Source organism: Lissotriton vulgaris, unplaced genomic scaffold, assembly GCF_964263255.1.
Source record: "Lissotriton vulgaris unplaced genomic scaffold, aLisVul1.2 SCAFFOLD_1890, whole genome shotgun sequence".
NCBI lineage: Eukaryota > Metazoa > Chordata > Amphibia > Caudata > Salamandridae > Lissotriton > Lissotriton vulgaris.
The window spans coordinates 69,126-141,214 of NW_028245980.1; the positions used below are offsets into that span (position 1 = coordinate 69,126).

The 72,089-nt window shown below is 45.0% G+C and overlaps 1 protein-coding gene across 1 annotated transcript; it reads right to left on the minus strand.

Moving 5' to 3' along the window:
• Positions 1–23,694: 23,694 nt before the first annotated feature.
• On the minus strand, positions 23,695–53,330 carry RAB9B (RAB9B, member RAS oncogene family). The gene is made up of 3 exons (XM_086949217.1): positions 53,201–53,330; positions 46,937–47,005; positions 23,695–25,830 (listed from the first exon to the last, which is right to left on the minus strand). Exon 3 carries the CDS (start codon positions 25,802–25,804, stop codon positions 25,199–25,201), a length of 606 nt encoding a protein of 201 aa, XP_086805343.1. The 5' UTR covers positions 25,805–25,830; positions 46,937–47,005; positions 53,201–53,330; the 3' UTR covers positions 23,695–25,198.
• Between the last annotated feature and the right edge of the window lie 18,759 nt (positions 53,331–72,089).

Sequence of the window (72,089 nt, forward strand, 5' to 3'; positions counted from 1 at the left end):
GCGATAGAACACGGGCACAGGCCCGTAACGGCAGGGACACCCTCCGGTTCTACGCCGCTCTGAACCCACTTGGTTTCCTCTAAACAAGAACTTTCCAGCCCTACTAGGACACCCCACTGGTACTCTCTAGTTGTCCATGGCCGGGACCAGGCCTTAGGCCATCCAGATGTCACAAGTCCTAGCCAATCCATAGAATGGGGGGGGCAGTAACCCTTGCCCCACAATAGCCATTCTCCACTCTCCCTCTCAGTGTAGTTCCAAACTACCACTGATCCTTCAACCTCGGGTCCGCACTCTCAGGCTGACCAGGGGTCACGGGCAAGAGTGCCCCACCCTATCTCTACTTCTGGGGTTCTGCACACTCCCAGGGAAGCACCCTCCAGAACACAACTCTCCCATCTCTTCAGGACCGCTCTCCATCACTGGTCTACCACCTGGGATCTACATTCACCGGATGCACCGCGGTCGGAGGCGAGGACTCCCTCCCTCTGCACCCCCTTCCAGAGTTCTGCACCCTCCCCCTGGAGAGCAGGGTCCCTCTCCTTTAAGATGAGCCCTCCATGCTCTCAGGGTAGTACTACCATACTCAGCCAGGGACCCTAAAGATTCTGGCGAGGCCTGCACCACCCCTTCTGGGAAACACAGGTTCCCTCTCCTTTCAGATAGGCCCCACCTGGGTTCATAGGGGTAACCCTAGAAGGCAACCCGGCCAGGACACTCATTACAGATGCCCTGCCTTCCAGGTCAGGCCACAACCCGAACCAGGCTTTCCCCTCCTCAGGGAACAACCTCCAGAGGCCCCACAAATGGTCAAGCACTCTGGGCCGTCACATGCCCAGCAAACCAGGACTTCACGGGAAGCAGGCATGCCCCCCTTGAGAGTGGCACATAACTAATGTGTCGTGTGACAGTGTGCCTGGCTCTAATCTTACAAACTCCTGTCCATCTGAAAGGGAGCAGAGATGCCCCAGGACAGAAGTGGCGTCACCATGGTCACTCACTGGTGGCTCAGCCCTTCTGCAAACCAGAAATCCCATTTCTAACATTGGTGGCAGCATTGGGAAGGGCACCCGCGTTAAAGGCAAAATAAGCAGGGTGGGCACCCGCGTTCAAAAGTCTACCTTAGATGCGGCCATGACAGCGGGTGGGCACCTGCTGCGAAGTCAGCAAAAGCGGGGAAATCCCTTCGTTGGGATTCCCTCGAAGAGGATCACAGCCCAGCGCTGCAGGTCAAAAACAGGAGCTCTCCTCAGGGCCACCACGACATTCCTGGAAATGTAAAACAAGGCGCTCACAGGGCGCAAGGGCCATCCAAAGTAAGTCCCCATAGGGGAAGGGGCTCTGCAGACAAACAAATCAGTCCTGAAAGGAATAAGGGGCAATGCAGGGCCCAGGGAGGCAAGCCCTCCTGGCAGCGCCCCCTCCCCCTGGGCCCCAGCAGCAGCACATCCCACAGGTTCAGGATCCAGCAGCAGCACATCCCACAGGTTCAGGATCCAGAAACAGAACACACACATGGGGTCACAGCCCCTTCTTTTAAACACCTACATCCTTTGTTCTCAAAGGTGCAGGCAATGGGAGAACCAGCTACAACTGGTTCAGGGGAGCATCTGAGCACTTTGTTTTGCTCAGCCCTTCTCTCCATTTCACTGGACAGGCTAGGGCCATCAGCCGCACCACAGGGGGTTGAGCCAGCATTGTGGAGGGAAGGCAAAGCCCTATCCAGGTGCAACTCCTCCCTCCCATCTACATGCAGATCTCCCTATTCACCACCGGGCAGACCCATCCTGGCTCTTCGAGCCAAGCACACCAGCCAGCCCCTGTCAATCACAAGCCAGACATACAGTTCACATCAGGCATGCAGACAATGCACACAGAAATGCAAACTTCTTAAAGTGGCACTTCTCCTTTAGTCACAATCAATCTGCGCACGCCATTGCGCAGCATTTATTCTCACACACATACCAAACACGCACCTGCACTCCGCTCACACCAGGAACTACCAGGGACACACATATCCCCCATGGATTCCTATGGGAGGGCAGGCCCATCTCACCACACATATACAGAGAGCGCACGCACTTTACACTGGACCACAGTGCTAAAGTGCGCAGAGGCCTAAAATCCCAACACCAGGTTACAGATACAGGCTAGGAGAACGCAAAATGTTTCGGGTGAACCTGCCAAAATGGCCAAGTCCAACACTTACTTTACTCAGTCTTTCTTTATCATCTCTTACCCTGCATTATTCTTCAACTACTCCCTGTAAAAACGCATAAGCTATCAACAGACCCTGTGAAAATATAAACAGCAACTTATAGTAGCTAGTGAAGACTATTTTTCTAACCAAAATGATTCAGCTATATATTCTACCAACACCATGTTAAAGATAATTTCGATTAATTACATCAGTGTCTCCATCTGACCCCTGCCCTCGCATATTAACCATATGGCTATTGACCACATCACCCCAGTCTAATTGACCATTTCTAATTAATCCCAGACTACTGGGACAATTCCAGACACTTGAAAACAAGCTATGCTACGAACCCCTTTCATCAGCAATTACTGACCAATATATTTGCTACTGTTTTCTTGTAACACACGATTTTAGATTGTCTTCACCACTTACTTTGCACAGGAACCATCCCTTTCTATCTTAGACTGTATCCAACTTCAGGTAGATAAGGGTAATTTGGTGGCCCCTGTCTTACTTGATCTCTCTGAGGCCTTTGGCACCATAAACCACAAAGTTATGCTGGCCCATTTATTATAGGTTGTGGTCATGGGAATAGTCTTTACTTAGAAATCCTCATACATTCCATATCAATGTTTACCTAGATCTTTCCGAATCTATCTTCATGAACTTAGAGCACATGGTCCCTCTGGACTCAACTTTGAGACCCACACAAGTCAAAATATATGTTTATCTTTTAGCACTTCCAAATAGATGTTGTAGTCTATCTTTTATGATATATACAGGTGATAAACCAATTCTTATCAGTCAAGAGGATCTTTTCTACAACTCTCAACTCAATTTTTAGAGCAGCCTAATTGCAGCAGTTGAGTGGAGGAATAACTTCAGAAAAATTAAGACTGTCAAGACCATGATTCTATTTATTGGCAAACAAACCACTGCCTGATGGCCAACTGATTTAGGAACCCCTCCTAACCCACTGAAGACAGTTCACTTAGGTTTTCTCATCGACCATGATCTTTCACTTCTCGCTCAAGTCAGCATAATCTCTGCACCATTTCTTTTCCATCTTTGTTTCCTCTTTTTCTTTTCTCACCCTTTTCATGAAGATAAATAGTGGTCCAGTGTTAGAAATGGGGTATCTAGTTGGCAGAGGTAGGTACCTTTGTCCAAGTAGGGACCCCTCTTCCTAGCCAGGGTAAGGGGGATATACTTCTAAAATAACCCCAGCTCACCCACTTGGTAGCTTGACACGAGCAGACAGGCTTATCTCAGAGGCAGTGTGTACAGCATTTGTGAACACATAAAGCAGTGAAAAGACTACAAATGGACAAACCAGTATAGAAAAATAAGTAATCTTTATCTAAAATAAAAAAGAACAAAATGACAAAAATCCACAATACCATAGTAAAAATATGACTTTCAAATGGTAGAAATAGTTCAATTCAAAGCAAATAGCAGATGAAACACTTTTCACACAAAGTACCTTGGATGCATCGCGCACACAAAGAAAACAGGCCGCAGGGAAGGTGATGTTTGGTGTCTTACAATCAGGGAAGGTGAAGCGTCAGTTCCTTGCTCTGGGGGAGGTGATGCACTGGTTCCTAACTGCTGCTCATGGGATGTGATACGTCGGTTCCTTACCGGAGAGGAGGTGATGCGTCGGTTTCTTACTGTGTGGGGAGGTGAGGCATCTGTTTCTTACTGCATCTCCCAATGATGCAACAGACTTGGCACCTCAATGCGATGCTACGATCCTGGACGATGAGTGGGTTCTTGCAGCTGCACAGCAGGGCTTCCATCAGAATCGGTGTGGTGATCTCGGACTTCGGAAACCGATGCACTCGATGCAGTGTTAGGTCATTTCTTGAGCCACGGGCAGGTGCTTCGGCGATTTCTTCGGCGATGCGTCGGAAACGGGTGTGGATGCGTCACGCTTCTCAAAGTTACGTTACTTTTCCTCCTCCCAGTGGCAAACAGCCTCCAGAGGTTCCATACAATAGCAGGAACCTCGGAGCAGGTCAGACCTCCCAGCAAGGAAGTTCAGGGGAGCTGGCGGTGAAGTCTTTATGTTCCTGAGACTTCAGAACAGGAGGCAGGCTCAGTTTCAAGCCTTGTTATGTTATGTTATGAGTGGTCTTATAAAGCGCTCAGCTACTCGGGCAGAGTATCCCGGCGCTATACAGACCTGCAGGGGCTGGGCCGAAAAACACAGAGCTACTGTCCAAACAGCCAGGTCTTGATCTCCTTCCTAAAGGAAATCAGGTTGTCTAGCATCCGGAGGAAAAAAGGCAGGTTGTTCCACAGTTGAGGGGCCAAAAGTCTGTATGAACGACCCCCAATGCGAGCTCGTTTGGTTGCAGGAACAATAGCCAGCGCTTGAGAAGCGGATCGCAAAGATCGGGAAGGATAATAGAAGCGCACTCTTCTCCTTAAATAAAAGGCACCGGTGTCGTGAAGAGATTTAAACGCCGTGATGAGAGTCTTAAAGTAAGTGCGTTTGCGCACCGGCAGCCAATGAAGCGAATTTAAAAGAGCAGAGGTATTAGACCTTCGGCTGAGGCAAAAAATGGCCCTTGCTGCCGAATTTTGAACAGATTGTAAACAGGTGAGAAGATATTCCGGGAGGCCTAGATAAAGTATATTGGCATAGTCCAGCCATGAGCCGATCAAGGCCTGTACAGTGATCCTCCTGTGGGCATGTGACAAAAAGGGAAGAAATTTCCTGAGAGTTTTAAGAAGGCCAAAGCATTGGCCAACTACACTGAGAATCTGGGGTTTAAAGGTCAGATCATTGTCAATTTTAACACCCAAATTTTTCGCCATAGATGTGGCAGACGATGGAGGATACATATCGGCAGGCCACCAGGATTTCCAATTGGCGTCGGGGGACAGCCGAAAAAAAGGACCTCTGATTTATCAGAGTTGCATCTAAGTTGATTCAGTTGGAACAAAGAAAAAACAGCCTCGAAGCAGCTCATAATGTTATCGCCGGCTCCATGAGACTCTACCAAATCAGCCAAGGGGGACATGTATATATTAAAAACAGTGGGACTCAAAATCGATCCCTGTGGGAACCCCCCCACCAGCGGTGGAACTGAAGCTGTGAATGGAGGGGCCCAGATTGATTGTTGGCGACCAGATGGAAAGGACTCAAACCAACAGAATACCGTCCCTCTCAAACCAATCTCCCGGAGTCTTGAAAGAAGACGGTTGTGAGGGACGGTATCGAAAGCCGCCAAAAGGTCAAGTAGAACCAGCATCGCCTTCCCTTCATTTTCCAAAATCTCCTTAATAGACTCAGTAACCTCCAACAACGCCGTCTCCGTGCTCAAGTTAGAGCGAAACCCGGATTGAGTGTGATGGAGGATATCATGGGTTTCGAGAAAATTTGAGAGGGAGGAATGGACATGTTTTTCCACAATTTTAGCAAAAGCAGGGAGTAACGAAATAAGTCTATAATTAGAATGTGCGAGGGGATCCAGATTAGGTTTTTTCAGTAAGGGAAGGATATGAGCCATTTTCCATGTACTGGGAACAGTGGCGGTTTTAAGAGAAGAATTGAGAACCGGATTAATAATAGGATTGATAATGTGTGCTATCTTGGCAAGGAACTTCGCAGGACACGGATCCGACTGAGAGCCGGACTTTAATTTAGATAGTAGCTCCAGTGATGCTTGTGGGGAAAGGGGAGGAACAGTCGAGAGCATATGGCTCTCGGGGAGAAAAGGAGGTGCAAAGAGGTTTAAGCCAGAGTCACTTATTGCGCAGATTAGCGTGAATGAGGCCTGAATGCTTTTGATTTTATTAGCAAAATAACTGGCCAGTTGTTTAATTCAGAGTTCCGAGGGTGAAAATTTAGATATTAAAGTAGCGGGGGAGGTGAATTCCTTAACTATTGTAAACATTTCTTTGCTAATGTTGGCTGCGGATTCAATTCTTTTAGAAAAATTTGATTTTTTCTCGGTAACAATGTCTTTATGGTAAATCTTATATACCTCTTTTGATGAAACATCATAATTTTTACGCCAGGCTCTCTCGGCTTTATTACAGAGCCTTCTACTATCATGTAGCGAAGGGGTGAACCAAGGTGCAGAAGCACGAGAATTTCTTTGGGAGCGGATAGAGAGAGGTGCTAGCTCGTCAAAACGTTGCGTGGCCAGGACTAAAAGAGAGCTAAGTCACTGGCCAGATCACCTGTTAGCTGGCATGGATGCATAGCATGAGATTGGGCTAGCATATCAGAAGAAACACGATGATAAGAGCGAGTGGCAGTTGATTGCGAGCCAGAGCCAGTACTGGCCACTTTAGTCACAGGCAGGATGTCAAAATTCAATAAGTAGTGATCAGATCACACCAAAGGTAAAGGGGGGGAAGAAGTGATGGGAATCGTTGAAACAATTTGGTCCAAGATGTGACCTTTATTGTGAGTAGCTGTGCAAATAAATCAAACCAAATGGACTTGTAACGTCCAGAAGTTTTATGGTGTCTGCTGCATCTGCAACATCCATATGGATGTTAAAGTCACCCAGAAGCAGACAGTGCTTAAATTTCATAATTATTGGGGAGATAGCAATGTGAAGTTCGTCATGAAAGGAAGCAACATGACCGGACGGTCTATAAAGCAATAATACGGCGCACGAATGATGGGGTGAAAACGACAGACAAAAGCCAAGTGACTCCGCCCCATGAATATCTTCCGTAGTGACGACTGAGCAGGAGTAGCGGCTGTCCACCACAATTGCAACTCCTCCTCCTTGCCCACAGCCCGGTCTCTCCTCACTATATAGTAATTTTGAGGGAGAGCATTTGATATGTCAGGCCTGGAAGAATCTCCGAGCCAGGTCTCTGTCAAAAATAGGCACATGGGATTGGACTCGGTTAATAGATTAAAGAGATCAATGGCATGTTTACCCAGAGACCGCGTGTTGAGTAGCATGCAGGAGTAGTTTTTTTTTATGGCTTCCCCTGGTCATCACAGAATCAGAGGGGTCTAAAGTGCAAGGGATGTCCTTGCTAGATGGTACGTTGCCTTTGGAGATCTTCCTCAAGCAGGGGACAGAGAACCCAGCAAAGTCCTCTTTCATTTCCTTGGCAGAAAGTAGCGTCTGCAGGCCAACCCCAGACAGCAAACAGCACAGGGGCAGTACTCCTCCTCAGTTTCTCCAGCTCTTCTCCTTTGCACAGGTTCCTCTTGATTTCCCAGAAGTGATCTAAAAGTCTGGGCCCATCTTTTTACTGCAAAATCCTTTGTTCTCTGGTGACAGAAAAGTCCTGCGCTCAGTCAACCAGTTCTGTCCTCTCTGGTGCAGCTTCCTGGCAGGAGGTGGAGACAGCATTGTGTAAGGCAAACCAGGTCCATTCAGATGAAAGGAAATCTCCTCCCCCCTACTCTAAATGCAGCCCAGGTCTATTCAGCCAGGCCCCGACTCATCCAGACTCTCTGGAGTCACTGCACCTCCAGGCCCGTCATCCCAACGCAATACAGTCAATACACATCCTAGCAGAGGCACACTGGATAGCAAAGCAAAAAAATACCTACTTTCTAAAAGTGGCATTTTCAAACACCGAATGCAAAAATCACTCTCACTAAAAGATGCATTTTAACATTCAGGCATACTAATTGTTATTTTCCTACCTTGTTCCCAGGGGTAGTTATGTTTATAAGATGTTCTAATCAAACTCCCCATGCTATCCTATGGGAACAGATAGCCTTGCAATAGTGAAAAACAAAATTGGCAGTATTTCACATTCAGGATATGCCACCCACATCAGGGCATGTCCTACCTTTCACATACAGTGCACCCTGCCCATAGGGGTACTTTGGGTCTACTTTAGGGGTGACTACGGTAAGAAAGGGGAAGGTTAGGGCCTGGCAAGTGGGTGCACTTGCCAAGTCAATGTGGCAGTACCAAAATGCACACAGGCTCTGCAATGGCAGGCCTGAGACCTTGTTTCAAGGCTGCTTGTGTAGGTGGCACAGTCTGTGCTGCAAGTCTACTAGCAGCATTTGATGTACAGGCCCTGGGCACACAAAGTGCACTGTACTAGGGACTGATTAGTAAATCAAGTATGCCAATCATGGAATCACCAATCCAGAACAATAATTTACAAAAGGAAGCACTTGCACTTTGGCACTGAACAGCAGTGGCAAAGTGCCCAAAGCATCTTGACCAGCAAAATGAAGTCCAACACACAGCAAAAACACAGGAAGCAAATGCAAAAATACAAGGGAAACCAACACCAATGATGGCAGGTCTAACAGCCAGTCTATGACTTGATTACTGTAAATCACTATATCTAGATTTACCCGCTAAGTTTCTTTTCCAAAATCTCTTGCTCTGTGATGCCATCCTCATAGGTCATGACATAAAGGCCTAAACGGATGAAACCGTCCTGAGTTGTCATGTACAGACTGAATCAAGCTGTTCTACATGGTACAAAACGCTAGTGCATGCCTGCCACTACTTCTTCCCCCTCTCTGCATACTTCTCTTTACCAACTCTTGAGTTGCACTGGTTTCTGACTTAAAAATAAGTGCTGTTTAATCGTTTATTTGTAATTGTGCCTTCTAGAGGGCTGTCTTATTTTCAGATTGTTACTATGTTATGCCCCATCTTGCTTTATCTGTATTCCAATCTTCATCTTCTTAATGTCCAGAGTATTAAAAAAGCACAATGGTGGAGTTATGCTTTCTCTTTCCTTGATACTATGTTGTGGAATCCGCTATCGATTGCACTAAGATTACAGTCCTTCCATTCTCAGTTTTATACATACCTTAATACCTGGAATATCTATATAAAGTGGTTTCCCCACTTCGATCTTAGCACCAGGATTACTTTTTGTTTAACAAAGCTCTCTACACAGGATAGTTAGTCCTTCTCTGCACTTGCAAATCCTCAACAGGACGGGGGGGGGGTGATCCAGCTAGATCCCAGACAGCAGTTTCACATTCCCTTTGACTTCTCTTGTTTTTTTGTGGTAGACTGTGAAGTAACAAATATTCTCCAGGTGGGCATAATTTGCTTAAGCACAGTTCATACTACATACGCAGAGTTTTCACTTCATAAGCCTTATTGCAATGGACAATCCATCACTAGAAGTTGTCATTTGACTGCCTGCCAATACACCCTTACAAGAATATCCAGTAGATGAGAGTTCAAAAGTGGAAAAACAGCGAATGAGGCATGACCCTGTGGGAGCAATGGGTTAGGAGCGAAGGTGTGCAGCTGGTGCTGTAATGGTCTGCCAAATGTTGGGAAGTTCTGACAAGATAGTGAAGTATGTGCATAAGGACACTAGAGATCAAAAGTGTGTATGCAAGTCCAGAACAGGAGGAGACAGAGAGCCTAGTTAACCGTTCAGTGAACAGGTACTCCATCAAATGACCGATATCCCTTCACCTTATTTCGCATGTATTAGGATAGAATGTACTTATGATAAGGCAGAGGGGATATCTGTCACAAATGTGACTGACTACCCACCTAGCACACTCTATGTCGGTGCCAGAATCGCCTTTCAAAAAACAGGGGGGAGGGGGGGGGGGGTGGGAGGGGGTGTCATGAGGGCAAGCAGCTCTGACCAGAAGATGCCCACACTTTACCATAAGTGAGGTGCCATGGCTTCAGGAAATATCTGTGTCTGGTAATCAGAGAATTTTCGTAAGACCTGCATATTCTACCTGAGAATTGTCTAACTCGTTCCTGAAGAACTTTTTCAGCTCTGACATTCAGTCTTCTGTGGCTCTTCTGTGGCCTTGGCAGGATAGAGCATTATTAATACAGAGATGTGTTCTCCCAATAGAGAGTTTCCTGTAGCCTCATATTCCTAGCATCGAGTGCATATTTAATTTAACTACTCACTGACCCAGTCAGGCATGCCCATTTACCGAAGGAGGCCTTCAGGGATGCAAGAGAGGTTAGATACTTTTATCTAATACAATAAAATGCCATTTGGAATAAACCAGGTGAAAAACCGCAGCATTCCAGTTTTATACTTCTGCCTCGGAACATTAACAAACATTTGGGAGACTGAAAAGAGAGCATCTTTTCTAGGTGTCTAAGAAGGTAGTACAGCTACAATCAGCCGTTTTCCTCATTAGGTTTACTATTTGAGGCAATGCTACACGACTTTTCACAGGGGCAGGAGTTTTTTCTCTACAAGTTTGGAGATCCCAAGTTCTACAAAAAAGTTAGACTTAAGATCTTGGGAGTAGCATTAAACAACTGAATTATTGTTAGAAGGGGTTTGAAATATCATTATACAGCACAGGCTCCAATCTGGGATTCCCCCGGTACCCCTGAATGCCTCCAGGATCAACTCCGTCAACCACTTAAGCCAGCTGATATTAGATTTTGGGGAGATCTCCAGTAGGACTCGCAGTTGATTGGTTGGGAGTCACTCTCCAGTTTAACTCGTGGGACACTGACAAGATTTAAGTTTTATCAGCTATCTGCGTGGTGGGCAACGCAGTCCTGGGGCAATGAGGATGTAAGTCTGAAATTCGATTTAGTCTCTAGAACGGGCAGCTGGAAACGAGAAGTCTCGTTTTGCTACTGGGCCCTTTTGGAAGAAGGCGAAGTGGTGGAATCGGAAGTTAGAAAACTCTGGGGTAGTGATTTAGGTGGCAATGATCAGGAAATGTGTAACCTCTGGTGTGACTCCTTTTCTATGTTGCAGGCAGTAGTTAACCAGCTTCACCTACGAGGAATCATCTTTATACTGCCTACAGAGTTTATTGGACTCCTAGGAAACTATCTAAAGTGACCAGGAGGGTGTATAACTGTTCCAGATGTAAGTATCCGGCAGCAGACAATTTCCACATGTTTGCAGATTGTCCAAGAATCAAATTGTTTTGGACCGAGGTACGTGGCTTCCTAGAAGAGGTGCTGCATCAGCAGGTTGAAGTTAGTCCTAGGTCAATCTTTTTTCGTCTTTTGACGGATTATCGCATGAATGCTCCGGCCTCTAAATTTGTGTTTTATTTAATAATCCTTGCAAGGAGGGAAATTTGTTGGGCTTGGAAATCCGAAATCCCTCCGACCTTTGCGGAATGTCTGAAGCATATTATCCGTACCAGCGAATCTGACATGGCCTGCGACAATACAAGTATACACAAGATCTGGGCGGCTCTTGTGGCCTGGAGGAAGAAGTAAAGCTGGTCCTATGATTATGCCAGGGTACTGCGGTCCTGTTCTCCCTAGTAACATACGGTCTTCCAGGTGCTGTGAACAGGAGTGGGATAAGGAAACAGTATTATCTTGCGGGAGAACTCCTTTTCTCTTTCCATAGGCCTTTCACAAGGGTTGGAGCAGAATTGGCCAGTATGGAATGGATGGAGGTATCCCATCAAGAGCGTCACTTAAGGCATGGATGAGGACAAAAAAAAAAAAGCCATCTGGATTCACCTCAATATATTTAAAGGGACAATAGGAAATTGAAGGAATCGAGGGGAAGTCAAATAAAAAGGCATCCATTCTATCAGGTTAAACTCCTATCTCTCTCACAGAAACAAATTTGCATGAATTATAAAAAAATACACAGCTATTAGGAAAACGGATTACAAATATAATCAATAGAGGCTAAAATGTCAAAATAAATTCCGATATATTTTTGGGACGCATTACAGAACACCAGAGGGTACCTGCCCACAGTGCTAAAGTTATGTGACATCATGAGTTAAAAGTATTCCACTAAGAAAAAAAGAAGTCAGGCATCAGCAAAACAGATGGAATTCTCGCATCCTTCCTTCTAGCAGATGGTGCTTGAAACAGAACGTTATGAAGTTACTTGTACTCATAATCTTTCCAATAAACAAATAGGAACAATCGCAGCCAAGATCCAATTTTGCACTTGCCAATACATGCACCTCACATACAGAATTAAAAGAGCAATAGATAGCTTTGGCTATTTTCCTAAACTGGATGCCAACGGGCATGAAGAGTAGCCAAACATAGTTTGCATTAGTTCCAACAAATGTAGTAATTGTCAGACACTCAGAATGTGCAACATCTCACATAGCGAACCGATTGTTATGTTTCCTTTATTTTCTGAATGAAAATCTGGAAAAATGTTTAGGGACTAATTTGTGCAATTCTGGAGAAAAAAAAAATGTCAATGCGCAAGCAATGTAATTTGGAGATATAGGCCACCCACCGCTGCTTAACTCCTCATTTGTTTGGATAGATTTGCGGAGATATCAGAAAGAACATGGCTGCAGGAGTCAGCATAAATGAAACATAACATATAATCAAGCTTCGTCCATCATGCACCAGACGGTCTAGAGCAATGTGCTTTCAAAGCAAAAGTTTCTACTAGGCGCCTTGTTAAATATGTCAGATAAAACTCTTGTGAACTTGTGAGCTGAAGAATATATACACACCCCCAAATACAATAAAAAAGATAACTGTCTAAACGTAAACTTACAGAGAACCATTTTGTCATAGTAAAATCTGCCCACAGCTGTACAGCAGAAATAACTTTTTAAAAATACCAAATGTATTGTGTCATATGATGCATTTTCCATACTTGCATCATATGACAGTGCCCAAAATATGTTAGGTTGACAACTTTGAGAGTCTCTGGCCGGGTCATTTGGTAGTTTCTGAGAGATTACTGGCAGATATTATTTAAACAAGAGAACATTTGTTTACAAACACCAACCGCCTCAAACAAAGTGTACCCCAGTGTACCACCCCCAAAAGAAACTCACAAATTCTAATATGCACACATTTTTTTCAGAGGTCGCTGAATGTTATTTGCATAGTCATTAAAAAAAGAGATAGTGTGGAGTCAGATTACTAATTATATTTAGCATTCCTTTTTTTAATGCATTTATTCTAATTTGAGTCTATATTTATCCATATTTATTTGTTGCTCATTTTATCTGCATTTGTCCACATTTTGGGTTTTCTGAAAAAGATAAGCTGCAACTAGTGTATTATCTCTGTCAATAAGCACAGATATTGGCCCGACAGTCATTAATGCAAGCACGGAGAATCCTTTAAAAAACGACCGATTTTTTTTTTTTATCCTTATTGGAAAAAAGAAATACAGATTGGAAATGGAATTTTAAGATTTTTCTGTCTGCATGTATCAGAAGATATCAGTAGAAACAGAAACCAGGGAGCCATATTTTATGTTAAGTGTCTGTGTGCCTTTAGCTTATGGTAAACTTTCAAATATGAATTGATCCATTGCAAAGTTCAATCTGACACCCAAAAATAGTTATTACAAGGTAACCAATGATAGGTATGTTTATTTGAATTCTTAGCACTTCGACAGGCATTTAAAATTGTCACAAATCCTCACACATTAGCACACAAGTTTGCTTACCTGGCTTGGATATGAAATGGTAATGGTCATGAATACACAGAACTTATTTTTGATTGCAATGTACTTCTTACTTGACTTTATCAACACAAAAAGGACCTGTGATTTTCCAGAATACCTTTGACTTGCATAGCCAGGTTATTCAAAGTGTTGAAAAGAAATGCAAAAGACTTTAAGACAGAGTGTGCAGTACAAAGGTTGCTTCAGGTGCTTTGTTTCTGCCAGTTGTGGTCCCAGAACCTTGTCAAGGAGTAGACCCCCTAATTAAAAACAGCATGATTTTATGTTAATGAGCAGCCTCTTGTTCATCAAGAATATGTGATATTGATATTAACGAGACGTGAAAATGGGCACATAGGAGATACAATAATAGTCAACACACCATTGGGCACTCCAAAGGGATTATGCCTGCCCATAGGGTGTTTATTACATAAAAAAACAAACTGAATCAATAGTATACAGCTTCCTGTGGGGAAAAGTACAATTGAAAGCAGTACAGATTTACAACAAAGTTAAATGGGATCCATTAGAGTAGGTACATTATACAAAATATCAAGTTTTGTCAGAGTGGAATAGGACTTGAATTCAGGACACCAGATTCTTGATTCCAGGTCCAATGCTGCAGTCAATAGACCACTAAAGCCCAGAGTTAGATGGTACCGGGGGGAATGGTAGATTCGCACGTGAATTTACTAGTACTAAATCAGTTGTCTGCAAAATTATTTTTCCGATTATAAGCTGAACCCTGTGGGGTAGGGAATTACTGTAAGGGACTGAATTCTCAGGTCCTAACACCAGAGGGAATTCCCAGTTATGTGCAGTTTAGCTTATATAGGTACCATCTATCTTAAGCCAGTGCTAAATGTATGTTAGGACCTGTTGGTGGAGTTTAGTGGGATAGCAAGGAGGAGGGGAGTAGAGGATGGAAGGGGGAAGGACACTTCTGGCTGGGGGACAATGGTCATTAAAAAAAAAAAAAGCGAATGAGGCTTGGATTTTCAAAGTGGTTCTACTACATATAGAAACACCTACCAACTCAGAATAAGGTGGAGCACAATTATCTGCATGACTGAATCAGGGCCTTATCCTATTCCAAACTGCAGGAGTAGCTGAAATGCTTATTGCACTAGGCATAAGCTGGATGGAGTACAAGAGATCAATATAGTCCTTTATTGACTTCAACCACATTGATCAAGCTCTGTTGAAGGACATATATACAAAAAGATTACTTTCTCAACTCCAGTTGACCTTCATTTTACATTATCTTTATAGACCAATTATTGCTTAGTGCCAGGAACAATGACACCAACAACTTATCGGTATAAAGCAGCTACCAGCACCACTGACCAAAACGTAACAAGAAAAAGTCCACATATCCAGAAAAGGTAAACCATACCTTTCATCAACTGCGGTATGGAGGTTGTTAGGTCACAATTAACTAATGAAGCTGCATTGCTATAAGTTGCTGGTTCTGGATAAAACACTTCAATTACAGCTACTTTTCACATCAGTGAAACCCTTGTAAAGAAATGCCCAGCTGTGCTCATTCATTTAAATGACAAATACTGCATGAAGCAGAATCCATATTGAATCCAGTTTGAACTTGGCAAAATCTTTGATTTTTTTGGGCGACCTTAAACTACTGCTCTTGAATCTGAGTTAAAACAATCAGTTCACTGAAATTCAAAATGTAGGCTTCAAATGTGGGAGAGAGTTACCTAAGATTTATTTGGTGCCAACAAAGTTAAATTCGTTATCGGTATAACTTTGTCAGAGGTGGAATTAGCCTTGATTGCACAGAAGCATCTTTCCATGTATGTACCCTGCACATTGTAATACAGATAGGATGTGTCTTAATAAGGTTATTTTTTTTTAACATCCCTTGAGCAAAGAGAAAGTCATGCACACTCTGCTTGCGCAGCCGTATTTGTAAGCTTTTCATTTGATACATCAACCCTCTATTATTAATGAAATTCAAGATCCTGTCTGCATTGAAAATAGGTAGACGTGGGGAAAAAATGCAATAGAAACAATGGATTTATAATGGTAAACATCAGAGACACTTTCCAAAGCAGGAGAGTGTGGTGTGTTCTAATGAAAAATAACTCTCCACACAAAAAGTGATGGTAAAAATAAAAGTCTTCGCATTAAAAGTATGGATGTGATCACTAGTAAAGGATCATATGTATTTCCCATGGAACTACAGGCTTTCGCATTAGCAGAATGTTCCACAAATTTTACAAACATTTCACAATAAAGTTCTTCATAGATGTCCAGACTTAATTTACATATGCAACTGCAGCTGAATCACATTTAGCCAGGCAGGAGGAATGAGCAACAATTCAGCTTGGATGAAAAGAACAAGATGATTTCCCTTGCTCTTGCATGAGCTTAACATATTTCCATATGTTTTTCTGTATATCAATTTCTTGACTTCACAAGATATTGGTATACGTGTTCTGACAGGTCTAGTCCATACTAATGTATAGTTAGCCAGAAAACAGGACTTTGAGTAAGCGTCTTGCTAAGGTCAGGCAGACCATTTCAGTAGTTTTAATGCTTAAACTCAAAAAGTCAAGACTTGGGAGGCAACTGATGCCTTTAAGATGACCACACCCCTATTGCACCGCATGTGGAATACCTACAGGCAACCAAAAGTCCCAGAAGTCTTAATCATGTCTTGTGCCATGTCATTCTGATAGAAATGCTAAGTATGTCTTCACAGCCCGCCTATGTAACCCATCTGACTGATACTAATGTATGTCCTATTACTTACCGGTAATCTTCATTACTCCAGTCCCGTTTTCCTCGTCCCCTTCATAATAAATATTGAGATTAACCATCTCTCAGACAGAAAAAAGAAGCAGGAATGCTGGTACGCCCCTTCCTCTCCCTATAGGGAGTACATAGGATTACAATACCCAGCATGCCTCCTGAACCACCAAGCCCAAGATGAGGGCCGGAAAGCCCGGGAGGGAGGGAGGGAGGGATGGTATGAAGGGGACGAGGACAACGGGACCCGGAGTAATGAAGATTACCGGTAAGTAATAAGACATTACCCCCAGGTCCCTCCTGTCCTCGTTCCCTTCATAATAAATATTGAGAATACCCAAGCAGCAACCGGCCATCATCAAACAACAAACCACCAGAACACAGCAGCACAGCAAAACCCAGAAATTTATTGAAAATAACAGCACAGCAAAAAAGAAAAAACAGGGGAATCAGGAAGACACAGCCCTAAGAATCCCCAAACCAAAGTTAGTGTCATCCCCCAGAACATTCTGGATACGGTAATGCCTAACAAAGGTATTAGCCAAAGCACAAGTGGCGGCCCTACAAATCTCAGAAAGGGACACCCCACGAACCTCCGTCCAGGAAGCAGCCATCCCCCGAGTAGAACGCCCCTGAACCCCAGCCGGGGGAGGAGCACCCGAATAAGAATAGGCCAGAACAATAACCTGCTTCAACCAACGCCCAATGGAAGAAGAAGCACGGCAACCCCTGGAGACAGCACCAAAAGAAACAAACAGGGAGTCAGAAAGCTGAAAGGCACGGGTCCGATCAACATAGACCCGCAAGGCCCGGCAAACATCCAGTAAGGACCAAGGAAGGTCGTCCCCGTCCACTTGAGCTGAATCCAAAGCCAGCAGGACCAGCTCCTGAGAGCGATGAAATTGAGAGGAAACCTTAGGAACGAAGGAGGAATCCAGACTAAGCACCACCCCATCAGCAGAGAAGGACAGAAAAGGCTCCAGAGCCATCAAAGCACCCAGTTCCCCCAGGCGACGAGCAGAAGTGATAGCCACCAAAAAAACAACCTTCAGGGTGACAAACTTCCTACAAAGGCTCAAAGGGAGCAGCAACCAAAACTCTCAAAACCCCCAGAGAGGAAAAGAAGGGCGCACCACAGGGTGGGAATTCGCAAAACTGCGCAACAAACAAGAAACCAAACCATCAACATCAGGCAGGTTCCCCCCAAGGAGCCCGAAAAGCCCTGATAGCAGCCCACTGAGCCCGGAGAGTAGAGACAGACAAACGCTTCTCGAACCCATCCCAAAGGAACTGAAGAACATCCGGCAAAGGACAAACCAAGGGAGACAATGCCATGCCAAGACACCAACGCTCAAAGTTACTCCAATGTCTACCATAGGACTGAAGGGTAGAGGGTTTCCGAGACCGTTGAATAGCCAAGGCTAAATGCTCCGGGAGGCCCCTATTCCGCCACCCCTGCCTCTCAACCGCCAAACCGACAGCCGAAGCTGACGCAGGGGCAACATCGGAGAAGACTGCAACGGAGACGGAGGGAAGGGGAAGAACCACAGACCCTGAACCGCCAACAACATCAGAGTGGGAAGCCAAGACCTGCGAGGCCAGAAAGGCACCACCACCTCCCGATCCTCCAGCAGCAGCTTAGACAGAAAGCGAGAAATCAGAACCAGAGGGGGAAAGGCGTAAAGCAGGCGAGAAGGCCATGGAAGGAACAGGGCATCCACCTCCCAAGACCCCTCCTAAGGAATCCGGGAGAAGAACCAGGGAAGCTGCGCATTGAGCCAGGAAGAAAGAGGTCCAGAAATGGAAGACCAAACCTCATGCACACCTGACGAAAGGCCACCGAGTCAAGGCCAACTCCAGGGAGGCAGGAAAAAAACGACTGAGGGCATCCGCCACCCCGTTGTCCACCCCCCGGACATGTACAGCCACCAGGGACAAAAGATGGCACTCCGCCCAGCAAAACAAGGAGGACACCACCGCGTTCAGAGACCGAGAATGGATACCCCCCTGGTGATTCAAGCAGGCCACCGTCACCGAGGTGTCCGAATAAACCAACACATGCTGTCCGATCAGGAGCCGAAACCCCCGGACAGTCCGACAAACAGCAGACAACTCCCGCCAGTTCGAAGACTGATGACCCTCCAGGAGGGACCACCGACCCTGAAGGCACTCTGACCCTAAAGTCGCCACCCAGCCCAGAGCGCTGGCATCCGTCGTAATTACAAACGGAGGAGGACACTGTAGAGGCAAGCCCCTGTCCAGATTGGACGACAGAGACCACCAACACAGGGCAGGAAGGATCGAAAGAGACACAGGAACCAAAAGAGCCAAGTCCCCCGACAAGGGATTCCACAGAGCCAGCAGGTAAGACCACAGAAAACGAAGATGGAAACGCGCCCAAGGCACCATGAACACAGTGGCTGCCATCAGACCCAGAAGTCATAACCAAAGACGGACCCAGAAGGAGCGACCAACCAGAAACCGATGTGCCAGGGAACACAGGGTCACAGCATGAGCCACCGGTAGGAAGACCAGATTCAAATCCGTGCAGAAACGCACCCCTATGAACTGCAAGTCCTGAGACGGCAGAAGCTGGCATTTGGGGAGATTCAACAGGAACCCATGGTCCCGCAAGGCCACACACACCCACCTCTGATCCAACAACAACTGAGCCGCAGAAGGAGCATGCAAGAGCCAATCGTCCAGATAAGGATAAACCATCATCCCCTGGAGGTGCAAGAAAGCCACCAAGGGAGCCACCACCTTGGTAAACACCCTCGGAGCCGACCTGAGGCCGAAGGGAAGAACCATGAACTGGTAATGCACCCCCAGAAGACAAAACCGAAGGAAAGGATGAGAAAGAGGATTCACAGGCACGTGAAAATAGGCATCCTGGAGGTCCAGGGAGCACATGAAATGACCCTGGAGAACCTGGGGAATCACCCTCTGAAGGGTCTCCATCTTGAATGGAATCCTCAACACATACTTGTTCAGGGCTTTGAGATCTAGAACAAGACAAAACCCTCCAGTCACCTTGGGCACCAGAAAAATGATGGAGTAAAACCCCTGACCCAGCTCCCCGGGAGGAACCAACTGAACCGCCCCCTTGACCAACAGAGACTGGACCCCCAGACAGCTCCGCACGTCTGGACGGGCAGGACGGCCAAGGAGTCTGACGGACCCCCAAGTTGGGCTGGAAAACTCCACCAGGTCCCCCAAGCGGATCACGTCCAGGACCCACAAGTCTGAACAGGAGGACATCCAGGCCGGAAGGAACCACCGAAGACTACCTCCTACCAAGGATCAGACCTCGGACCCCAGATAGTCAGGAACGAGGCTTAGCAGGAGGGGACTTCGCCTTCTTGTCCCGACCCCGACCAGGCTGAAAACGACCATGGCCCATGGAAAACTGCCTGTGAGATGAGGGCCAAAAAAAAAGGCTTAGGCTTAGAAAAAGCAGGAGCCGCCGAGGGCTGCTTGAAAGAGGAGGAATGTTTCTTTTCCTTGAAAAGCCGATGAAGCCTGCCCTCCAACTCAGCCCCAAACAACATGGAACCCTGAAAGGGCAAACGCAGCGCAGCAGACTTCTGAGCCGAGTCAGTCTTCCAATCCTTGAGGACCAAGTTCCGATGAGCAGCAATGCAAGCATCCCCTGAGAGGGCAGATACATGCACCACATCGAAAGGAACGTCAGACAGAAACTCCACCTGATGCTCCACGCGAGCCAGAATATCAGAACAGTCAGTGGCATTATCCATGGAACCATACAAAGTCTATAAGTCCGAAAGCAGAGACTGAGCCACATAAGTCCCATAGATGCCAGCCCGCAGACCCAGGTGAGGGCCAGAATACACCTTACGCAGGGAAGCGTCCACTCTCTTGTCCACAGGATCACGCACCACAGAATCCTCGGCCAAAGAAGTGCACCCCACCAGACTCGCCACAAAAAAAATCAACAGGAACAGAGTCTGGCAAATCCTTCGCCATATCTTGAAGAGGATAGAGTTTCACCATGAAGCGAGGAAGGAGAATACGATCCGGATCCTTCCACTCCCGATCCAAAACCTCCTTCACACAAGGAAGGACAGGCATAACCACAGGAGCAGCGTACTGGAACTAGCGAAGCAAGGAACCCCCAGAAGTACCCGGGACATCATCCACAGGGAACCCCATAATCACCGGCCCATGGCTCAACAAGAGCGGCAACATATCTTTATCAACATATTTGCCCTTAACCAATTCACTGTCCAACCCTCTATCCTCCGATCCAGGGGAAGAAGAAGAAGGAGGAGGCGGAGCACCGCCAGACCGTGACTTCAATTTGGACTTGGACCCCATAGACCTGGGACCCCCCCCTTTCTCCAGCAACGTCTCCTTAATCAGAGCTTTCAACCTGGCATCACCACCCCTGAAACGATGTCTCGAACGGGCAGAAGAAGACGAAGCAGAAGAAGAGGACTCATAAACATGCCTGCTCTTCTTAGCAGGTTTCCCCATGACCAATTCCAGCAGGAAACACAGGGCAGAGGAAGACCAGGAGTCGCACCCCAGTGAAGCCAGCAAGCAAGCCAGGTAACGAGGGACCCAGGACAACAAGGAAAACAAGGCCAGGTAACACGAGCCAAAGCAGCAGCACCTCGCACTCAGCCACAGCAAGAAACAAATGCAGGGACATAGAAAACGAACATCCGCCTATAAAGGGGAAGAAAAAAACGCTACGGGGTACTTACTGGAAGGACCGGCAACACTGACACGAAACTGCCACCAGCCGATCACCTAGAAGCCTTACTTCCCGCCCCAAACAAAGGAAGTCAGGCACACACCGGAAGGAAGTGCCCCAGCCACACAGGAGCCACCGCACCACTGGAGCAATCATCCCAACACAGCCGCGTCTCCGAAAAGCCCGGCAGAACCGAGACGCGGCCCGGACACTTCCAGCTCCAAAACCGGAACCAGCTCCCACGAAGAAAACAGGAAACAGCCAGGAAGCGCTAAAGGAAACTCCAAGCCCGGCAGGAGGAGAAACCCGGGAAGACCAGCCCTACGGGAAGACCAGCCCTACCTGAAGCCCAGCAACAGGTAAGCCCCAGGAGCCAACAGGCTCCTGGATCCACGCAGAAAAACTGTCGACCGACAGAAAAAAAGAACAGGAGGCATGCTGGGTACTGTACCCTTATGTACTCGCTATAGGGAGAGGGAGGGGCGTACCAGCATTCCTGCTTTCTTTTTTTATGTCTGAGAGATGGTTAATCTCAATATTTATTATGAATGGGACGAGGACAGGAGGGACCTGGGGGTAACGTGACCCCCTCCTTGCCTTTGTACTGTACTTAATAGAGTCATCCTTATGCCTCTCCTGTGGCAAGGTTAGTACTAAATACATACCCGAAATAAAAAACATAAAACATTTCAGAAGAAATAGATTTATGAGCAGTTTTAATTTTGCCATACCTCACTTTTCATAGTTTCAGTGTGCAGTTCAGGTTAGAAGTTTTGTATCTGAAACTATTAAGGCAGGTGTATATTAGTGAATTTACTTTTAGCTCCTTAGCAGGTTACTTTTGCATACGTGTGATCTATGAAAAACTGTAATGGAATAAATAGGTCTACTCTGCATGCCGCAGAGACAATGATGTGACACACTTGACTGTACACGCTTTGTCTTTGATCCGATAGAATCTGTCAAGTATATGCTAAATACATTTTTAAGAACTAGCAAGATTTAGAAAGGTCTTGATTCTGCACTTGACCTTTTGACCCTGGGAATGGCAATCTTGTCTGAGATTCTGTATTGTCATCTATCAAACAGTTTAGCAGCTGTCCAAAATAATGTGATACATATGAGAATGGTGAAGTGCAAGTCAGATGACAGAAAAAAAATCGTCTGAGATTCTCTGGTCTTCTTCAGACTGAACAGGTCAAAACACAATCCCCATGTCTAAAAAGAGGAGTTTCCTGCTACACACATGGTTTGCCACTAAGTTTGCATGTCTTATGCTGTGTTGCCCACTGTGGCGAATAGGTGGGAAACTGTTCTTCAAATTCCATCCTTGTTGTTGAATACTTCCTATAGGTTTATGTGAATACTTATGTCTAGCTAGTTGAGTCTTCATCTTCACCATTTTAAATGCTAGCACTACATAATCTACAAAAATGGCCTTGGACAAGTAGATATGACTCACATATGGAATTTACTTCTATCCTTGAACCTACAACCAGTTGAAAAGAAGTTCTGTCCTGGACGATAGCAAAAAGGCACATTTTGGGAAAGACAAATTTACCTACACCCATCATCACTTTTCTGAGTCTGTTCTAGAAGATAACCTTTTGCTGCACAGACCTCAACAGACAGAGCTCTGGGTTATCTACTTAAAGGGCAGTTCTGGTTTACAAATCAAGAAGTGAACATTTCAAAGATCTCATACAGCATGAGTTATGCCTGCCACTAGCTGAGTGATCACTTTGTCATCTTCCGTTTGTAGGCAAGTTCCACTCATGAGCCACTGAGAACCAAAGACAGGGACAGAAGCAAAGGATGCCAGGTCTAGTGCAGGTGGGTGCTAAGCTATAGGCCCACTGACAAAGCATATAAATGGAGTGAATTGGTTCTAGTGACTCGTCCAGTTCACTTGTGTCCAAGTAGGAGTGCAATCCTAAAGTTTTTAAGGGATTGCGATCAGTGGCATGAATAAAGAGGCGCGCCATTGGAAGGACGGGAACATATCTGGGTGTGCAGCAAGTTAAGCTGAAGCGATCTTCATCCCATGTGGCTGGTGCTCAAATAAATATACGGGACAATTAACTAGTTTGCCAGGAGTGACCTGCTTAAAATGAGGTTACAGTCAGTTTACTCAAGACCATGCTTTGCTAGTCAGAAAGTACTTACAATTTAGGGGCAGACAGAATGCATTTGGAGCCATTTTCTACTTAATACTTGTGAAAAAGGTTATGGTTTCTTTGAGTAGCACCAAACTACACATATAAAATTTCCATTTGAGGACTGAGCATAGTAGTAAAACGTCCAGTATCCGAGAGTATATTTAGCCGGCTCAGTTATATTTCTTGAGCGAAAACACACTTTACAGAGCCCCCAGGTTCACCGATAATGGCAAATATTCCCTTATGTGTTTTGAGGACATGTGTATCTATCAAAGCCCTGAAATAATATCAACTTCCACTACTTCTGCTCTTAGGTTTTATTCTCTCAAATAGCAGATAATTAGGAGGGGCTTTAAAGTTGTGCTTTGAGCCAATAAGGACTTCATTGACCACTTTTGGTAAACCACTAGAAAACTCGTGCTCAGCTTAAAGGGAAAAGAATTGAGATGCATGATGGAATCACTGGCACAACATATAATACAAACATGTATTAATACATACATAAATCTATTAAATACCTAGCCTGAGTTTATTATCGTATTTCTCTAAATTCAAAAAATGCACCCTGAATCACTTCTGTTTTCCTTTTCTTTTTCAAATTACAAAAGGGTCAATGTTAAGCATTCAATTATTGACAAATAATTAGTTTTTATCACCATAGTCTTCTTCTGCAAGAGGAGCATCACTGATTAAGATTTCTGCCCCTCGACCTTTTTCTAGAAATAGAAGTAAATCTGTCTATATAAAAAAAAACTAGAGCAAAAAAATAAAATAAAACAAGGCCTGCTCTCTGCTTGTGGGTAAAGAAATGAACGTGTGGTTGTGCAATTTGAATGCTTTTTCAAGCAGGTTTTCTTTACGGCATAAAGGGATGCTCTACGTGGAATTGTCTCAAATACAATGGAGGGCTTCTAGAAGCAGGGATTGAACCAGGCAATATAAAAACAAGACATTCGAGTAAATTAGCTAAGCACTTTCACAGTTAATAGCTGTGTACTTCATCATATGCCTTATGTATCCCCCAAAGGTTCAAAATTTGCCTCACACGACATTAGTACTGCGGAATTGGCAATAAATATTTCCTACTTATTCCTGTTCAATTCTATTCAAGTTTCGGAACAAATGTTTCGCGAAGAGAATTTGTGTAGATATTTCATGTACACTCTTTGTATACATGTACATTATACGTTGTGGACTCAGTTGATTGTACAAATAGTAGTTTACCAATTAACAAAAGCAAACAAGTTGGTTCGTCATACTGCTGCCTACAGTTTTGTCCACCTTTCAAGGACAAACCACTACGTTTCACAATACCAAAACAGACAATAACATTCCCAGTTAATAAAAATACACTTATATATTGCTAGAATGTAAGAATTGCTCAGGTGTAAAATTGGGAAACTCCTATGCTGTGGTGTTACTTAAATATGCAATTATCAATTAATACCTCACCGTTTCAGACACTGGTCAACACAGTAGACATCAATTGGGAGAACTGATCCAGGCAGAACTGCATTGAGGGTGAATAGACTGTTTGAAGACGAGACAACCTTTGCAGTCAATTAGCCACTGCGTAAGTTTAAGAGAACATTTATTCCTCAGCAGTATTTTACTGATTTTATATCTTCTGATATTAAAATTCTTGAGGAATAAATGCTGAAGAGAATACATATCCGTTCGTTCATACATACATCAAAACCTTCACAGTGCATATACATTGGTCTTTACGCTAACTCCAAGTGCTGGCTGATTATTTCATTTTTCCTTCAATAAAGAAAATCCTCACATGGTATTTCTCATTAATTGCGCCAGTAATCAAAATGAGACAATCACCTGCAAACACTGCTCAATCTTTTCCCCCTACAGCAGGTACGCAAACAGCATCTTCCATTTGAACCGAAAGGAAAAGCCTTCACCGGGAAATATCCCTTCCTTTGCCTTTCTTTGAGCAACCTTGATCCGTACCCAAAAGCCAATGAACAGCATCCTGATTCACAGACAAATAGCAGGACTCTACTCTCAGCAGCATGAAGAACCAGATTTGTACTCGCTGTGCAAATCAATAGTGTTCCCAAGCATGGAATGCTCCATATGCTCTTCTACAGCAAGTACCTGCCTTACTGATTCCTCAAAGGCAACATCCACATTTGTAGCATCCTTAGCACTAGTTTCTAGATAAGGATAGTTTCCATTTTCAATACACCAAGCTTGTGCCACCTCTGTGGTGACCTCTCTGTCACTTTTGTCTACCTTGTTACCAAGGACTACAAATGGGAAATGATCAGGGTCCTTCACATCTGCATAGAAAATGAATTCTTTCCGCCAGTTTCCCAAATTCTCAAAGCTCTGACGGTCATCCACACTGAAGGTCAACAAGCAACAGTCTGCTCCTCGATAGAAAGGGGTTCGTAGACTTTTGAAACGTTCCTGCCCTGCGGTGTCCCAGATTTGAAGAGTCACAAATCTTCCATCTACCTCCAGATCACGGTTTAAGAATTCAACGCCTATTGTGTGAAAGGCTTGGGAATCAAACTTGTTGGTCACATATCGATTCATGAGCGAACTTTTTCCAACTCCACCATCCCCGAGAAGAATAACCTTGAGAAGCAGAGACTTTCCACTCATTGCTGCACCAGTAGAACTCAAAATACCTGCAGAGGGTACAATAAATAGAATGGATAAGAATATGACTAATCAGAAATGAGCCACAGTAATAACCTACTATGGTAGGACTAAAATATTATTTGAATATGACATGGAAACAGAATAAGAACCAGAACAATTTAATCACAACAATGATAAAACAAAAATGGTAACTTGGTCCACATTAATTTAACTCGGGTTATCCACCTTGAATGGATCAGGATTAAAACATATGAAATAAAGGCTTCATAACATGTAATAAAACATGTTGGTTAAATACATCTGGAGTATTTGCTCTGACCCTTTGAAGACTATTGCTACATTGGTGTTCACATGTCCTGTTACAAACAAACAGAAGAATGAAAGAATTAGTAACAGGTAAGCAAGCACTAGCATACTATCCTTATTTCTGTATCTCAACAACTACGTTTTGTCAATGGTCATTCTTTCATTTTAAAGGTGTCAAGATAGTGATATTAGGTTCATCAATTGGGCTCACCATTTTTATTTAACTTACCATTCTGTATTTTCTGTATTTCTGCTTGAACGTCAAAGTACTTTTGAGTGTACTGCTCAGAGCCCATTAAAAACTTCAATTTACTTTTATATTTGCCTTCTTCTACCATTTCAGAACTCATCTGTATAGGTATTGCTAAACTACAGCCTAGTGCTTAGATGGCAGAGAATGCAACAACATGGAAGGTTAGGCTATGAGAAACAAGACCTAACTATACAATACAACTACTTACAGTTAAAACTCACAGCAGGCTCAATACTTTACGGCTCCATACTTTCACACCAAATTTTCCAACCATTTGTTCCCACTATTCCTAATTCAAACACTCTGGCCATCTTTTGGAACTAAATGAAAAAAGGGATACTATTCTCATATAGACATTTTGTTACTGCATTCAGTAGCACCGTTATTGTTGCCGATATGTGTATTTATGTATATAAATTGGGAACAACTGCTGGTAACCACATTTACATCTACCTTTCCTGACTCATGAATGTGTACATAATTCTTGTTGGTAACGTGCACTGATGAATGCAAAATCATCGTATTTCGTTGTCACTAAGCTGAACATGACAAATGTGCAGTACTCAGACTGACAATAAATTCAAATAAGTACACTTTATTAATTTAATAACAATGACGAATACCAAAATGAAAAGGGTGAAAGTGAAAAATGTAGTTACATTTTTATATAATGAAAAGTGAAAAATAAAGTACTCTGAAACAATAAATTTGTTAAAACTGTTTTTAAAACAAACGTGATAAAAGTTCAGATAGGCACTATAAATGTGAGAGGTTAGTCTAAGGGTAGAGGTTAGCATTAGAATTAAGGCTGCATTACGATAAAGGTTCAATGTTAGGGATGATGCAATATTTTTATCACTTTGACATTCGCTATTGTGCGGATTTCATTATTCTCACTAATATTAAAGAAGGGCGTTGAGTGGCTCATGTTATTTAGTGTTCCAATTATATGTCTCAGTAAGCTTTGCCAGAGTTTACACTATTTCCACTGCATTTACTTTTGTTTATGCTACTGCCATTGCAGGTTTCCGATTCCGTACATTATGTGGATCCTAACTAGAGCAATTATGCCCCTTACCATTACTGTTGAGCTTGTGGTAATAATGTTAACAGTTGGACAACACAAAATAGAAAGGTAAAATGTCATCTCTTTCAGGGATGGATGAAAGCCAATGTTTAATGCTGAGGCTCAACATTAAGTTACTACCATATTTCTTTTAACATTTGGACCCCCAGAGCAACTTAACAGACAGATGAAGAAAACCACCCAGTAGACAGAAAGGAACATACTAGTGAACAGAGCGTAACAAGATGGTGGGACAAGAGTGGAAACAAACAGGAGTGGGTTATACCTGATGGTGAGGCTCCATCAGGCTCTACAAATCGCTGTGTTCAATTCAGGCGTGAGAAAGTCTCCAAAAGCCTAAAACTCCAGAGATACAGAATAGCAACTGCATTTGTGTATTTCAGAAATCATTTTTAAAGTTAGTACTGAGATTTCATTGCAGTCGTTTTTATTTACTATATTCAGCACAATACGGTGGAGGGGTTATTTGACCCAAGTGATAAAGAATTTAAAAGAATCAAAGTCTCCATCAGAACAAACAACTCTGACAAAAAAAAGCCTATAACATTTGGGTTGTAGAACAGGTGCTTCTAAAGCACAAACAACTCACACACATCGACCCACAAAATAAATAACATCAAATATTAGATTTTTTAATTATAAATGTAATGTTTTTTCATCTACTTTGCATATTGTTCCTTAAAATTCCTACTTGGGTCTGTGTGCACCTAATCCCAATCTTGCATGATCCTATGGTTGACTAAAGTATTCTCTCAAAACTGAATGCAGGTGTAACTAATAGAACCAAAACCACATCATCAACAATTTTGTAGCATCAGAGTTTGAATAGTAAATTATTCCGCCCTAGATTATTACTAAATACTGCGGCATGGTCTTACAATTCCATCATGCCCAACCTTTTGATATCCTTTCTGCATTCCTCCCTGCCCTCCTGGCTCATCCCCAATGCCCAGGGTTTGGAAATGACTATACCAATGGAGCGGTCTCTTGTCCCCAGATACACTCACTACCCACATCCTTTCAGGAACCTCAGGTGTCACCTCTTTCCCATTACTGCAACTTTATTACACAGCTGCTATTTACTATTTGGTACATAAAATACCAATGTCCAGTGCTTAGGTACACATTTGTCAAGATGCACAGGTCTTAGATTTTTGTCCATCCTGTTCGAAGCGGGCAATTTTCGTATGCACACAGAACCAAAAGCATATTTGGAACTTGACAATTTGTATTTTCAATATAAATAGGTGCAGAGATAAAAAGGTGAATCTATACTAACCGATATATACTTACTTCAAAAATATTTTGGTAGTTTATATTTTGTCTTCTATATTATTATACAATTAATTCTGACAAACAAACTGATGAAACTACAGCCATGGAAATTAACATCCTGGGAAGTACTGAATGCCTTTATGCTACATACATAAGTAGATCCAAAGGAACTCTTGTTGTAACACTTTCAATCTATTGGGAGGCTGAATAAGTCTCCATATGATGTTGAATCATTTCAAGCAACCAGCTCTTTGCCAAATGGGATTGTTATTCAATCACACCTTCATGTGTGTATAAAGACAAATAGCATACAATAGACAAAAGAGGTTGGTAGTTTGAGTTGTGGCAATGGCGATATTGGCTATTAAAAGGAATGCTAAAAATTATGGAAAATGTGTGATAGCCCTCATAGTTGCTAGCGCCTTATGGCTTGCAATTTTCCAGTTTGCTTCTCAAGAAGAATAGAAGTAGATAACAGTATTCTGGTGTTACCAGGATGCAGAAACCTTCTTTTGCCCCAAACACCAAACTATGGGGCGTTTGTGTGTTTGTCAGAGCATTCATCAACAATACGTAAAAAAAGCAACACGCTGCTTTTGGAGACCTAATGGGGCTCGTCCATAGAAAACTAAATAGTAGGCACAGAGAAGAACATTTACAAGCCTTTGGAGGAAAACCTCTCACTTCTTTCAAAGCGGACGGGAGGATGGACACAATTAGGGAAAACAATAAGGAAGGCCAGGGCACTCATTGTATCAGGGCCAAGATGGCTGATAGTATTCACCACAATCTTGTTTTTAGCCCACAAAGGAAATCCTTAAGTGGTGGCAAAGGTTGCACAGACGTCTGCCTAAGCAGTCAGGGAGTAAGGGATTCCAAAGCAGCAAGGGATTTCTATAGCCCAACGCCTGGGACACATGGTTTGGGATGAAGGACAATAAGGTTGCATGTGTATTTTGTCCTTGGGACAAGTAGGCCCAACCACCTGCAGTACAAACCCTTTGACTGCCAATTTACTGTACTGTATTATGGATAATGGAATGGCATGGTCTGCAGTTAAGATTATTTTTGTGTTCATATGTTAAATCTGCCCGCCTTTATTATTCGGGTGAGCGTTCAAAGGAAATGTTGTAAACTCAGTCTGCAAAACTGACAGCGGTTCCAGTATAAACGTATACATAGGTTTTCAAAGTTTTGCTGTATGAGGCTATGTAGAATGCTCCCAGAATGCGCTCTGATTAGATGCAAATGTTCGCAGAAGCTTGCAAGCAAGAAAGATGATTCTTTGCTGTCAAAATAAAATGCTCCTATATAATAAGACCGCGGTCCTAATTTGCCACTGCACTACATGGCATGAAGGGGACAACTGGATTTTGTTACAGGACAAGTAGATTTATGAAGCAACCTGGCTCATGGACAAGTAAATGTTTTATTATATTCTGCACCCCTGAAGAAGACACCCAGTCACCCACTGAACTCTACTGTGAACTTCTGTGGAAAATACCAAAGGGAAAAAGCCTGGTAAAAGGTTTTTACACAAAAGCGAAACCCTGCCTTTTCAAAGAAATCAGCTAGTTTGTCAAAACTCAGGATTCTGAATGAGCTGACAACATACATGCAAATCTTTGCACATCGGTTTCCAAAAGGGCGAGTACTGTATAGACACCCGGGTGTGTTTGACTACCCGTGTTAAAGAGGAGTTTTATTTCTAATTCCCACCAACTGGCAGATATTACAATGGTTCGCAGGATAAAGTGTTACACTGGTGTGAAAAACAAAATGTAATCTCGATGCTGAAGATAGTTTATGACAACACCAGAGACCCAATCAGGACCCCAAGATCGACTATTTTTGAAACCTGAGCATTTTCATTAAATTTACTAATTGAGATAAGCAATGATTCCACGTATTGTTTATCCTGGAGTGGGTTAACGAAAGGCAGTTACTTTTATAGGGATGGGATACCCATGTTTCTGAGAGCACCAGGTCTGGTGAAGTCTGCATGCCGACCGTGTGATACAGCCAAAGTTGCTTGTTACTTGGACTCCGTATCAATCAGCATATGAGACACAAAGGAAAAGCAAAATAATGCACTCACTAGTTCGTAAGTCAGAGCCACATCCATCTAATGTAGAAACACAAGCTACACTAACTGAAACAGTAAATGAGGCAAATAGTTCACCTCTCCAAAAACTACATTTGAGATTCCAGTTATAACAAGCGAATGGTGGAAAACAGGCCGAAGTCACCGTGTTTAAAAGTTCTTAAGAGAAGGAATTTATAGTAGTACATCTTACGTAACAAGTAGAGTTACTGGACGCAATGTAATCAATAAGGAAACACATCACAAGAGTGCGGAAGGAGCTACAAAGACTGAAAAAAAATAATGATAATAGTCAGATGCAGTCATCTGAATGAAAGTCTGAAAATCGATTTAAAAACAAAAAGTAATTGAGGGAATGCTTTAATTAGTGTTATACATTTATAGCCATACTGGGCCATCATTTCTGGTCACTGTTCCACTACAATAAAGGACAAAAACATCCAAATTAGTCCGGGTACTGCCTATAACGGTCAGGCCAGGTTAAATTAGTAGGCCATATTCATTTAGGATAGGAACACAAGCAGCCCCAGACACGTTTCAGTCTTGTTGAGTGTAACAACTAACTAGTGTGTGACGGCATGAATCGCGAGTCTTGTCAAACGTAGCCATCATAGTTACATCAGAACTTGTTATTCCCTTATATGTATAATAGAAAGAGAGTAACCCTCTAACCCGCAAGGGAACTGGGTAGATCAAGAACATTAACAAAGATTGTTCCCCCGGTATGATACTTGTGATGCTCAAACTGTCCAAAGAGCTATCTCCCTCTCATTCACTATCGCTCAATCTCCATTAGGCAACACATTCACACTCGATGGACCTTATTTATACTACCCACCTAGTCTAAAGTAGAACCAAAAAAGGAAATATATGTTTCCACAATGTAGGAAATTTAACCTGACCATGTTAATTGCGTTTACAATCTTATTTATTAAAACCAGTACAAAATGTTATCCTTAGCTCATAAAAACAGTCAATGTGGCATCCATCTGTCTTACATAATCCAGCACTGATGTATCACCATCAGAACACAGTTTCCGAAATACGTTTAAAAACAGTCTTGTTCGTATGTCCAAACTATAAACCCAAAGGTTTCCTCAGGACAATTGATTAAAAACACAGTATATTCTGTAAATTAAAATTAAAAATACATTATCACTAATACATTCCGATATATATTACATCCATATTACATCAGTTTATACTTTCTCAAGCTTTATTTACATTGTCAGAGTTAAATATCCCTTATTCCTATCTCCAGTGCTACCTCTTGGTGTTTAGCGGTCCTCATACATTCATCACCCTCCAATCATATCCATATTCTTCTAAATTAGTACTTTTAATATTTAATCATGTTCTATTTATTAGTGTTGATCATTTTTTATGCTAACACTATCACACTCAGATCATTGAACTAAGGTGCCTCTGTTGATCATTTGCTCGTACCTTAAAAGAAGCTATATATCTTCCCTCCATAGAATCTTGGGAAGCCGTAGTCTGCTTGACAGTCTTTTTTTATATCTAGAAGGGAAATGGTATATTTATAGTCCCTCTTGTTGTTCTATACCTTTGATCCTCCTACTATCATGAGGCAATGTACACTTACCAAGCTCTACTGAGATTCAATTACAGGTTTTTCAGGCACTCCTGCTATACACATCTGGCGTAGTTCCTTTTGTGCTCGTTTTAATTATTTGCCTGATGTCAACAGAAAGACAAGCCATTAGAAACCACTATCCTGGTTTTTACATTAAAGTTATGGTTAGTTAGAGAGGAAATGGGCTCACCTATCACCGCGTGTCATCCTGCTCTTGACATTGAATACTTTTAGTGGTAACAGGAATTTTCCATCACCCTCCGTACTATTTCAGGATTATTAAATTATCCCGGGGTGTTTGTTTAAAGGTAAGAACATATATCTCTGATTATATTGTCTCCATATTACGCATAAGAGCCTTTGATGTCTTAACTTGTCATGTGCTCGCTATGACTGCTGTTCCAGAGAATTAACGCTCTTTTTAAGCCCGTTATTTTTCATGTCCTCACTACTGTTTTTACAGATTGCCACTCTTTTGAGGCCACTATTGCTTAATATATGGTGTAGCAGTTCCAATTACGGTGTGAGAGTTTGCAATGTTTCATAAAAAGATTTTCAAAACCTCTACCTTCACAGGTACGCGGTTTCACTTGATTAAATATTGAAGTCGAAAACCGTGATGATTAAGTTTGTATCGCATTGCACAGTGGGTTTGAAACGCCCAACAAGATGTCTATGTGCACAGTAATGATACATACATCATGCACCGATATTATGGTCATGCAGCGTTCCCATTATGCGCAAAACGAATAAATGTCCTCCTTTCAATACCTTATGGGTGTTCAGGTATATAGTCTAATATTACTACTATAACCATTCTATATTGTTGAGCCCCGACTACGTTATTCAATGGTCTACTACCGCCATACATATATTGCGCTTTTCTTCATAAATATACTACTTTTCGCACTATAACTATATCTTAAAAAGCCCTCCATATTCTCACATATAGGCCTTCTCCTTACCTCTTGGATATTATTCTTGTAGCCTCATGTAGCGGCAGGAATACGGCAATAGATGCTGGGTGTCTCAGATTCGGCGTTTTAAATGTTGCACGTCCCACGTGTGCCTACAGATACATAACCTATTTCCAGTGGGGTCATTTCCAGGAAATTGGTTGCTTCATGCTGTAAAATTGGTGGCCATATTATCGTGGTGTAAATACAACGTTATACCAAAAAAGTTCGCCTATAATCCCTGCTTGGTTACCCACTGCCGCACGCTAAATACAGATGGGGTGATTTTACGGGTACATTTTTAACTTAAGACCCAATAGCTCCGAATGGTTTCAACTTTAAATTTCAACCTTAAATTTCGGCCCCATCTTATGCTTATAAATCCACATTATGTTGCGCCTATTTATCCCTTACACTATTTTTACCTTGTTTCACTATATACAGCCAATCCTCGATTAGGCTTAATTACTCTGACAAAACGGTGGCCTTCTTAAAATGTCTGAGGGTTAAACCGCGATTATAGACCCTCTATAAATTATAGAGCTCTCGCGTGTATTTGTTAGTGTTAGAGTATATTATTATTACCCATTTTAGATGCAAATTTTTATGACCCTACTTCGCTATTTTTCATTTCTTGTATGTACGGCTTAGGTTGAACTCACCACTATTGTTCTTGCAATGGCCATATTCAAATATATGGAGGTCCCACTGTAATTTTTGACTTTATGTAAATTATTGGACCCCTTCTCGTGTTATTCAATCTTGTAATCTATTGTTGTCATCAACCATATTTTTAAGAATTTTCGCCATCTCGCTGCTTCAGTCTTTTTCAACGGCCATCTTAATGCGCTGACTCTCATAGTTTGAACTTCTATACTGTATTCCCACTCTTTATCGTTTTGGGTAGCTATTTGTGTCTTAAAATTAATTGTAAGCATAATGTTAGTATTTTCATCTATTAGGCGATCTATGTCCCAAATATCTTCACTTAGATTGCTAAAGCCAACTGCTACTATTTATTTCTCCTTTTTAATTTCAAATTTGTTTTATTGGTTTTTAGAGCGAAAGAAGGCATTTCAATACAGCAATTAAGAAGCAGGCATATTTAGCGAGCGAGACAGACAGGCACGTCTTCTCTAAATGTCATCAAGGAAGCAAAAACAATATGCCAACACAGATATGTAGAGCCAGTGCTGCAACTAAGGTGCCATGTAAAAAGGGTCAACCGACCAGAACAAGTAATGGAACCAAATACCCCTCCCTCTTCCCAACATCCCTTCCCTCCCTCCACCCAGACCAGTATGCCTTCTACTTGGGACCTCTGGTATGACGCGTGTAGAGTTGTATGCTGCAGGGTATTTGAGCTTATGGGGGATCCTGTGGTGGCCCTGTGAGCTGTAGGATGCAAAGATATTTTGGGCAGGTGATTTCGTGAAATTCTTTGGACAGAAGGGATAAAAGCGGCTGCCAAGCTTTCTGGAAGGAGTCTGTGGTGTGTGTCAGTGTGGCTTGGATACGCTCCATGCCTAGTGTGCACCATAATTTATGCAGCCATCCAGTGTGAGATGGGGTCGTGGTTGATCCCCAGAGTGACAGGATATGTTGTGACGCTGCTTGCATGGCAATGCCCATCTGTTTGTCGCGCGAGGATCTCAAGGGAAATGTAAGTGCATTGGGTAGTCCTAAGATGGCATACGCAGGGAAGCGTGGAATTTCAGTTTGAAAGGTGGAGTCGATATCATCTAGGACCGCCTTCCAATAATCTTGGATTGCGCTGCAATCCCACAGGAGGTGGGTCAAAGTGCCCTTCGCGCCGCAGCCCCTCCAACACAACGCGCTTCGAAGTGGATTGCCTCGATTGAGTCTGACCGGGGTAAGGTGCCAGTATATGGCTAATTTCACCGCCGCCTCTCTGGCATTAGTGTTACGAGTGGTGTGTGCCGCTCTGTAGTATATAAACCCCCATTCCTTGGGTGACAATGCCCTGCCGAGTTCCGATTCCCAACGCTTCTGCCCCGCCGTTTTACCTGGGCCGACCGCGGGTGATAGCATCTTGTAAAGGTCCGAGATAAGGTGCCGGTCCGAATCTTTCGTAATCAGCCACTTCTCGAATGGTGTCAGTTGCCGACTTACTAGGGGAGCGCATTCCGGACTTGAAAGCCAGTGGCGGAGTTGGAAGTACTGGAACATGTGAGGTTTGGTCACCCCATAGTCCTGTCGTTGAGGGGGAGAAAGCCCTCCAAGTCAAAGAAATAGCTAGCAGAACGGCAGTCCGTTCCACGCCATTGTGGAAAGGGCACGAGGGTCGTTGCCCGCCGGGAATTCCGGATTATCTAGGATCGGAGTGAGTGGGGAGGGGAAAGTTGTTAAGCCTCTCTTGCCCACCACCGTGTCTCAAGTTTTCATAATGGTACGCGTGATGGGGGACCGAAGAAGATATTGCGGTCTGTGTTGGCGAGCGAGGAATGGTATCTTCCATAGTGATGTTTGGGCCATCGCTCTGTCTTGGAACAACCACCTCTTTTTGGATTCTGGCCTATACCAATCCACCAAGTAGCGGAGTTGTGAGGCTTGGAAATATTGCAAGAGGTTGGGGATTCAGAGACCACCCTCATCTACAGCTCTGAGCGCTATCTGTTTATGCAGGCGCGCGCGTTTCTTTTCCCAGATGAACTGGTGGAGGGCGGCTTGTAGGTCCGGTAATGCACAGGTGGCGGTAGGATCGGGAGAGTCTGGAAGACATACAGAATCTTCGGTAAATCTGACATTTTCACTGCCGCTATGCGGCCCAGTAAGGAGAGGGGTTGTTTCGACCAGCGTGCAAGATCGGCGCGAATCTGGGAGGTGAGTGTTTTATAGTTAAGGGACGCTGTCGCGTCAGTGGTGGAAGTGAGAGTGATTCCCAAATATGGGAGCTGTGCAGACGTGTGTAAATCGCAGCCGAAGTCAGGTGGCGGAGTGCGAGGGTGGGCATTACTGCCCAGAGGCAAAATCAAGGATTTCCCCCAGTTGATTTTGAAGTCAGACACTGCCCCAAAGCTCTCCAGCTCCTCCAGGAAGGCAGGCATAGAGTGGGATGGTTTGTCAAGGGCAGCAATGATATCATCGGCATACAGTCCCACCACATGAGGTTCATGGCCGAAAGTAATACCGCAGATACAAGGATTGTCTCGGATTTTCTGTGCAAGCAGCTCCACGTAAAGGGCGAATAGGAGGGGTGAGAGAGGGCACCCCTGACGCGTACCTCGCTGTATCTCGAAGGGGTCTGACTTAAGACTTCCCAGGGGAACCCGAGCTTGAGGGTGGTAGTAACAGCTCGCTATCCAGACTTGAAAGCGATTGCCCAATTGGTATCGTTGTAGGACCTTTTGCAAGTAGGTCCAGTCGACTCGGTCAAACACTTTCTCTGCGTCGATAGCCAACAGCGCCGAGTCCGAGTCTTGGAAGTGGGCCTTATCCACAAGGTGCAGGAGCTGTTTAGTGTTATCGCTGCATTGGCGGTTCGGAACAAAGCCCGATTGATCTGGTTCGAGGATTCCCGGAAGACAGGGGCCCAGACGGATTGCTAGTACCCCTGTGAGCAGTTTTAAGTCTAGATTAAGTAACGAGATGGGACGGAATGCTGAGGAATGTGTTGGGCTTTTGCCCGGTTTGGGCAGCACCACTATCTCTGCCGCAAGCATATCTGGGGGTATGGAGCTCGGGCCTTCGAACGAGTTAAATAATCTCGTGAGTACCGGTGCTAAGAGTTGGCCGAAGAGTTTATAGAAACCTGATGAAAAGCCATCAGGACCCAGTGATTTAAGTGGGCGCAGGCGGGAGATAGCGGCTAGGACTTTGTCCAGGCGAATAGGAGCCTCTAAGGCCTCTGCGTTCGTTCTAGACAGCGGTTTGATTTCCGCTGATTGCAAGTATGCGTCGATGTCGGCGGGCGGCAATTTGTCCTCGCTATATAGGGAAGAGTAAAACGAGAAGAAGGCGTCCGCAACCTGCGCCTCTTCGGTGAGGGCCTCCCCAGAGGCGCCCAGGAGGGGGGTGATTTTAGAGTGCTGGGTCTTGGCTTTTAGGGTACTAGCTAGAGGGCGCCCGGTGCGGTTGCCTCCTACGTAGTAAGAATGGCGGAGTCGGAGGGCGGCGAACTCCGCTCTGTCGGTATCAAGGCTGGCCAGTTGGGCCCTGGAGGCCTTCAACTTTCGCCAGATTCTTGGAGCGTCAGTGCGGCTGTGAACCCTTTCCAACTCGGCCACTTGTGTTGTGAGATCGTCTCTTTTTTCTTTGCGAATTTTGGCGTCTGCAGCTGCTATTGCAATCAGTTCCCCCCTAACTACAGCTTTCAGGGCTCCCCAGAGGGCCGATATCGAGGTTGTGGAGTTATCATTAGTGGCGAGGTAGTCCTAAATGCATTTATGGATTTGTTTGGTGACGGCCGGTCTTTGCAAAAGGGACTCGTTAAGCCGCCATGAGCCCGGGGTGCGCGTGGTTTTGGGCATGGCAAGTGTCAATTCTACTGCGTCGTGGTCTTTGAGGGCCGCTGGAGATATCAGTGATGTGGGTAGTTAATTCTGAGGAGCCTAGGAAGTGATCCAAGCGCGCACATGTGTGGTGTACATGTGAGTAGAATGTGAAATGTATCGCGTTGGGGTGTATCGCCCTCCAAAGATCTAACAGGCCCCTTTCCTTTAGCCACAACCCACCCGCTTCAGATAGCGCTCCCGCCTCCCCATACCGGTGTCCGGACCTATCTTTGTTTGTGTCCATAACTAGGTTGAGGTCCCCCCAAGTGAGCAGTTGAGAGTTAGAGGGTTGTAGTGCTTCCGAAAGTGCATTTTTGAGAAAAGTTTCTTGGCCAGTGTTTGGAGCGTAAATGGAGCCGATCGTTATTGTTCTATTCCCTATAAGGAGGGTGTATGCTAGGAGGCGTCCCTTAAGTTCTCCCACCTGGACCCCTACGCGGCCCCGAAAGTGTCGGGACACGAGCATGGCCACTCCCGCTTTTTTAGTTGGGAGTGATGAAAAGAATTGTTGAGGGAAGGCTCTGGAGCGCATTCTGTGCCAGTCTTTAGGTAGGAGGCGAGTCTCCTGCAATAAGCAGATGTCTGCCCCTGAGTGTTCCAGATATGAGACAACAGCTCTTCTTTTGATTGGATTGTTGAGGCCTTTTACATTGAGAGACAATACTTTAAGTGTATTAGACATCTTGGAGTGGCACGGGTTCGGCAAAGCGAGGCAACGCACCTATCAATGGGTGCAGTGAACATTGGTCAGTACATGAAACCTGTTGATGTCCCTTGGCATACTGGTCCCCTCCCTCACTCCCACCCTTGTCCCCCCCGCAAAACTGATCCCCATCCTAATCCGGAACAACACCCCAGGCGGTACACTGTCCGTCCTCCCGCCATCCCCGAACAGTCCCTGTTCCCCCCACCCAACAACCCTTCTCTCCCTTTCCTAATCTAACCCCAACTTGTGGCTCCCAAACCAAAGTCATAGTCCCAGGCCTATCCAGAGTCAATTCAGGCCAGCAGGTTGAAAAGGTAAAGGAGACCGTGGCAGTGGCGACCCGTGTGGCCCCCCCGTCCCTCTCCCCCCACCCCACTAAGAAAAAAGTGCGTCAAGTATGGCTCACTGTCCGAGACAAGCTTAGGATTTAGTGGCTGTGTCTTTAACAACTACTTCGATGGCCGCGGCTCTGTCTTTGGCAATTGTCCCCGGATCCGGGCGGAGGTGATTTTTAGGTGTGCGGCGTCTCCGTACTTGTTGCCAGCCGTTTCCAGAGGGTTGTGTCCGATTAGCCTGGGAAGACCCCGGAGTGGAGTCTCCGTCTGATGTGTCGTCTGGTAGCTCAAGGCCCAGCAGGGCACAGGTGTCTTGAAGCGAGCGGAGTTGATGTAGGGTACCTTCCCATTTGAAGATCAGGCGAAACGGGTGACCCCAGGAGTAGAGCACCCCTTTGTCTTTTAGGAACATGGTGACTACTTTGAAGTCCTTGCGCTTCTGAAGTGTGATAGCTGAGAGATCTTGGAATAGTTCAACAGGGCTGTCTCAGAAGCGGATGGGTTGTGCCCGACGTGCTTCCCGTAGTATCCTCTCCTTCAGGGGAAAGTCCGGGAGGAACGCTAAGATGTCCGGGGGGGGGGCGGGAGCCCGGCGGGGTAGTCCCACTCGGTGCGCTCGGTCAATGCGAATGGGAAAGTCAGCAGGTTCGTTGAGGATCTCTCAGAAGAGGTCTTGGAGATATTCTGTGACGCTGTTCCCCTCCGCTTTCGATGGCACTCCCCTAACCCGTATGTTGTTCCGCCGAGAGCGGTTTTCAAGGTCCTCCGAGTGAGCCTGGAGGCCCACCTGCTGCTCTTGAAGACGGAGAACTTCTTGCTGGAGGTGTACCAGATCTTCACAGCGTGCATGGTTAGATTCTTCCACCGCCACCACTCTTTCCCCAGTCCGTCCAGGTCCTGGCACAGTTCCCTCTGTTCACTCACCAGTTCCTGTTTTAAAGTCTGGAAGTCTTCACGTAGCCCTGTTCCCCGGCCAAGAGCAGCACCATCCACCATCCACGAGTGCCGCCCACCGGGCAGCCCCCCAGCTCTTCCCCGGTGGAACTCGACCGCCTCTCCTCAACCCCCTCGGCTGGCCTGGACCCTTTCCCGGACCACCGTCTCCGGCCCAGCCGCCATCTTGGACCCTCCACGACCAGGCCTCGTGGCCTCGGCCCGACCCCAGCCCCAGCAAAGCCCCGACATCGAGGCACCATGATCCAACCATGGGGTAAAGAGACCACTTGACGAATCAATAGGGGAAGGAGTTTCGATGGTTCCCCCATCCGCCAGGTTTCAATCACCCCCAGCCTCCCTGGGCGCTGGCTCCATCCCCCTGCTGGGTGTCATGACTCGCACATCCCGGACCCTCCGACCTCCAAGTACGAGGGTCCGGACATCAAAGGGCCCCAGACCTATAACTGGGGCAGCTCCAGAGCAGGTCGGCAGTTGTATCCTGGAGTCGAGAGACACCGAGACGAACTCATCTTCGTGAACCATCCTGGGAGTCCTGCTGGCGCTGCCGCGGCCAATCTTCGTGAACCATCTTTGGGGTCCTGCTGGCGCTGCTGCGGCCCATCTTCGTGAACCATCCTTGGAGTCCTGCTGGCGCTGCCGCAGTCCATCTTCGTGAACCATCCTTGGGGTCCTGCTGGCGCTGCCGCGGCCCATCTTCGTGAACCATCCTTGGAGTCCTGCTGGCGCTGCCGCGGCCCATCTTCGTGAACTATCCTTAGGGTCCTGCTGGCGCTGCCGCTGCCCCTACCGAAGAACCCTCCAGCTCGAGGATTGAGAGCCTGCCTGCAAGATATCCCTGTACCAGACCGGTACCGAGACTGTCCCGCTACTCCCTTCCCACAAAGACTAAATTTGAAAGGATCCCTGAATCCTGTTCCTCTATATCGTACGATAACCTGCATAAAATTACTGATAAAAGTGTTAAGAACCTATCTTTGTGTGGCGTCCATCTGTAGGGGGGTGATTGCTCGACTGTCCGATCCTAGGAGAGGGCCATCGCCGGGAGGCCTCTCCCCCTTCCTCGGCCGACCCTGAGAGCTCCCTTCTAACAGTTTCCAGAAACAACTTCGTGATAGGGGCGTCTTCAGCGTCCCTGGTCGGAGCGGCCGTCGAGGCCAATGGTGATGTGGGTGTTTGGGATTTCTCATTTTTGGTGGACGATTTCATGAATAGTTCATTAATCGGTATGCTTCGAGGTGCAAGCAAGCTTTGAATATGTCCGAGCTCCACCGGAGGCTCGATTTGCGCCCCCCCGAGTGTCAGGGAGCAGCGTAGGCGAGGGTAAAGCATTGCCGCCGGGGCCGGCCCCGCAGCACGTGCTTTCGGCGCTACCCGGGTCCGGCCTTCGCCCGCTTGGTCTCCTTAAGCAGTTCCTAGAGGGCCTGGAAGGGGGGGGGGGTCCAGCAATGGACCGGCGACAACTCTCCTCCCGCGGGGGCACGATCACCAGGCCCCCCAAGCACCCCACACTCCTCACCTCAAATGTTGCTGCGCCGCAGATCGTCCACGTTGTCAGGCGGTTTGCAGGCCTCCCTCAAGGGGTCCCTCATGGCCGGGCATGGGCTCCGGCACCCCAGCTCTGGGCGGTCCTCAGATGCCCCCGGCAGCCATGCCGAGGCGGATTCCCTTATCTTAGGCCTCTCTCCTACTCGCGGCTATGTCCCATAGGCCCAGGCCGGGGGCTCGATTAGGCGCCTTGATGTGGGGCGCCGTGCAGTGTAGGGGGTCCTCCCGAAAGAAGGGGCATTGAGGACTCACCCCTGTTGTGCCCAACGCTCTGCTTGTGCTGTCCACCGGCCGGCCTCCACCGCAGTGTGGGCCCAAACCTGGGTCTAGCGTACAGTGCACCCGGGCCGCAGTCTGCCTCGGGCGCGCGAGTGCAGGCTTCCGTGTCTGCGACCCAGCCGCGTTGCTGATGAGAGCGGCAGCCCCGCGCCGGACCTTAACGTGTCTCCGCTCCAGCAGTGTGGGTTGGATCAGTCCGGGGCCTCTGTGTCTCCTCTCCGCCGGCTCCGGAGTGCGTGTAGGCCCAAGCCGGAAACCAAATTTGGGGTCTGTCCGGGCCGCGGTGTACCTCAGCCGCGAGGCGTTGGCTCTCTCCAGGTGGCCCCCCTGTGCCTCGGGGGGGTGGGGGGGCCTCCGATGCCGAGGGTCGGTTCCGGTAGGCAGTAGCAGCCCTGTCGTGCGGGCCAGTCGGCCTCCGGGCTGCGGCAGGTCCGACCAGCGCCAGGCCCGTTCTTCGGCTCCTTCCAGCTCCTGTTGGCGGTGGCGGCGGGCGAGGACGATTTCACCTCTGCTGGTCCGCACACCGGTGCTGTGGGTCCGCGCCGTATCGTGCAGTGTGTGAGGGGGACAAATTGGCTATTTTTAGGGCTATTGTGGGGGGTTACAGGGGATTGGGGCGAGGAGCTCCGTAACTACACCTCTGTCCCGGTCGCCATCTTGGCCACGCCCCCTTATTTTTCCTTTTTTAAATTAATTTTGAACATGATGTAAATGTTTTCATCCATTGGACACTCTATGTCCTCAACTTCTCCAGTTAGATTGCTAGAACCATTTACTGCCTGTATATACTCATCTGTAAAGCCTTTCCCATTCTTCACGGCTGTTTAAACCATATGTAAATTGTGTTCCCTCATCTTCCGTTTTTTATCCAGGTTACCACCTCTTTTAGATATTTTAGTCTTCTCAAGTATGCACCATTTCAGATCCTCAACCTTATGATTATGCGTGTTCCAATGTTCTGTCAATGGTGCAGGTTTTCTATTAGTTCATATGGCAGATCTATGTTCATTAAGACGCACCCTAATTGCTCTGACTGTTCCACCCACATATCCCTTCCCACAGCGACATGTGATTAAATAAATAACATTTTTGGAACTGCAATTATACATATCTTGGAGGCTGTGTTCTGTGCCGTTTAGTGTGATTTGTTGTCCCTTTATCACCGATTTACAGTTGGAACATGAACTACAGTGAAAAGTACCAGTTACTTTACTATTGGTATCTATGCTCCTTTGTTGGGCTAGGTTTAGTTCTCTATATGTTTTTACTAGCCTATTTCTAATTATTCTATTCTTCCGGTAGAAAAACAAAGGTCTTTAAATTTAGGCTGTGTTCTTATCCTGTAGAGAATTCCAATTTCTATTTATTAAATTTTTAATCTTATTACTGATAGAGGAAAAGTTTGTTACAAACGCTATTCTGTTTGATCTTTCTGTCCTCTCTTAACCTCAAATAAAGTGTCCAGATTATAATATTTTGCTCTTTTATAAGCCTGTTTTAAAATTCTTTTCGGATAGCCTCTAGTCTTCAAATTCCTATTTAAGTTTGCAGCATGTTTTTCAAAGTCATTTCTATCTGAACAATTTCTGCGGAGGTGCCGAAACTGGCCAAAAGGAATGTTATCCTTTTGGCACTTCGGACGATTACTATTCTAGTGTAGTGTGGTGTTCCTGTCCGTAGGCTTTACAAATAAGTCCACCATTAAGTGATCACCTTTGTTCTGTATTTTAATATCTAAGAAATCGCAATGATCTTGGCTTATACAGGAAGTGAATTTTAAATTTGGGTCACCACAGTTAAGCCGTGTAATATTCATATAGCTCCTTCTTTTCGCTGTTCCAGATAAAAAATATCTTGTCTATGAAACGTGACCAATGGGTCACAGTTTCATAGGAAGGGGCAGCTTTGTTGTAAATATATTTTTTCTCAAAGGAACCAACATAGAGGCAGGCCAGACTAGGAGCACAGGTAGCCCTCATGCTGGTCCCCTTGATTTTACAGTATAAAACATCATCAACAATGAAAATGTTGTTCTTAAGAATTAATTCAGTCAATTCAATTAAGAAGTGGGCATGCTCTGATAAATCCCCATTTTCATCCTTAAGAATGTCCCTCACTGTATTCACTGTAGCGGTCTGAGGTATATTTGAATAAAGTGTTTCAATGTGTAGGAATACTAGCCATTGATGACACCCATTAAAGCTCAGACCCTCTACTTTCTTAATCATATCCGCTGTGTCCATGAAGAAGGATTTTTGATGGGACACGAACGGTCTTAAAAACTTGTCAACATATTTTTATTAAATTCCCATCCAGTATTACCAGCTATGTATGGATTACCAAAAGTCTATAAGAGCATACAGGACCCCCCATGAGACCTTTTGTCTCTAGTCTTAACTCACTGACAGAACCCTTAAGTATTTATGTTGACAAGTTGTTAAGACCCCTTCCCCTTTAGAGACAATATGATTGAAGGTTTGTCAAAACAGGTTAGGATTGTCACTTTCTTCTGGAAAAATCCAATACAAGTTTATGTTTTAAGGTATTTATGAACTTTAACTCTTTCCAGAACTCAGCGTTGGGTACAAAGGCGTGTACAGAATCAATGTTCCATAAATCAAAATTGTGAATGTTACAGCCTACACATATTTCGCTCCCTTTAGGAGGCTGTCCGGCTTGGGGCTTCCTCAGGGTGTTAAAATATGCAGAGGACCTTATTTTTTCCTGTGTTACACGCTGCAAATAGAGGGATATTAGAAATTGAAAGGACGTCTCGTCATATGCATCTGGTCTGTATCAGTCGGCATCAACAAAACTTCCTAAATACCTTATAACATAAACTTGTATTGGGTTTTTTCCGGACATAATTGAAGATCCTAACCTGTCCTGACAAACCTTCAAACTTAGGTAGTAAGACTGGCTGTGTTGGGCATGAAATTGTGACCAATCAGATAGACAGTTTAGACAAAACAGTGCCAAGCTTGTGCCACCACAAATTCTTTCGCATTTGAGCCATCGTGATTCTTTGCCATCAGTCCTGCTCTTGCTGATGAAAGCTCCAGGACTGTGGAGAATAGCCCAAGACCTTACAAGGCGAGGCAGGAGGTGGGGGGGAAAGAAGCAGGTTGTAGTTTGGGTGATAGTGGCAGGTTGTGGAGGAGGAAGCAGGCTGGCAAAGGGGAGCATTGCATGCACCCTTATGGCTGTTGCTGGGGGTTGAGGACCAAGGTTTGCTGTGCTTAAAGTCAGAACCACAAGCAATTTACCTGGCCAGAATTTCTGGTAGTAAAATCGGGCCCGGTGTTCCAGCACCCTGCAAATTCGGGTACAAGATACTACTGCGGACCCGGAACTTATGATTGAGCGGATCAGAATTAAACACATCAATTCCACTCAACTCAACTTGTAATCACAGGCAAAGAAGCTACCACAATGGCATCTTCCTAGATTTCAACCCACTCTGGAATTTTCTGACTCAACAAAGCCTTTTGGTAGAAGCTGTGGCTGAAAGAAGCCATTAGTAACACTTAATTATATATATTTTGTCAGTGTTCACAAGGAAGAGAACATCATTCCAAAAACATTAACTCTGTCAGAGCCCCATCATCTACAGCTACGCCACCAGCTTGCGCAATAATACCTTATTAGGACAAGGGCAGAATATGAAATAATTTCTCTGAAGTTAGCTGCAACCACATAGGAAGATCCAGGAACAGATTACCACCATTATGGACAACTGGTAAAGGAATAAAAATGAACAGTTGGTGCATTAAGCAAACAAATGTAAAGACAGACAAAAAACTCCAAATCAACGTAAGGAAGATAAACTTAATAGGAACCGAGCAACTTGATCAAGAAAACCATATTATTATTAACCATTTGATAAGTGCAGTATACACTTACTGTGGGTGTCTTTGCACTATTGATAAACACACTGCTAACACCCTAATTACACACATATTACCATCATTCTTGCCTAGCAATACATTACAATCGAATATACTCATATGCACCAAATAAGGACAGCCAGACACCCCCAGAGTTGAATTAGTAATATATGGAAACAAATGACAAAATGTACTGAGTACCTTAAGAAAACTAACTAAACTACTTAAATATACACCTAAGTGGCAATAGTAGTCTCTCTCACCTGGTCATCATCCGTGCCTCATTGAAAGTCCTGAGCAAGATTGCTAAAAACATTTGGCTAATTCTGCAAGACCAAAGACTGATAGATATTTTACAAGAGATTGCACAGCTTGACTTCAGATAGCCTACAAATTTGAAAGACAGGTTTGTGAAAGCAACAATACCTGGGATATACCCATGCCAACCAATACGGCTGTATTTTCCCCATATGTGATGGTACCAATGTCTGTTAAGATCTTACACTGATTTGATCCTCACTATTTTTCTACTCCCTTCTCTTCCCGGTGGTATGTTCCTGCTCTGCTGAGGTGACGCATTGGGTAACGATTGAGAGGCTGAGGGCGCTGAGGTGGCAGCTTTGCTTATCCTATGCTGCCTCGACGGTGAACAAACCTATTAAAGCTTGTCTAGTGCTTCCTGTTTATTACGACCACAAAAATTCAAAACAAATGCACAAAATCAAGTAGCATTAAACCAGCACAGCACAAAGCAATACTGAGTTGAGCTTGAGAAAACACAATTCCTTCACTTTGCTCATCTACTATTAAGCCGAGTCTGATTCTATGTAAACAGTGCCTGGCTTGGGAAATACCTAAAAACCAGACACAGGAGAACATCTTAAGTTAAAAGTCTACAAAAAAAAAAAAATCTGAAACATTCGTTCCCAAACGTTCGGACAGTCAAGAAGAAAAACAGGAGGACACGAAAACTCCTTTCCTTTCATCCCACGTAAACACTGAACTGGTTTTTCAAGGTGCAGAACTCTTCACAGATTGCTTGTCCTGCCAAGCGGCGGTCTTCATTTATTAGGCAAGGGTGGTTTCCGAGGGTAAGTTTTAAGATCGCGCCCTCCCTCGTGCACGTAACTAGTCTAAACAATAGTTGAACACAACACTCGGATAAAGATATATATATATTGCTATGGTTTTTATCAAACGCTGCTTACACTTTTGCTCTCTGTCAAATGTATTTAAAGTGAATTAAAAAAGCTGTATTTTGCTTTCGCTACCGTGATTACCAAACATCCATGCATCTTTCCCCCAGAAAAAAATAATTATATTGTTCTTACCTGTAATGTAAGGATAATCTTCAGTTGTTCTGTAACTGCCTGAGGAAGGTACCCATGTGGTCTTGAGAGCTATCAACGAAAAAAATAAAATAAGTGTTAGCTTAATAGAGGTAACTTCTGCAAGACACATTTGTTTGTTTTTGTCTTTTTTTTTATTAATATGGTACTTTTTATCTTGCTAACATTGAAAATCAATTGTTAATAAACAGGTGAGTTGTGGCTCTTCAGTAGCTCCTTAGCCTACAGATAAAAAAAATTACATTAAAAAAAAAGTAAAACCAGGACGATCAGGAAATCACAAAATCTGCTGAGAGTTGTCAGCTGATCATATTTAATGACCAAAACTTCTCACATCAATAAGACATGTTACACTACATGTTCACCAGTGGCTATTGCTGTAAAGAAGGCATTGGCATGTATGATTATCCGCACTTTTCCTCCTCTTCTACCACTAAAAGCCAAGCTCATTACATTCAGAGCCATGAAAGACGAGGCAACGAGGCTGGCAAAACCAGTGGCGTACATGAATTACTACTGACTATGACAGTAATAACTCCACCTCCAAGATGGGACGGAAAATAGATCACCCCCAGATTTGGTGAGGGTGTTAGGAAGGTATTTTTCCACAGGGTAAAATGTTTTGCCTGTGGAGAAAAACAGACTTCAGTCCTCCTGTTAGTAATCCTGCGCTAGAATTATGTACAGCGAGAATTGAAACCAGAGGTAGCTCTTATGCTGCAATGTAACATTATAGTAAGGAGGGGGGAGTGTAGAGACGACCAGGAGATAGTGGAGCCTTTCAGGCGATTCTACGAAACATTATATACGGCTTAATCCATGGCAGAGGATGAGCCGGCCCGATACCTCCGGGGCGAGGCCACAGCACAATTACTCCCAAACCAAGCAGCTGATATAGAGGCTCCTATCCGGCTGGAGGAGGTTGTCTCGGCGATCTCCCATTTGAAACTTAAGTCATCAGGTCCCGACGGGTTCACATTGGTTTTTTGTAAAAAGTTTTGTACAACGCTGGCCCCACTTCTGACGCACGTTTTTAATTCAATAGGGTTGACCCCAACTTCCTCCTTACCACCTTCTATGCTGGAGGCCTTAATTACAGTGATACCCAAGCCAGGCAAGGACAAGCGTCTCTGTAGCTCTTACCGCCCCATATCCCTCCTTAACATAGACTTAAAGCTCTTCATAGGGATTCTGGCAGCCAGACTCTCTCGCCACCTTCCCGGATAGACCCAGATCAGTCCGGTTTTGTTCCTGGACATCAGTGCTCTGACAATACCAAACGATTTTTTCAACTAGTGGACCACTCAGAACGCTTCCCAGCGGAGCGTATGGTTCTCTCTGGCGACGGCGAAAAGGCGTATGACAGGGTCCACTGGCCATACCTGCACACGACGCTGGTCCATTTTGGTTTGCCGGACTGCTTTATTGACTGGATCTTCCAGAGCTACGCGAATCCCATATCTACCGTGCGGGTAAAGGGTAAGGCTTCAGCGGCCCTCTCTATTTGTAGGGGGACTAGACAGGGGTGCCCGCTGTTACCGCTTCTCCTTGCTCTTTATATGGAGCCCTTGGCTCAAAGAGTTTGTGATGACCCTGCTATCAAGGGAGAGCGCTTCGGGGGGCTCGGAGCATAAACTCTGCCTATACGCAGATGACGTGGTGGCAACTTTGGAGTGCCCTAGGAACTCACTTCCAGCTTTTTTAGATGAGCTAGACCGCTTTGCTCCTGCCTCGGGCTTCCAGATTAATGTGCATAAGTCACAAGCCCTCAATTTATCATTCGAACCAGAGACGCTGGAAGTTCTTCGGCGCAATTTCCTGATTCAGTGGGCCCTACCATTACTGCCGCTAGACACTCTAACTACATGGCGCTTCTGAAGCAGGTCAGGGGCTCCCTCTGGCAGTGGAGACCCCACTCCCACTCTTGGCTGGGCCGGATAGCGGCGGTGAAAATTGTGTTATTGCCTCAGATACTTTATTTCATACCCTCCCGTTGACGCCACCGTCTGGGACTATACGGGTTTTACAGCGGGATACTGAGCGCTTCATTTGACGAGACCAAAGAGCTAGGATGTGCTGTGAACTCACCTACTGTGATCCGGTGGAGGGGGGCCTCGGTGTTCACGACTTATTGGCTTACTGCCCAGATGAGGGCGCTGGTGGAGTAGGCACGCCCTGAATCTGAGAAACACTGGCTGTTCATGGACAGGTCCCTCGCTGGCCAGCCATTGTGGGGAGTTCCCTTCCTATCGCGTATGAGGTACCCTCGCAACATGTACCTCTCGGAAGTCACCCGACCCATCATGTTGGCATGGGATAAGACCGCAACTATTAGGGGACTCACAACATTACCCTCCCCTCTCTTGCCTATCATTCAGAACCCTGACTTTACTCCTGGACTTGACCATGGGGAATTCAGTCATTGGATGACTGGGGATTGTCGCTCCATAGGCCACTTCTTCGATCTTTCGGGGTCGCGCCCCTTTACTGAGTTCCGCACTGAGCATGGAATCCCTGAGGCAGAACGCTACCAATACTTGCAGATAAGGCACTGAGCACTCCAGAGGGATATAAGGGAAGGGGCGGGGAGGCTCCTCACCTCATTCGAGAAATGGCTACTAACACGACACAACGACGCACGACTGACATCCGACCTGTACAAATTCACTTGAGGTGCTTCAGATAATGGGAAAGCCCCCAGGCAACTATGGTGGGAGGGGAAGTTGGGTAGGGAATTTTCACAAAAAGAATGGATGGATATCTATTACCGGGCCCGCCACACCGCACGGAACGTAGCCTCTATTGAGACGGCCGCTAAACTGGCCAGCTATTGGTATTTAACTCTGGTGAAGCTTCAGCGGGGTAATCCTTCATGTAGCCCATTGTGCTGGCGAGCCTGCAGTTCCTTGGGCACTCTTACCCACCTACGTTGGGTGTGCTCTGTCCTGGGGTCCTACTGGCAACAAGTTCTGGATGAGGTGGGATTACATTTCGATTCCCAGATTCCCTGCTTACGTACTTCTTGGCCTCCCTAATGCTATTACCTTCCCTCTTAAATCCAGGAGGGGCAAGCAGATGGCGCTGCCCTTGGGGCGGCAGTCCAGAATGTCCTGACGCACTGGGGTACTAAGACCATCCATACACGACTAGGCTGGCACCACAGATTGTGGACTGTTCTAGGGATGGAGAAGATTTCCCTTTCCTTGACCAACCCAGGGACTTCCTTTCATTACTTGTGGGCGCCCTTCCTGACATATGAATTCACTGAGCTCACCTGCCCCAAATATCTTAAACTCCTGAGATTTGCAGATCCTCCTTTAGCATCTGCTCCTGCTGCGCCCGCTATCTAGCATACTCTGGGGGTTTCCTTCTGGAGCGCAGTTTCTTTCTCCGTTTTCTTGGGTGGTTATTTTTAATTTTGAGGAGGGGGAGGGGGTTCCTTTTCCTTTATTGTTTCACGCCTATTACATGCCATAGCAAATACCGGGTTGTAACCTGATGCATGTTGAGCACACTGGGTCGGTTGTTCTTGTTTTTTGCAAAATCAATAAAAGAAATTTAAACCAAAAAAAATGTAGCTTTAAATCAAATACATCAAGGAGGCACAGAACCAAAGAAGACAGCCATAATGAACCATAAGACCCAAAGACCAATAAAAACACCTACACTGAAACCCATCAGCACTTCAAGTACCTCTAATGATATCCAAATCTAAAAAGGAAAAAATCTTCAAATCCATCAAGAATAGTCCAAAATTATTATTTCTTTGCCATCTTTTCTTTCACCATGCTGACCAAGATCACTACATTCTAACACGAGCATTGGCAATGCCGATAGGTCTCTCCTTTGTGACATATGGGCTTTGTCAATGTTTTTTAGCCTCCCTGCAGAGCATCCGCAAAGCTGCGCAATGTGGCTAAAGTTAAAAAAATTTAAATAAAAAAGCTATAGCCTTTTATGCAACTATCCGTATCATTTTGTAGGCGTATTCCAAAGTGAATACAGGATGACACAAACAAATAGAAGTGGAAAACTGACATGAAACAAAAACACGTAAATAAATACAAGTAAATAAATGGATCGGAGTTCATATATTTAGATTTTTTGAAATAACAACCCTCTCGTTCTCCACATATGGAGTTACTGGCAGCATTGGTATGAACTGAAAACTCTCCCTATGCTCTCTCTTCTCGTCCGTTATATTTTTTATCCTAAATTAAAATTCCCCATAAACATTTCGCTTTACCTTCTGTTGTTTTCCCCCGAAATTACAAAAACTGTGTAACTCGCACCCCCGTGCAGCTCTGCAGGGGAGAAGGAGAAAGTGCTTACATATCAAAGACTGCTGGAGATTGGAAGCTTCACGTTAAGAGCACGGGGCCTCTAGCATAAGCAATGTACAACTGGTTAAATTCAATGTGGTTGACTAGCAGATTTAATGCATTGGTTCTTACACATCTCTTATCTCAGATTAGTGTAGATGTGTAAATATGTAAAAAGGCCAATAACTGTAGCATATACATTTTACATAATCGTTTCCTGATGATGCAATAAGTAACAAACTGATTCTTCCCAACTTTTCAAATGTGAGTAATTGGGCTGTATTAAAGTTAAATCAGTTTGCCCTGTTTATTATCTGCAAAGTGTTCTGTAGGCAAGAGCATAAGACTGGAGAAGGAATATGCGTGTCATTGGGTCCCTGAAATCAGTTGACAGCCTTTCTCTACCTTTCACAGTAGAATGCAAAATAGGTCAGGATACCATCATATATGTTATCATTAAGTGAATATTCTTCATTGTGTAGTGTCCATATAATTATTTTGTCAAGAACTACTGACTATTCTGAAATACCTGGAGTCTAGTGATCTACTGTCATGCAATTAAATACCAATTCTCTAAAGAGTTTAATCATCTATTTTTGGCTCATTCTGTCACGAATTAGAACCAAAAAAAATGTGTTAAACGTGAAGTCAAAGTAGATAGTATACAACAGTGATAACTTTCGTACACAAAGTTGTTCTATGTGTTTCTGTTGTAAACGTAATGCAGTTGTAATGCTCTGCAATGATGCAATTATCGCTCTGAGGCATCACCGCTCTCTTTAAAACTCAGTTCTAAAAGATTGATTAACGTGTTTTTGATGGCAGTTGAGGAATAGTAAGAATGAATTTATATTTTACAACAGGCACAAATATAAAAATGGGGGGGGGGGACAAGTAGTCTGGTTTTATCACTTACTTCAAGGTCAAAATGACACCGGACACTTCAGAAAAGACGGGACTTAACATGTTGTCCACGCACTCTATTAACGCCTGCTGTTCTCAGAGGTCATTTGTTTTAGATTAGCAGGTCTTAGTTGGGTGGTAGCATTTTCAAGTAGCCTCCATATTCATTCTTTAAATTCACGTCTGATAGTAGAAGCATTGGAGTTTCTACATCGTTCACTGATTGAATGCTTTATTTTTGTGGTTAGATAAATGTCCTGACAGAACAGTGACTAGTTTTCACGAGATCGATGTGAAAATGGGACCTTCAGCACTTGGTAAAAATATTTTTATTGGAAAAAAGGAGTAATTCTGTCCAATGAATCCGAAAATAGATTCCGTTATGCAGCGTCAACATGTCTGGAAAGATTTGCTAGCTTTGTTCCCAAAATATATTTGCAGCAGACACAACTTATCAGAATTTGGACGTCATCTGTCCTTGAAAATAATGACTCAGGTTTTTAGACCACTCCATTTCGCAACAATCTCTTAACGAAGGAGCACCTGTTCCTCTTTTTATACTCTATAGAACTGCATTAAGATAGAAAGACCTTACTAGATACAAGCATTATTTTCATTTAAAAAGATTAAATCGTGTAATCTAAATGAACCTCGTTCTATAAGATATACCCAAGGAGTGGCATTATTAATACTAAACTCCCCACTAGCTGGTTCAGCTGTGCAGCATGCGTGTTTGAGTTAGTATCTGGATTTTATGGCTAGCTATGTGTAGTATGGGGGATTTTCCTTGTTAGACGATGCTGGCAGTGTGACTCTCTTCCATCGGAGAGGCAGAGAGAGCATGGATTCTCCTCTCACGCCCACCTCCCAAGTACTGAGCCAGCAACCCTGTAAAGACGGGCACGCAGGCGCACTGAGCGGGGACGCCGGTTTGCAGCCTCACCACCCGCTATTCCATTACTCAGCACGATTCTGGGCGTCTCATTCAGTGTTCCAAGCGCAAGCGTCGCAGCCCACTTACCTGCGAGGGCTTCTCTCCGGCACAGTGAAAATCTCGGAACCGGTCTTCTGACTGCACGCTCGGGTACCACGCGCCACCTCCGGCTCCTCTGTTCTGAGCGTTAAAGGTGCAGGTGGCACGATTACATCACTAGCAGCAGCCGGGACAAACGCAAAGACTTCAGCAGCGCGCGCGCACCAGCGGGAGACAGAAAGGACGCTCGCGCGCTCCCGCATTTGCACTCTTCGGCGTGCGCCTGCGCCCTGGAGAACGGACGAGACGAGAAAAGGCGGGGGTAGGGGAAAGGGTGGAAAGACCCAGCCCAGATGCCTTTCCACAGTGCTGAAAGATGTAGTTCCGTTCCAGTGACAGCTGCTCGCATGACCTGCTGCGGGGCACAACGCTTAAAACAAAGCCTGTCTAGTTCAGCCATCCTTCAATCATGGATCCACCTCTTAGTTTGTTAAATCGGTTTTTGGGTTGATGCTTAATGTTTTCATCCCTTACTTTCTTACTCAATTATCGATATCAGATTTCATTTGAGGGTGTAATACAGGGTCATGACGGACTACCCTGCACCCCCCGTGGTGCCAGGTCAGGATGACCGTCTGTTTAAAAAAGATTCAATGCTTTTTTAATGAATTTTTCAACGTGCAATCATATTTACAAAACACTAACACTATGAACACATCAAGTTTATAGAAAAAAACTGTAATGTAATGTAAATTTAATGTAATGTAATGTAATTTGTACTTGTAAAGCGCACTAATACCCCAACTTGGGTGTTCTGGCACAGTAACGCATACCGCTGTGGAACCCTTCCTGGCTTTTCCCTGTGAAATGTCCACTCCTGGGCACCCCCAAGGTGAAGCCAGGCATCCCAGCGCTGTTGGGGCCGTTGTGGAGATTAAGCAAGCTATTGCCCAGAGTTGCAGAGTGGGACCCATGATTAGATTAGGCACCGAGGCGAGAATTATCAGGTCCGAGGAAATTGAGCCCAAGACCCGCCGAGGCGGGAATTGAACCCTGGTCCCGGGCCAGACCTCTGCATCGGGGTCTGCCGCTCTAATGATGAATAACAGCACCAGGAAGTCTTGATTGATTTTTATTGACTGTACTGTACAATTAATTAAAATCATTGCAGTAAAAAACATAAAAACTAGCAGATAAAAGAATAGTCACAGTAAAACTGTAGAGGCTACCGATAAAACATTTTGTTTATGTGCTATATCCTCTCCCCTTGGCTCCCACTCGGTCTGCCAGCAAGGTAGTCATTGTCATTAGTCCTTGCACAAAGTTTCTAAGACACTTGCGTAAACCTTGGTAGTTTTCTACTTTGGCAGACTGTAGGTTGGTAGTCAGTGGGTCATTCTCCTTGGCCCTTCAATTTGGAACCATTAATATGATACCGTCTCTGTAGGACGGGTGAGTAGGGTCAGGGCTCTGCACTTATTTGGGGCAAAACTGCTTTATCCCCCTTGTTATACTGTGCTGGACATCCTGGTTTGATTGTGATTGTTTTCAGCCTTTAGAGACATTCTAATCAGATGGATACATTTCCCCAGTCTCGCCAAGGCCATTGTGGTTGTTTTAGAAAAGCACAAGGCTGATGCTTAACTACATGACTTGGTTCCCTTGGTGATACAAACTGGGCGAAGAAGTCGACGGCGCTCGTTCCTAAGGGCGGGTCAGCAGCATAGGAGATGTAGCCAGGATTCCCTCGTGTAGGAGCACAGTCTTGTAATTTGTGAATTCCCCCTTGCGAGCCCATGCAGCATTAAAGTTGGTGATTCCTAGTGTGCATAGCCTCATGAAGAGAATTTTGGTTCGGACTTGTGGTGTCAAGGCCTCGTTTAGGTAGGGTTGTGCCTAGCCTACCATGTAGGAGCTGTTCAGCGGGACTAGGTGGGGGCTAAAGCAAAGAGATTTAAGATCCCAATCAAATGAGGTTTCACTGACATTAAGTGGAATTTCCAGCAATGGTTTGCTCTTTTCCTCTACCTTTAAAGTTTTAAGCGCTTTGCAGAGACTGGTATGCCATACTAAGCTTGGCCCCTCAAAGATGACACTCAGTGGATGTCTTTAGGAATTTGTTGGGGCCCTTGTAATCCTTAAGTATAGTTTTATGATCTCCCCTGGCACATCAGGTCTGGCCTTACCAGGCCTAGCTCCAATCTTAGCCTTGACTTCCTTGCCGACCTTTGGATAGAGAAGACTGATTAATATGCTTTGGCTTGTGATGAGAAGGTCGTACTGCAACCCTGGAAAAGCCTGGTGGCCATAACTAATGGCTTGGCAGCAATTTTGCCTCTAGGGCAGTTAGTATTGGGCCGGCAAAGGGCTTATCAGGTATAAGCTCAATTGTTTTAACAAGAACGTCACCTTATTGGCCTTAGAAGACCTCTGCTTCAGGTGAACATTTGCCTTGGCCCATTCAGTGAGCCAAACCCCTAGGTAATTGTACGCTGCCACTGTACTGATTTGCAGATCTCCCATTAGCCACTGCGCATTCTTTTTCAGGTGGTAGCTCCCAAAAATGACGGCCTTTGCTTTCCCCTGGTTGACTGTAAGATTGTTATCTTTATTGAATTGGTTCAGTGTGTTTAGGGCTCTCTGTAGGCCCACGCTCGTGTGGGGCCTTTTTAAAAACCGGTGCGGGTATCCCGTTTGGCCCAGGAGCCCCATCGTTCTTCATGTTCCTAAGTATCTTGGTGACCATTTGAGGGTTTATCAGGGCTGACGGTGTACAATGCATCTCTGCCTGGTCTTCCTAGCCCTCAGGTGGGTTTCGGGGGCTAGAGGTTGGTTCTTCGATCTTTGCTCTGGGTTGGTGGGAATGGTCCACCCCACAGTTATTCTATTCTATGTTGCCTGTGTTTACATGGGCGATTGAATATAGATGTTTTATGTGGACCAGCCAGTCTTGCCCAGCCACTCCGTTTTCTCTTTGAACTCCACTGCTACTTAGCTAGTTTATGTGTCTCCATAGTCCTGCTGAATTCTTCTGTTTAAGCAGGGAGAAAACTTTGATCCATTCCCTCTCTATGTGGACTTTTTTATGTTCCCACCATTTCTTTCTTATGGCTGTCCTCAGTGATGCGATCGAGGTCCCATCCGTTTGTGTTCCCAGTCTTTTCTTTATTGCAACTGCCTTACGCAAGAGACGTTTTCTGGACACTCCGATGGCTTGGAACTTAAAGGCTGATGGGGCTTCCAGCATGAACACTGCTATTAGTGGCCTGTGATTGCGTGCCGACCTATCTTCGACTGTAAAGTCTTCCAAACTGGCCGCCATTGCTTCACCGACCATGATGTAGTCAATTCTCGAGATGTCCCGGAAGGTCGGCTTAAGTTGCTCAACATTCAAGTGTATTGCTTTCACAGCCTAACTTGAAGATCGCTTATGATTGTCGAGTAAGTCATGAAAGGTTGCAGCCCTTCCCGACTCTATATGGAGGTGCAGCATTGTCAAGGTCCTTCAGGTTAAAGTCCCCAGCTAGAATTACCTGACGGGTTTTATATTTATTTAGGAGGTCGTCTATTTCCCGTGTCAATGCCTCTAACTGATCTTTCATGATGGTCTGTGTTGGGTTGACATAGCGATTTATTATTAGGAGGCGCATTGGCTGTGAGATGTATTTCAGGCCCTCGATCTGTAGGGCTTGCAGCCCGAGTGAATTCAGTTTTATTCCTGTGACCACAAGGGAGCTTGCGTGTTTTCTGTAAACTGATAGACCGCCAGACGGGTGACCGAAAAGCTTCTTTTTTATTGCTGGAACATAATCTTTGTAGATCCCTGCCAACGGTGTGCTAGAAAAAGCCCAGGTCTCTTAGAGGCAGAGTATGTCTCCTTTTTCCAGGAACCGCCTAAGGTTTTTGTTCTTGCGTATCTTGCTGCTCCCGGCTATGTTCCATGAGAATATGGTTTGTTTTTTCTTGGGAAAAGATCCATCCTTAGCCTTGCACCTGCCAGACCTGGTCTCGCTGCTATTAGGAACACTTCTGTGTACTTTCTGAGGTTCTGGATTGGTCTGAGAGGGAGCGGATGGCATTGATGACCCTTTGGTTGTTTTGGCATGTGATCCTGATTCCCGTACATTCCTTATGTCCCTTCCATCTATTCTCGGGGAATCCTGAGCTAATTGTCCCATGCACGACTGACCAAGGGCCCTTGTCCCCCTTGTCTGGTGATAGGATGTATGGGTATTTTGGGTTGGGTAGGTTCTGGCCATCAATGCCCCACTCGGCGTGTTGTGTGGAATTGTTCAAGATAGCTTGTACTGTTTCCTTTTTCTTCAAGCCCTGTACTGTTGAATCGCAGTACTGTTGAATCGCCGTGTGAGTCCCCCTTCATGCTCAAGAATCTCACCCATTCTATATCCCCCGTTTTTAGCTGATCAAGAGTGGCAAGGTGCTTAAAAAGGTGGAGAATGTTACTCCTATTCAAAATGTCATGCTGTCCGGTGCTTTAAAATCTCAGGGTGAGGACTACCTCCTGGATAATGGTGAGTGTTCCTGAGGAGTGGGCCAGTTTGTTCCTTCCTAGATCTTGTGCTGCCTGGATTAGTCCTAGGGTTGGGCTTCCTTGTTTGCATATGACTGATCCTGCTTTGGGTTTCATGCTCTGGTCATGAGTGTTCCTGATGCTGAGCTGGTGCCCAGGGCTTTGCTGTAGTGGTTTTAGATCGTCCGGCAGTGGCGGTGCTGTTGACCTTGATTGCGGTGTGGTGTTTTTCAGTTGGTGCATGACTTCTGTCCTCTGTCGTTTGGCTCCCTGGAGATTGACCTTTTCTTGATTGCGGCTTTTGGCCTGTCGCAGGTGAGTTACTTATTGTGGTTGGCTGTTTTTACTGTTCTCGAGGGGGCGGGACCGTGTCAAGAGCCTTTTTGCCCCAGTTTTTATTCATGAAGATTGGGTAGAGCTGACCAGATTTGGGGTCCTCATGTGGGGGTCTGCCATCGATCTTCCTTGACTGCAGTTGTCTTCCCCTGAGCTTAGATTTTTTCTGTTGTTTCTTAATCTTCTTTTTTTCTCTTCTTGATAGTGGGTGTTCAGGCGTACCGATTTTGAAGGGAGTAGGATCTTTTAAGTCAGTTTCCCTGACATCTGGGACTTCGCTGTTCGCTGTTGCCCTAATTTTGGGGATTTGTATTCCTTGTGCCATTTTAGCCTTATGGGCAGTAACCTCGCTCCTTTGTGATCCTTTTTTTGATCCAGTCCTGCTGGTTTCATTAGGGCGAGATCGGTTACTTCCATTTGTCTCTCTGCCATATGGTGGCTGCTTGCTGTAGTCCTGCCGTCTGTGTTGCTTGGGAGCTGATGTTTCCCTGCTTCCTTTGACGATCTTTAATATGTCGGCTAGGATCTCGGGAAATGACTCCCATTTTTCCATGAGAATTGAGCAGGAACATTCGCCTTGGTTGGATAGCAAGTACTGGTCAATCCTATTTTCCAGCTTTTTCACTCTGGAGCGATTGCTAGGTGGCCTGCAATCGAAGGCAGAAGATCTATTTGGACTTCCATTTTGGTGGACTGCCACAACAGAGCTCTGTTGGTGTCACTGTTTAATTCCATCATCTGTGTTTTCCGTAAGTCTGCTTCTGGGCTGTCATTAAATGTAAGAAGGTCTACTTTTGCGTTGGTGGCCCGAGGAGGTCCTGTTTGCCCCTACCCCAGCAGGTTTGGGGTCAGTTCTAGTGTTCTCTCGATTTTTTTCACCTAGATTTTGGAGAAACAAAGATGTAAGCTCCCCTGCCTCTGGGAAATCTAGGGGCTGAACGATTGGTTGCTGCTGAGTGCTTGTTGGTGATGGAGCTGGCGCTATGCTCTCTGTGCTCTTGCTAGCGGAGCTGTGATCGTGATCTTTTGACCAATGGATTTGCACCCTTGTCACTACAGCGTTAGCGGCTTTGCTTGGAGCAGTTGCGTGGTCTGTGCCATTGATGGCGTTGTTAGCTTTATCTGTGAGTGTGGGAAGGTTTTGTGCGCTGGGTAGACCTTTTAGAGGTGTGCCTTTGCATTGGCTGCAATCTAGATTGGCCATTTCCTGTTTATTACTGGACTCCAGGTGAGTTGGTGTGACTCCCCTGGGTACGGCAGTGTAAAGTAAAGGCTATACGCGCAGCCTTTTAGTGCTATTTTCTTGCGCAATACACGTGTTGCCCCCCTTCCGTGGTGTGTTCTCAGCTGCCTGCTTCTGCCTGCTCTTAGTAATGCCCTGGCCGGAGTTGGCAGTACCATTTGTCCTGAAGAAGTATCTAATTGACCCCATTGGCTCTGCATCTTGGGGCAGTTCATTTAGACTTCCCGTGAGTGATTTGCTCCTGGTAATCCTTTTAATAGGCGGGAGCCTGTTAGTAGGGTCCTCGGAGGCCATGTGTTGTCGGACCTTAGTAATAAGCAGATGAACTGTGGTGGTGTTCTCGCAAAAATGCAGTTTACGGATAACAAAGCATACCTATTGTCGTGGCGCTCGTGGAAAATAAACACACCGAGGCACAGGTAAGCTGGATACGTGCTTCTTTATTCCCTGCTAGTATCATACTAGCTTACAGACTACCTTTTCCTGTCTACCTCCTTTTCCGGTTCCCGTTTCCTGTCCGCCTGTCCTGTCCTTCGGCAGGGTCAGGCGGGGCGACATGACATCTCCCCTGTTTTGCAAAGTCTCACTTCCCCTACATTTCCTCCACGAGGCGTCAAGGTTTTCTGATCAGGCGTTGTGGGCGCTTCTCTCGACTGGGTGTGTGACTGTGATGGCTTATAGGTTCCACCAATCGTGGGGGACTGTGGTTCTGGTCACTGTCATCGCTTTGGTTAGACAACTCGCTTGAAAGTTGGCTGGATGAGGTCTCATGTCGATCACGCCTAGTACACCTTTTGAAATGTGATATATTTCTTGTTATCTGTTTGTGATCCGCCTTGGCTGTGATCATAGTTCCTTTTCTCTGGATGACCTGTAAGGGGATATCAAGATATCGACTGTCTGCCTTGGCTCGGCGGTCACTCCTTACTATTACCCAGTCTCCTTCTTGGATATTGGAGTCTCTGGCATGTCTACGCCGGTCGGCATATGTCTTCATCTTGTTCTTCTTTGCTTGGTCGATTTCAACTAGTGTGTTGTGATCAATGGTGATCGGTCGTTGTTGTGACGCCACGTTTAACATAGGTATTCTGGTTCGAGGTGTTCTTCCTAGCATCACCGTAGCTGGGCACTGATTGGTGGTGGCGTGTGGCGTGTTCCGATAAGCTCTTAGTACTTCATTTAGTGTCTGTTGGATGTCCCGGTTGGATGATTCAGCTTGCTGAATTGCCTTTTTAAGTGTCCCCATGAATCGCTCCACCATGCCATTTGCCTGCGGCCATAGTGGTGTGATCTTTTGGTGTTTGAAGTTAAGATGGGTTGCGAAATTTGTGAATTCATGCCCGTTGAAGGGGGGCCCATTGTCTGTCTTGACTTGCAGTGGGATGCCCCAGGCTGCGAATATCTCATCGAGCACAGGAATCACAGTGGTTGCTCGGGTGGATGATATTAGGTGTGCGAATGGAAATCGAGAATATTCATCCATAGCAACATGATGTATTGCCCTGATTGTAGTGGTCCAAAGAAGTCGACTGCAATATGTTGCCAGACTCCCTCCGGCAATTCCCACATTTGCAGTGGTGCCGGTGGCTCTTCTCGGCTGACTATCTGACATGTCATGCAGTCTTTCAGGGTTGTTTCTACCATGTTGTCAAGAGAGGGGAACCAAACACGCTCTCTCAAGGCTTTCTTGGTTGCATTGATGCCTCTGTGGCCTTCATGTGCCAGATTGACAACTCCTTGGCGTAATTTGTGCGGAATTACTATCCTCCCCCCTCTCAAGAGGAGGCCATTGTCACTAATGGACAGTTCGTCACGCACCCGTTGGAATGCAGCGAGGTCTTGACGCAGTTGAGCAGAGTCTTGGGAGTGCTGTTTCACGTCCCTCCATGAGTTAGTGCGAATGCGAGTCATTATGGCTTGCACGAGGGGGTCGAGTGCAGAGGCTTCTTGTATGGCTTCGACTGGAACTGTGGGAGGACATGCTGTGTCAATGACAAAGTGAAGGTATTCATCCGCCACAGAAAGTGCAGCTCGCCTACCAGGTAGTGGGTGACGTGACATGAAATCAGCTGGGTTTTCAGCTTTGCCTGGTTTGTGGACAATGGTAAATATGTAGTCTTGCAAGCGGAGGCCCCATCGTTCGATGCGCGGTGGCATTTTCGCATTGGGGTTTCCAAAGATTGTGATGAGTGCCTGATGATCTGTGATGATCGTGAAATGTTTGCCGTAGACAAACAGGTGGAAGTGCTTGCACGCCCATACGACGGCCAGACTTTCTTTCTCCGGTTGGGAGTACGCCTTTTCAGTGTCTGTGAGGCTGTGGCTTGCGTATGCGATGATGTGCCTCTGGTCAGAGTCTTCACTTTATTGGGCTAGGATGGCACCCAGACCCACCGGGCTGGCGTCTACTGTGATTTCTGTTTTCTTCTTCGTGTCAAAATATGCCAGGTTGATGGCAGACCCGACGGCTTGTTTGATGACAGTGAAAGCTTGATGGCAGGCTTCAGTCCATTCAAATGGCTGACCTTGACGAGTGAGCTCTCGTAGGGGATAACTGATTGTGGCATAATCTCGAATGTACCGTGCACAATAGCTTGCCATTCCAAGGAAAGAGCGAAGGTCACTCACGTCTCTGGGTTTTGGGGTGTCGGCAAGGGCTGCCACCTTTTCAGGGTCCGGTCGCATTCCCTCTTTGGAAAATATGTGGCCATAGAATTTTAAAGTGTCTCTGTGGAATTCACATTTGCTGGCATTGAGTGTTAGGTTTGCGGTCAGTAGTGCATGGCAGACCCTATCCAGCGCGGTGTCGTGTTCAGTTTGGTCCTTTCCAAATACCAGTAGATCATCACTGTAATTAAAGGCATTTGGGATGCCCTGTATGACTCGTCTGATAGCTTCTTGAAAGATCTCGGCGGCCGAGGAAATGCCAAAGTTTAAGCGTTTGTATCGAAACAAACCTTGGTGGGTGGTGAAGGTTGTGATATATCTGGATTTGTCGTGTAACTCCAACTGGTGGTAGCCTTTATTTAGGTCGAGTTTGGAGAAGACTGTGGCACCATTTAGTTTTGTGATCATGTCGCTGATGTGGGGCCCAGGGTGACGTTCCCGCTCGATAGCGGTGTTGGGCGCGCGCATGTCGACACACAGTCTGACCTTGTTGTCCTGTCCCTTTTTGGGGACCACCACGACTGGCGATACCCATGGGGTGGGTCCTGTCGTGCGTTCTATGATGTCTGTTTGAAGCAGGTCTTGGAGCTCGTCATCGACGGCTTGCTGTAGGTGAAACGGCACCTTCCTATGGTGTTGAGCAATAGGTGTCACGTTTTCGTTGATGTGTAGTTTTACTTTGAAGTGATTCAACTTGCCGAGACCTTTGAACAAGTTTGGAAATTTTGCCACGATGTCAGGAGCATCTTCGGTCATGTATAACAGTTCTACAAGTTTGAGTCTTTCTGCCGTGGGTAGGCTGAGCAAACAGTCTGCTACATCTGGCCCTTCTACCACATGAATATAGGCGTCGACTTTCCGATCCTTGAATGTGAGAGTGGTAGGAAACCGACCCAAGCAAGGCAGTGGTTTGCGTGACATCCATGTGAATATGCGAACAGCAGCTGGTTCTAGTTTAGGTTTCTGCTTCATGTTGTGGTATTCTAGAGCGCAGATGTAATTTAAGGAAGCCCCGGAATCTAGGACAAATTTTGCTGGGTGGTCGCCAATCAGTATGTCGAGCTTTGGATATCACTTCAATCGGTCTGGGTCCGAGACCATGCAGATGTACTCATCACTGTCTTGTGATGTAGGAGTGAGTGAAGACGACTCACTGGAGGTGTCTCTACGTGACCGGTATGATTCAGTCACATGGTGCTTGGTACGGTGACCACTTCCGGAGCGGCCTCTGGATTGACTGGAGTATGTTGACTGGACACTGGAGTTTGACGAGCTGGATGACCGACTTCTTCTCTCTTCTATTGCTCGTGCATGATGACGTGTGTCATGTCTTTTGACTGACGACCTGTGATTTGACTGCTTGGCCTGGCATGCGATCTCAAAATGGTTATCTCTTCCACAACGGTGGCATCTCTGACCTATCGCTGGACACTGTCCTGAGTGTGGGTAGTCTTGCCCGCATCTGTAGCAAGTGGGCGCAGACTTCGTGGATTTCGTGTGTCGCGAACTCTGTTTGGACGATGTCTTTCGGGTGGTGTGGGACTTGTGAGATTTTGACGTATGCCTGGTCGTCTTGGAGGATCTGTGTGCCTGGACTCTCAGAGCCTGGTCTTTCCTGTCTGATGATTTTTGTGTTCCCATCCGTTTGGCGTAGTCCTCTGCTTGATCGTTGATTCTCGTTAGTTCCTCAATCTCCTCTAATGTGTATGGTTTCTTTAAGAGTCTCCTGACGAGAGTTTCAGATTGGCATCCGTCAATAATGCGGAGTCTCAGAGCATCCTCTGTTTTGAAATTATCAAAGTCGCAGTATCGCACAAGTCTTCTTATGCGCATGATGAAATCACTCATGCACTCATCTTTTTCTTGCGTTGCTAGGTTGAACGTGTGACGCTCGTAATCTACGTTGCGTTTGTGAAGGAAACGCCTGTCAAGGGCAACTTTTACTTCTTCATAACTGGCAGTTGTTGCGTTGGGTAGTTCTTTAATGATTTGTGCAATGTCCGGGCCTATCAGGTTTCTTAGAGCCACTACTTTTTGTTTGGGGTCTTGTACCAAGGACCCTATCATGTAATCTTCAAAGTCTTCACTCCACGTTTTCCACGTCGGGCCCATGCTGTTTCCTGGCGTCAGTGGCAGTGGTTGTGGTTGACGCATGAACGATGCTCCAATAGGGTTGGTGGCCATCGTGGGCGTGTTGTTAACTGGGGGGACCGGGCCTCCTGTGTTTGCTGGTCCTGCTACGTCGTTTACCCCTGATGAGCTGTCAGGGTTTGTATTGGACATTTGTAACTGACTGGCCCTGGACTGACTGGCCTTGTATGATTAAATCGTAGATAGTCCAGATTGTTTCTCTTAGTTCTGGGGTCCTTCTGTATCCTGGGCGTGCGTTTTTCACCCTGTTCTGCAGCCAGTTTCTTGATTTTTTTGAATAGCGCCTGACCCTAAAATGGCCGCCGCCGGAGATGTGTGAACTGATTTCATGCACTGGCGCCTGACCCCAATATGGCCGCCGCTCGAGACATGATGTCTTTTGACTCCCCTTGTGTTGGCTGAGGGCTGTATGTATATTTAACTGGGCGCGCTGTGCAGTCGGCAGGGTTTGAACTCACCCTGGTATATTTTCCTCTTCGCGTTTGGCCGGCCTCTTCACTCCTCTCCCTTGGTGTCTGGGGGGGGCTGTGCTGCTTTCCGGCGCCGCGGCGCTGTGAGGAGCCGACTGCTCGACTCTGTGGTTGACTGGTAACAGCGCTCGGTTACCCGCACTCGTTACCTGCAGACAGCGTCTTCCTCGGCAGGCGGGGTCTGGACACACACGGAGCAGCGCTCCAACTCCCAGGCAGGCAGCGTGCAGGCAGCTTGAGGCACACGTGGTGGCAGCGCTCAGCACACGCGCTCGTCTCCCATGGAGTAGCGTCTCTCTCGGCAAGCAGTGTCTGGGCACACGCAGAGTAGCGCTCTGGCATACGCTCTCTGGCTTACCGGCAGACGGCTGAAGGCACCTTGACTTTCGCGCTCTTTTCCGCGCGGTCAAGATCGGTGCTGCAGGGTTCGGTGGTCGGCCACACAGGATGGCTGAGCGATGGTGCTGCGTGTGGGGTTTTATGGATCATCCCACCCTCGTCGCCATTGTCGCGGCGCTCGTGGAAAATAAACACACCGAGGCACAGGTAAGCTGGATACGTGCTTCTTTATTCCCTGCTAGTATCATACTAGCTTACAGACTACCTTTTCCTGTCTACCTCCTTTTCCGGTTCCCGTTTCCTGTCCGCCTGTCCTGTCCTTCGGCAGGGTCAGGCGGGGCGACATGACACCTATGAGTGGATGAGATTACTATGTAACTGAGAAATAACTATTCCGAGATATTGTTATTGGCAAATTTTGAAGAGCAATTCCATCTTAATCCAAAAAAAGAGTACAACATGAACGACAGTGTCTCAGTAACCTTCAAACTCTTCCACTTCGACCATCCATTAAAAGCAGCTGCTGGTCTTAAAATGTTCTAACTCAAGAAATGCTAAAATACAAGTGTGAATATGTTATTAACCTTAAACATGTTGAGGAACATTTTTGGTTGGTACTTTATTTGTTTGACGTTTTATATAGCGCTGACCACAGCAAGATGGCATCAGAGCACTTTATAGCTGGTAGAAGGTACACACTTTTTAGCAACATAATAATATAGTTTGATATTTATGTAGTTACATTGGAAAGTGTACATGGATATTTACAAAGTTAAACTAGGACTTACTCATTATGGATTACAGATGTGTGCAAATCAGTTTGATCAGCAGAATAAGATAAATGGATTAACTAGCTGCTGAGTCTGAAGCTAGCATAAAATATATTAATCTACAAGTGCCAGCATGTTGTCAAAATTGACTAAGTTTGAATGTTTAATATTATCAGGAGTGAGATATAGCATGTTATGATATGATAGCAAGTAATGGGACAATGTCTTTATCATTGATTATTTCTTCTCAGGTGGAAAGTGATGGTAATGATATGATGAAAACCGAGCAGAACTAGAATCAAACCTCGGGGAGCTTATACTTAAAAGAGTGCGCAAAGCCTTCTTCAGATCTTAGTTAGAATTAGTCATGGGTGGCTCCTTTTCTGTTCTGGAGCAATACCCAGTATGGAATGTCAATTTTCTGGAAAATAGCAGGGGAATAAAGCATTTGAAAGCAAAACACTGTGCCATTGGTCATGCCCCAACAAGACTTAACAACGTACTGTTTAAACAGATTTCTTTAGCTAATTTTATGCTACATTGCCAGCACATAATACAATTATGCTAGTTGGAAAATGTAAAGTTAATACAGGAGACAACTCTCTTCCAGCTAGTTGTGGTGACTCTTATCCATGCTCTCTTACTCGGAAAATGGGGAATCTGAACTCCTTGGTTCTTTATGGTGAATCCAAGTTTCATCTCCAACTATATATTCTTGTCTATCTTTTGTTTAGGCAATCTTATAGCATTAAACACAGCCCGCATGGAATGATATGATATTGGCTGTAGGAAGACACATGGGTACAGGCATTAATAACAAATAATTATGCAAGGAGCCCCCACAAGACAGAATAAATAACCAGTGCTTAATTTGAGCCGGTGGTTTCCGGTGACCGCACTAGCACTTAGTCATCAATACCAGTGCTATTAATGAGCACCAGATAAGGATACATTTATTTTTGGTAGGCAAGGGGAGATTAAGTGATTTGCCCAGAATCACTGGATGTTGATCTGACGCCGAGATACAAACCTGATTCCTCAGCTTCAAAGTTGACAGCTCTGGTCATTGCGCCACACCCTCTTCCCGCTTTCATGGTTTGTAGTTGGTTCTGTTTTAGGTGGCGCTAACAGGAGAAATGGGCTGGTGCAAGCTGCCTCCTGGCGAGAGCCCAGGCACTTATTTGTTTACAAGTTAATCACTGATAAATACTTAATCCATGACCAGTGGTAACAACATTATTTTACATATTAATTGTGCAGAAGTGCAAGAAGGGCAACTCAGCTAAAAGATAAGTCTAGAATTTTTTACATGTGGTTTAATGAGTGTATTTCGATGGAAGTCTGATAAGGGAGCCTATCTTAAAATAGGACATCTTAGGGGAATGCTAAGTAATGAGTGCATTTCAGTGGCATTCTTCTGACACAATGGGCCATGGAATAAGGCATCTTGGAGGAATGCTCTGTAGATACAATAGAGTATTACCTGCATCACATTTCCTATTAATGCGCCCATCCCACATGTGAACTCTACACATATCAGACATAAGCTCCACCACTATCAGTGGTGGCTGGTGACATTTAAAAGTGGTGGGCATAAAGGTTTTTGACGAGGGAGCGAGCCCGACTGCTGTAAAGGAGGTTTGGGGGGTTTCTCCATCGGTAATTAAAAAAAAAAAGATTGGGCAAGTGGTGCATTTTCAAGAACATTTGAGAAAACAAGAAGGTTAATAAAGGAATTACACAATTATAGTTATGACATCAATAAATAGATTTCAGGTATAAAAAACCTAGGACAATGAAATGCAGAAATGCAATAAAAAGGTTTGGAGCTTTGTTGAAACCATTGGAATTAATTGGTAAGTCCCTTTGAATAGCACACTGATGACCCTGAGCTTTCATTGTGTTTTTTCCTGCTTGTAAGTTAAATATCCTGACCTTGCAGCCCTTCTTGTTGTGGCCCTGCAATATTGTTACAACAGTATAAATCAGGTAGAGCGTGAAGCGCCATTCACGTGTGTCGCAGACACAAGTCCTCTTTTACACACAGGCTGCAACGGAGTCAAAATAAAGGAAAATTACTCAGACCATTGTGTGGTTTCAAGGGTAGTAAGACCCTCCTCACCACTGTGTCCCACTCCTTGGGGAGTTCAGACGCGGAGCAGGGAAGGGGGTGTACAAGTACAGGAGGGCTTCCCAGTGCATGGTGTCTCAACCCCAGAGTATTACACATGATGAGTCCGACAAAGTTTTGTAAATGTCTCTGCAATAGCCTAAGGTAACTTCTTCAGGCCTTCAATAATGCCTAGAAAGCCATGTAATTGTTTATATATGTATAAACAGTCTTACATACATCCCAGACATTTCAAGATGAGCTTCTGTGCAGTGGCATACATGATGTATAGGGTGCCCAGGCCGCAGCACAGTGCCTTGTGTAAAAGAGGAGTCCCGTGAGTGCACTCTGCCTCTGCTGAGGGCTACACGAAGTTCAGGTCCGCTTCGAGTTTCCAACGGGGCAGATACAGTAGCAAACCAGCCTCAATTGCACCATAAATTAAAACCATTGCAATCAGAACTAGAAGAGTTAAAATAAACTAGTATTAATAGGCAAGTCTTCATTAACTTACAATAATTAAAAGGAGAAAAGTAAATACATATGTCAATAAAAAATGTTCAATATTTGAGCACAAAGCTAAAATTTGATGAGAGCAATTTGAAAGCTTTCTTAAGACTAAGCCCATACATTTTAAAATGCACCCAGTTGATTGTGGGTCAGTGCCATCAATAAAGATAGCTACTATGGCGTCAATGCTCTTCCTAATTTTCAAATGTAAAATAGACCATCTTAATTTCCTTATTGGTCAAGGCACATTCTGACGCAAATACACACAAATAGGACTTTGTGTGTTTCGGCAATAGCAAAAGCTCAGTGTAGGGTATAAACCAGCCAAATTCAATTCACACTAGCCTGTGCTGCCATTCAAAACACATGGGAAGGTCCAAATACTTCTGTGGTGCTTTAGCAGTGTATGCACTAACATTCCTCCTCATGTTCCCTGTTTCAGTTTAGTCCTCATCGAGGGCTTTAAAGCGCTGCAAGTCTCAAATCGACATCAAAGCAGGCAGCGTAAACCCTACCCAATGCAATTAGTATTTAAATGGCCATCCTATGTAGTATGAGCAATGCGTCTAAAATGCGCAGGGTCAGCTGCACAACCAGCAATAAGTTACTGGAGCCAGTTTCCAGAGTAGGAGATCTATTGTATTGTATTGTATTGTAACTGCATTTATATAGCGCTTACTACCCCAGACAAGGCGTCAAATCACTTTTTCCGCAAGTAGCACGCTACTCCGGGACCCATAGAGGATTAGTGTTGAATTAGTATAGTGAAGCATGCATGTACATTTTACGTGGTGGATAGGTTATTCAGTTATTTGGATTCAGAATGATAGCAGAAGGATAGAAGAGGAAAAAAAAGGTTTGTATTTATATAGCGCTTGTTACACCTGATTGGGTATTGAAGCACGCTAATCTGAAAACCCATAAAGGATTAGTGCGGAATTAGTATGGTGAAATATGAAAGTGATAAAGCAGGCTGCAGAAAATATTTTATTCTGGCTTGTGGATTCAATTCCCCATAACATTAACTGACTAATTAATGCACTGTTGCATGATTTATTTTACTAATCCAACCTAGATTAAGTTTGCACCACACATGAACACGCGGGAAACTAATTATATGTGCTTGTGTTGCATTTGCAAGTCTGTTTTTGGTAACACATTATTAATATTGTCCTGTTTATTATGTCTGTCCTATTGTCTTTGTCACCATTAACATGCAGCTGATCATTTATGGCATGTGCTTTTATATGTGCTTATATGTAAGTCTTCTGTTGTGTAATGTCTGTCTGTGTATCATTTAATTATCTTTTTATTCTTTCAGAAACATTAAGCTGGACTACATGAAGAATGGTGGTCATTTGTGTGCTGCTTTAAATGTTTGCTTTTGCTAAATGTTTTTATTAGTGGGTTAATTAATAATTAATAAGGGACTGGGTGGTACATAAGGGTTTGCTTTACTTGAATTAATCACTCTTTTGTGTTTGTTTAAATATTAGCTCAAGTGTGAGCTGAGGCCTAGTTCTTGCTTGGAGAAAATTGGTCGGCCTGAACTGAGCAGCAGAAGCTGAGCCAAGCTGCACGTTGAAAGAAAAAAAAAACTTTGCAAGAGGTTATTGAACTTGCTTCTCGTGGCTCAGACTTTTATTAAAGAAAGACTTTTAAATGGAGTTTATTCCATGGACTGCTCTGGTTGTTCTTATTCAAGGCCGAGGAAGTGACAAGCGTGAATCTGCCGAGCTCTGGTGGAAGTGGATTGGCAACTTTTTGTTGCAAATGCCTCGGAAGTTGTTGTCACTCTGAATGGACAATGGCACGGTGACGTGCATATTCTCTGGACTGGTAGCTGAGGTGGCCTGATGGCCATAAACCAATCACAGTGCTGAACTTTCCTAAATAATAACATTTAGTTAGTTTTGAGAGCGAAAAATGATATAAAATTGGCTCTCTTGTGGGGTTCGGGGCTGTCTTTTCCAGAGGGGCGAAGCGCTGTCGGATTGCCTTGGGATTGTAAGCATTCAACTGTTTATTATTGTTTCTCTTTCAGGTTAGAAAATTTAACTAGAGAAAAAGTTATGATTTCTTAAATTCATCATTTTGATCAATTCTAACTTGACAGCTTACTTTATGCCAATGATTATGTGTTTTGAATTAATAAAACTAAATGAATGATATTAATAAAGTGAGTTATTAAAGATTTTCACTTATGGATTTTAAAAATAAACTTTTCAAAATGACAAGCTGGTCTTGTTTTTGTAGATAGTTTATTGCTAAAAGTTACTCAACATATAGAATCCATTCACCTCATTCACTATGTTTATGGGCCTGGTATTGATTGGTAAGTGTGATAGTGGATTATGACATCATTTATAAAGAATTTTAGTTTCTAGGCTCTATCAATTTGGTAGCAGAGGATGGTTTCGATCCATCCGGCAGGTACCGGCAGGTAGACAGATTTATGAGAGTGTCAAAGGTTCTGTGGATTGATCTGGATGGATTCTTTGACATTGTTGTTCCATCGGATCTTTGGACAGAATGCAAGATCTCTATAGATTGGCCAAAGGAAGAACCTGCTCGAGATAAAATTACAGGTGCCCCATCAAAAGATGTCATGGATCTTTATAAGAAAGTAATTTATTGGCTAAAAGAGAAAATTCCCCCAAAAGAAGTGGACTGGGTTAAAATAGACAGAACAAATCAGGAGCCAAAAGAATCAGTTCATTCATTTTATGAGAGGTTACTGTTAGTTTTTAAACAGTACAGTGGCTATGAAAAATTAAGTGAACAAGACATGAGCCACTTCATATACAAATTTGTATATGGCCTGAGACCTGAAATTGGTGACATGATTAGAAGTGGAATTGTTTGTTGGCAATCATTATCACTAGATGACATTTTAAGAAAAGCAAAATATTGTAGTGACGAGATAGATGCAAAGCAGAAGAGTCTTAAGGAGAAAGCAATGTGGGCACAGGTGAAGGTAGCTGAGCAGCAGCAACAACAACAGTTAGGTTCTATGCAAAAGGGAAAGTTTAGGGGTAATTTTAATAATTCAAAGCCAAAATTTAATGTAAATATTGATGAGCTAAAACAAAAGCTCCCATGTTTTAATTGTGGCGAAATTGGACACTGGAAGCGAGAGTGTAAAAACCCGTCCAGAAATTTTAAAAATAATTCATTAAATCCACAGGTGCAGTGTGAGTTAAATCCGCAGCAACAGCAACAGCTACAGCGGCAGTTAAATGAATTGAGTCAACAGCGACAGCTACAGCGACAGGGAGTAAACCAGCAGAGCCAGATACAACAAAGCCAGTTTCAGCAACAGAATCCGGTACAGCAGAATCAAATTCAACAGAATCAGTTACCTCAAGCACCATTTCCTGGTTGTGCTAACACACAGAGATTTTCTCCTGAAACAGGTTTCTGTGGAAATAATTTGGTTAAAGATGTGTTAAAAGTCAACATGGCAAATGCTTCTCAATTTTGGTTAAGTGACAAAGAGGTGAGTGATTCATCAGAGGATTACTCATGACGGTGCCTGAGAGAGGAGGAAGAGTGTGTACTTGGACCCACTCTTGAGGTAGATCAGTCTGGTCCATTTGTTAATGGAAAAGTAAATGATAAAGATATCACTTTCCTTGTGGACACAGGTGCTACCCGTTTTACTGTTAGATCAGCAGAAATAGAAAACCTTCCTCTCTCGGGTGAGACAATTCAAGTTGTAGGTGTAGCTAATCAACAAATTAGAACTAGTCTGACAGATCCAGTAAAAGTGGAGATAGGCAATTACAAAGATAAACACAGATTTCTAGT

Excerpts from the sequence above, each read along its gene's own strand:
- RAB9B (XM_086949217.1), bottom strand. The coding sequence starts at position 25,804 with ATGAGTGGAAAGTCTCTGCTTCTCAAGGTTATTCTTCTCGGGGATGGT.